The sequence below is a fragment of the Panthera pardus genome, unplaced genomic scaffold, assembly GCF_024362965.1.
Source record: "Panthera pardus isolate Hobbes unplaced genomic scaffold, ASM2436296v1 HiC_scaffold_11, whole genome shotgun sequence".
Lineage (NCBI taxonomy): Eukaryota > Metazoa > Chordata > Mammalia > Carnivora > Felidae > Panthera > Panthera pardus.
Window position 1 is genome coordinate 31,369,442 of NW_026526666.1, and position 72,089 is coordinate 31,441,530.

General features: G+C 38.7%; 1 protein-coding gene across 1 annotated transcript; it reads left to right on the forward strand.

The window, feature by feature from the left end:
- Positions 1-7,072: 7,072 nt before the first annotated feature.
- On the forward strand, positions 7,073-27,936 carry LOC109246242 (guanylate-binding protein 6-like). Its single transcript, XM_019414086.2, has 11 exons — positions 7,073-7,222; positions 15,334-15,550; positions 16,778-16,905; positions 19,385-19,494; positions 19,696-19,892; positions 21,749-21,994; positions 22,883-23,163; positions 23,870-24,082; positions 26,057-26,159; positions 26,481-26,674; positions 27,672-27,936. Exons 2-11 carry the CDS (start codon positions 15,361-15,363, stop codon positions 27,897-27,899), a joined length of 1,890 nt encoding a protein of 629 aa, XP_019269631.1. The 5' UTR covers positions 7,073-7,222; positions 15,334-15,360; the 3' UTR covers positions 27,900-27,936.
- The last annotated feature ends 44,153 nt before the right edge of the window (positions 27,937-72,089 follow it).

Consider the following 72,089-nt stretch of genomic DNA (forward strand, 5'->3'; position numbering starts at 1 on the left):
TGAGGCCTTAGCGGTGGGCTGTGGGTAAACAGGTGATCTGATTGCAGGCCCCACCCACCAATGAAAATTTCTCAGGGTATAACATAAGGAAAGCACCTTGCAGTTTGGTGCTACGGCATCTCTGGCAGACACCTGGTCTGACTCAACTCAAGCCCAGAGTGTCCTCAGACTGGCCCACTAACACCACAGGGACCAACAGTGCCCACAACAGGCAAAGAGACCCAGTGCAGATGACTGGACCAAACAACAAAGTGGCTCAGCCACAACAGCATGACACATGCAATACACATAAGAGACACCCCTGAAGTGCCAGGCTCTGATAAACAGGGGATGTTGCCCTGCAGTAGTGGCCCTTTCTTCGTAAGACCACTACTTGCAAGAATAGGAGATATAGCTGACTTTCCTAACACACAGAAACAGACACAGAGAGTTACACAGGATGGGGAGACAGAGGAATATGTCCCAAACAAAAGAACAGGACAGAATCACAGCAAGATACCTAAATGAAACAGATAAGTAATATGCCTGATGGAGAATTTAAAGTAATGATCATAAAGAAACTCACTGGACTTAAGAAAAGAATGAGTGAGACCTTTAACATAGAGATAAAAAAGAACAAATCAGAGATGAAGAATACAATAAATGAAATTAAAAATATACTAGATGGAATAAATAGTGGACTAGAGGAAGCAGAAGGACCAATCAGTGACCTGGAAGACAGAGCAATGGAAAGTAATTGAATCCCTGAGCAGTTGAGTGGGAAAAAAAAATACGCAAAATAAGAATAGACTTAGGGAACTCAGAAATTCCATCAAATGTAATAATATTTACATTATAGGGATCCCAGAAGCAGAAGAGACAAAACAGGGGGCAGAAACTTTATTTAAAAAGATAATAGTGGAAAACTTCCCAAATCTAGGGAAGAAAACGGAAATCCAGATCCAGGATCCACAGAGATCCCCCAACAAAATCAACCAAAGGAGGTCCACACCAAGACGCATAGTAATTAAGATGGCACAAAGTAGTGATAAAGAAAGAATTTTAAGAGCAGCAAGAAAAGAAGAAAACAGTTACATACAAGAAATCTCATAAGGCTACCAGCAGATTTTTCAGTAGAAACTTTGCAGGCCAGAAGGAAGTGGTATGATATATTCAATGTGGTGAAAAGGGAAAAATCTACAACCAAGAATACTCTATCTAGAAAGGTATCATTCAGAATAGAAGGAGAAACAAAGAGTTTTCCAGACAAACAAAAGTTAAAGGAATTCATGACCACTAAACCAACCCTACAAGAATGTCAAAAGGACTCTTTGAGTGGAGATGAAAGATCATAAGTAAGAGTAAGAAAAGTAGGAAGCACAAAAGCAGCAAAAATAAGTATATCTGTAAAAATCAGTCAAGGGACTCAGAAAATAAAAGGATATAAAGTATGATACCATACACCTAAAACATGGGTGAGGAGGGGAGAGGAGTAGTGAATGGGTCCAACCTTAAGCAATTACCAACTTAATATAGATAGACTCTATGTGCTGAAGTTGTTATATGCAAACCTAATGGTAACTGAAAATGAAAAACCAGATATGAAAAAAATAAAGATAAAGTATCTCATTAAAGAACGCTAACTTATCATGAGAAAAGAGAGCAAGGGAAGAAAGAAACAGAGAGGAACTACAAAAACAACCATAAGATAAATAACAAAATGACAATAATTACATACCTATCAATAGTTATTTTAAATATAAATGGACTCGACTCTCCAATCAAAAGATACAGGATGACAGAATGGATCAAAAAACAAGACCCATCTAAATGCTGCCAACAAGAGATTCATTTCAGACCTAAAACACATGCAGATTGAAAGGGAGGGGATGGAGAAACATTTTTCATGCAAATAAATGTAAGAAGAAAGTCAGGATAGCAATACTGATAGCAGACAAAATAGACTTTAAAATGAAGACTGTAACAAGAGACAGAGAAAGACACTATACAATCATAAAGGGGACACTCCAATAAGAAGATATAGCAATTATAAGTATTTATGCACCCTAAATGGGAGCAGCACCCAAGTACATAAAGCAGTTAATAACAAACATAAAGGAACTAATTAATAGTAATATAATAATAGTAGGGGACTTTAATACACCACTTACATCAATGGACAGATCATCCAAACAAAATCAACAAGGAAATAGTTTAATAACACATTGGACCAGATGGATTTAACAGATATATTCAGAACATTCCATCTTAAAACAGCATAATACACATTCTTTTCCAGTGCACACAGAATATTCTCCAGAATAGGACACATAATAGGCTATAAAGCAAATCTCAACACTCAAAAAGATCAAAGTCAGACCATGCATCTTTTCTGACCACAACAATATGAAATTAGAAATCAATGACAAGAAAAAGTCTGGAGACAGCACAAACACATGGAGGTTAACTAACATGCTACTATACCAAGAAATCAAAGAAGAGACAGGATGCATGGAGAGAAATGAAAACAAAAACACAACAGTCCAAAATCTTTAGGATGCAGCAAAATTTGTTCTAAGAGGGAAATTTATAGCAATAGAGGCCTACCTCAAGAAGGAAGAAAAATCTCAAATAAACAATCTAATCTTACACCTAAGGGAGATGGAAAAAGAACAACAAATGAAATCCAAAACCAGTAGAAGGAAGGAAATGATAAAGATTAGAGCAGAAATAAATGAAATAGAGACAAAAAAAAGAGAGAGAGAATATATCAATGAAACCAGGAGCTTTTTCTTTGAAAAGATCAACAAGATTGATAAATAGCCAGACTCATCAAATTTTTGACTCAAATAAGCAAAATCTGAAATAAAAGGACAAACAACAACTGAAACCACAGAAATACAAACAATTGCAACAGAATATTATGAAAAATTATATGCTAAAAATTGGACAATCTAGAAGAAATGGATAAATTCCTAGCAATACATAATGTCCCACAACCAAATTAGGAAGAAATAGAAGATATGAACAGATTGTCCGCAATGAAATTGAATCAATAATCAAAAAACTCCCAACAAACAAAAGTCCAGGACCAAATGGCTTCACAGGTGAAATCTACCAAACACTGAAAGAAGAGTTAATAGCAATTCTTCCCAAACTATTCCAAAAAATAGAAGAGGAAGGAAAACTTTCACATTCATTCCATGTGGCCAGCATTACCCTGATACCAAATCCAGATAAAGACACCACAAAAAAAGAGAACTACAGGCCAATATCTCTGATGAAGATAGATGCAAAAATCCTGAATAAAATATTATCAAACCACAGCCTATAATACCTTAAAAAAAATCATTCATCACGATCAAGTGGGATTTGTTCCTGGGTTTCAAGGATGGTTGAATATTTGCAAATCAATCAATGTGATACATCATATCAATAAGAGAAAGGATAAGAATCATATAATCATTTCAGTAGATGCAGAAAAAGTGTTTGATAGAGTACATCTGTTCATGATAAAACTCTCAACAAAGTAGGTTTAGAGGGAGCATACCTCAACATAATAAGGGCCTTGTATGAAAAATCCACAGCTACCATCACACTCCATGGTAAAACTTGAGAGATTTCTTCCCAAAGTCAGGAACAAGACAAGGATGTTGACTTCTTACTTAACACAGTACTGGAAGTCCTAGCCACAGCAATCAGACAAGAGAAAGAAATAAAAGGCATCCAGACTGCTAAGGAAGAAGTAAAGCTTTAACTTTTTACAGATGATATGATATTATATATAGAAAACCCAAAAGACTTCACCCAAAAACTACTACAACTGATAAATAAATTCAGTCATATCACAGGATATGAAATAAATCTGTAATCCGTTGCATTTCTATAGACTTATAATGAAGCAGCAAAGGGGAGCCTGGGTGGCTCAGTCGGTTAAGCAGCCGACTTCGGCTCAGGTCATGATTTCACGGTCCGTGAGTTCGAGCCCCGCATCGGGCTCTGTGCTGACAGCTCAGAGCCTGGAGCCTGTTTCAGATTCTGTGTCTCCTTCTCTCTGACCCTCCCCCGTTCATGCTCTGTCTCTATCTGTCTCAAAAATAAATACACGTTAAAAAAAAAAATTAAAAAAAAAATAATGAAGCAGCAAAAAGAAAAATTAAAAAAAAAAAAACAACAATCCCACTTACAATTGCACCAAAAAGAATAAAATACCTAGGAATACACTTAACGAAGGAGGTGAAAGATCTGTGCTCTGAAAACTATAAAACATAGATGAAAGAAATTGAAGACCAAAAAAAATGGGAAAAAATTCCATGCTTATGGATTGGAAAACAAATTGTTGTTAAAATGTCATACCACCCAAAGCAATCTACATATTTAATGCAATCTCTATCAAAATACCAACAGCATTTTTCACAGTCCTAGAACAAACGATCCTAAAATTTTTATGGAACCACAAAAGACCCTGAATAGCCAAGGCAACCTTGAAAAAAAAAAAAAAACTGGAGGTATCACAATTCTAGATTTCAAGTTATATTTCAAAACTGTAGTAATCAAAACAGTATGGTACTGGCACAAAAAAGGAAGACACTTACATCAATAGAACAGAATAGAGAGCCCAGAAATAAACCCACTATTATATGGTCAATTGATCTTCAACAGAGGTAAGAAAATGCAATGGGAAAAAGGCAGTCCCTTCAACAAATGGTGCTGGGAAAACTGGACAGCAACATGCAAAAGAATGAAACTGGACTACTTTCTTATACCATACACAAAAATAAACTCAAAATGGATTTAAGGACCTAAATGTGAGACCTGAAAGCATAAAAATCCTAGAAGAGAGCACAGTCAGTAATATCTCTGACATTGGCTGTATCAGTTTCTATATGTCTCTCCTAATGCAAGGGAAACAAAAGCAAAAAGACAGTATTGGGAGTATATCAAAATAAAAAGCTTCTGCACAAAAAAAGAAACAAAAAACATAACTAAAAGACAACTACTGAATGGGAGAAAATATTGCAAATACTCTAAAGAGTATCCAAAATATATAACTTATACAACTCAACACCCCAAAAACATAATCCAATTAAAAAATAGGCAGATGACATGGCCAGACATTTCTCCAAAGAAGATACACAGATGGCCAATAGACACATGGAAAGATGCTCAACATCACTCATCATCAGGGAAATGCAAATCAAACCACATGAGTTATCACCTCACACCTGTCAGAATAGCTAAAAAAAAAAAAAAAAAAAAAAAAAAAAAAGAAGCAACTATCAGCAAGGACATGGAGAAAAAGGAACCCTCGTGCACTGTTGGTGGGAATGCAAACTGGTGCGTCCACTCTGGAAAAAAGTATGGACATTCCTTAAAAAGTTAAAACTAGAGGGGTGCCTGGGTGGCTCAGTTGGTTAAATGTCCAACTTTGCCTCAGGTCATGATCTCACAGTTTGTGAGTTTGAATCCCACCTCGGGCTCTGCGCTGACAGCTTGGAGTCTAGAGCCTGCTTTGGATTCTGTGTCTCCCTCTCTCTCTGCTCCTCCCCCACTCATGCTCTGTCTTCTCTCTCAAAAATAAACATTAAAAAAATTTTGAAAAAGGGGTGCCTGGGTGGTTCACTTGAGTGTCTAACTTCAGCTCAGGTCATGATCTCATGGTTTGTGAGTTCGAGCTCTGTGTCCAGCTCTGTGCTGACAGCTCAGAGCCTGGAGCCTGCTTCAGATTCTGTGTCTCCCTCTCTCTCTCTGCCCCTTCCCCGTTTGCACTCTGTCTCTCTCTCAAAAATAAACACTACAAAAACTTAAAAAAATTTTTTTAAAAGGTTAAAACTAGAATTACCATATGATCCAATAATTACACCAGTGGGTATTTACCCAAAGAATACGAGAATACTAATTCAAAAGGATATACGCACCCCTATGTTTATTGCAGTATTATTTGCAGTAGCCATACTATGGAAGCATCCCAAGTGTCCATGGATAGATGAATGGATAAAGAAGATGTGATATATATATAATGGAATATTCTTTGGCCATTAAAAATGAAACCTTGCCATTTTCTTTTTTTTTTTTTTTAATCTTTTTTTTAACGTTTATTTATTTTGGAGACAGAGAGAGACAGAGCATGAACGGGGGAGGGTCACAGAGAGAGGGAGACACAGAATCTGAAACAGGCTCCAGGCTCTGAGCTGTCAGCACAGAGCCCGACGCGGGGCTTGAACTCACGGACCCCGAGATCATGACCTGAGCCGAAGTCGGTCGCTCAACCGACTGAGCCACCCAGGTGCCCCGAAACCTTGCCATTTTCAACAACATGTAAGCACCTAGAGGTTATAATGCTAAGTGAAATAAGCCAGAAAATGACAAATACCACATGATTTCACTCATATGTGGAATTTAAGAAAGAAAAGGAACAAAAAAAGAAAAAAAGAGACAAACCAAAAAACAGACTCTTAACTATAGAGACCGAACTGATGGTTACCAGAGGGGAGGTGGGTGGGGATTGTGTAAAATAGGTGATGGGGATAAAGAATACACTTATTGGGACGACCACTGAGTAACATATGGAACTGACGAATCACTACATCAAAACTAACATAACACTGTATGTTTACTACACTGGCACTAAAATTTAAAAAAATAAGTAAAATTAAAAATATATTAGTCAAGAAAATAAAAGAAATTCTAAAAGGTTTGTTCATTTTGCATGGACACTATATCTTGGGGAACATATTTAAAATGTTAAAAGCTCTCCACTAACAAAAGAACCCAGGAATTCCCACTAAGAGAAAAACAGTTGAAATATTCTTGTTTTATACAGCTTTGCTGACATTTGTGTCATGAATTTTCTGTTTTTCCTGTGTGCTAAGGAAACTTAAGCCAAAAGAGAGAGACATATGGAGAACAGAGGCCAGGAAAACACTCCAAGATGGGGAAGACAAAAGGAAGTTGATGGAGTGTGTTTACTAAAAAGCCTGACTGTTGAGTAACTGTGGGGTTTTCCCTAACCCCATCACATCATGCACCAAACATCCATATTCACGCCCGAGGCTACTAATTCAGGGTGCCTGAATCGCTTTTACTTTCAATTTCAGTTTTAACACATGATTAAAACAGTAGCAATGTCTAACTTCCTCAGTTTTTTCAAGCTTTTATAAAGGAGGGACAGAAAGGTGAAGGATCAAGTGAGCAAGCAACGAGCAGCTGAGAACTCTTCTTGGACCGTAGTGCTGAAGAGCAGGTATGCACATCTTCTTTCACATGCAACGTTGTCTTGAACTCAGGATCTGATTTCTGGTTCAAAGTGATAAGGGAGGAATGAGCAGGAAGGGCAGGTTGCCTTTTGTCTGGCCCATAGGGGTCTGTGGCTGGCTTTAGGGTTGGGGTAGCTTAGCTTCTCCGTTTGAAACAGTAGCAGCTGCAAAGTGACAGCCAGGCACACCGTGTCTCCCTGGATGTGCTGCTTCCAGAACAATGTCAGCCAGGGCAGCTGCAAGTAGAGTGGGCCAAGCCCCCATGGGAGCCTCCCTAGTTTACTTTTATCAGGCTCTGTAACAGGCATTAGAATCCATAGGACAAGACAGTGCCCATCAAGGAGCTTCTAGGCAATGATAATCTAAAAGAGATAGTTTCTCTTTAATCTTTCTATTAGTCATACGTAAAAAAGCTTGAGATTGAGAGTTCTGTTTAGTCTCCATGTAGAAATAAATTCAGTTCCTACATCACTGGTCTTTATTAGTTAAAAATAACTATCCTGTCAAGTCTGTCTGTCTCTGTTGCCCTCTGATGTTTGTTGGCTTATTTTTTCACAGGAACATCAGAGTCACCTGTACCGTTTGGTAAATGTGTAGAATCTGGGTGTAATGGTATTTTTTTAATGATTTATTTTGAGGGGCAGGTGGGGTGGGGGGAGAAGGGTAGAGAGAAAGGGAGACTGAGAATCTCAAGCAGGCTCTGTGCTGTCAGCGCAGAGCCTGATTTGGGGCTCCAATCCATGAATTGTGAGATCATGACCTGAGCCAAAATCAAGAGTCAGATGCTTAACCAATTGAGCCACTCAGGTTCCCCTAGAATTTGGGTTTAACAATTTCTTCAGATGATTCTTCATGTACATCGAATTTTGAAAACCAGTCCTGAACAGGATCCAATGGCTGTTCATTTGAAATTACAAGTTCTGTGGCTCATTCACAGCCAAGAACCCACAAACCTGTTTTCATAATGTTGTTCAATAGTTCCCATCACATCTTCCTCAGCTTCCTCTAATCTTCACTCGAAAGAGGGGACTGTAAGTTTCAGTCGTTAGAATGGAGCTATTTGAGGCGGGCATTTTACTTCCACATTCTCTGCTCCCCACACTGAAGAAGCAGACAAAAGGAAGTGGTACAGGGCAGCCTGTTTGAACTTGCTTACTGTTTTGATCCGACAAAAAATTTATATGGTGGCCTTGTTTCTTAGTAATCTATAGTTTACAGAGCATGTCGAAATGCATAGCCCAATGGACCAAATTGCTCAATGCAATTGTTATAATCTCCATTTATTCAGCAAATGTACACTGAAGTCCTATTTTGTGCTGCATGCTATGCTAAGATAAAGGCTTATGGCATCTAGTTTAATTATCAAAATATCCTCTAGGTTGGACCTATAATTGTATTCCCATTACCCCTATAATTGTCTTTAAAAACTTAGGTATAGCTAGGTGAGGCTCCTTGTTTAAGGGCCCATAAGTAGTATATGACAGAGTTGGTGTTAGATGCATTTTGAATATGTGACATATTAATATAAAACTGAATATTTGAGACATTTGAATATTCATCATAGCATGCTTACACATTCTGATTATGAAAAATATCTAGATATTATCAACTGAGAAAAGGAGGTAAAATTGAAAAAGAACAAAGGCCTTTATTTGCAGTCTCAGAATTGCAATTTAGGGAGCACAGTTTCTTTTCTTTTTTTTTTTTTTAATATAATTTATTGTCAAGTTAGCTAACATTGAGTGTGTATTTGGTTTTGGGAGTAGATTGTGCCCTTGGTTTTGGAAGTAGATTCCCGTGATTCATTGCTTACATACAACACCCAGTGCTCACCCCAACAGGTGTCCTCCTTAATACGTATCACCCATTTTCCCCTCTCTCCTGCCCTACACCCCCCCCATCAATCCTCAGTTTGTTCTCTGTATTTAAGAGTCTCTTATGGTTTGTTTCTCTCTCTGTTTGTAACTACTTTTCCCGTTCCCCTCCCCCATGGTCTTCTGTTAAGTTTCTCAAGTTCCACATATGAGTAAAAATTATGATATCTCTTTCTCTGACTGACTTATTTCACTTAGCATAATACCCTCCAGTTCCATCCATGTTGCTGCAAATGGCAGGATTTCATTCTTTCTCATTGTCAAGTAGTATTCCATTGTATATATAAACCACATCTTCTTTATCCATTCATCAGTTGATGGACATTTAGACTCTTTCCATGATTTGGCTATTGTTGAAAGCACTGCTATAAACATTGGGGTACATGCGCCCCTATGAATCAATACTCCTATATCCTTTGGATAAATTCCTAGTAGTGCTATTGCTGGGTCGTAGGGTAGTTCTATTTTTAATTTTTTGAGGAACCTCCGCACTGTTTTCCAGAGCAGCTGTACCAGTTTGCATTCCCAACAACAGTGCAAGAGGGTTCCCATTTCTCCACATCCTCACCAGCATCTGTTGTTTCCTGAGTTGTTAATTTTAGCCATTCTGACAGGTGTGAGGTGGTATCTCAATGTGGTTTTGATTTGTATTTCTCTGATGATGAGTGATGTTGAGCATCTTTTCATGTGTCTGTTAGCCATCTGGATGTCTTTGGAAAAGTGTCTGTTCATGTCTTCTGCCCATTTCTTCACTGGATTATTTGTTTTTCCAGTGTTGAGTTTGGTAAGTTCTTTATAGATTTTGGATACTAACCCTTTATCCAACATGTCATTTGCAACTATCTTCTCCCCTTCCGTTGGTTGCCTCTTAGTTTTGTTGATTGTTTCCTTTGTAGCACAGAAGCTTTTTATCTTGATGAGGTCCCAATAGTTCATTTTTGGGGAGCACAGATTCTAAACTGACCAGAAAGGTGTCCTGCTCATGTGGGAAAAGCAAGGGGTTTTTACAGGAAAGGAGGAAGGGGTAATTATATGATTTAGATAAAGAAGAGAAGAGGGGAAAAAAAAACCCTAATTTGATGCTGACTGGTTAAGCTGCTTCTGATTACTATCTTGTTCATAAGGTTATTGGTGCTATCACATGAAACTGTCCCTGGTATGTATTAACTTTACTATCCTCATATGATCTAAATGCCAGTTGCTCTATTGAAATTTTATGAGCAATTGCTTGAAAACTATTGCCACTCTGGCCCAATTAGAGAGTTCATTATTTGGAAAAGAAAATGGAGCTTCAAAATGGAGCCTCTTATGTCCAGACATTTTATACAATTCTACAATGTCATTAAAAAAAATTGACTATAATGCAATCAAAAATATGCCAGGAGATTAAATTGTACTTTTAATATTTAATTTTTTATATTAAACTTTACCTTGAAAAACAATTACAAGAGAATCCCATATATCTTTCACCTAGATTTATCCACTGGTGACATTTTGCTAGATTTGCTTTATCTCTCATATACATATATGTCTCCCTATATAATATAAAATTACATTTACATTTTTATTTTTATGCTTATTCATAGGAGTAATTTGCAGAAAACCTGACCCTCTCAGCTAAGGACTTCGGCCGGTATCTCTTAAGATTCAGGACATTCTCCTGCCTTCCCTTATTGAAAGGGAGGCTACACTCTCTAGACTGACCTCATTCCACTCCCAACACTTGTCAATCTGTAGACAAAAGATGAGCACATGGGTCACACGAAAGCATTGGAGAGCACATTTTGTTATGTGATGATGATGAGAAAGCTACCATAGGTTACAGATAAAGGACTTTACAGGATAATCAATGTCTTTGAGGAAGAATATTCTGTCCAGTAAGTGGCTGCAGTAGCATGGACAGAAAAATAGACTGTCCAGTGTTGCTTTTTAAAAACTTTAAAATTGTGATACAAACATATTTAACATAAAATTTCCCAATTTTACCATTTTAAGAGTATTGTTCAGTGACAATAAATACATTCTCATTGTTGTGCAACTGTTACCACTACCCATTTCCAGATATTTTTATCACCTCAAATGGAAACTCAGTACCCTTTAAGCAGTAACTCCCCATACCCTCTCCCTTAGGCTCATGGTAAACACTATTCTACTTTCTGTCTTTATGCATTTGACTATTTTAGGTACCTCTTGTTAGTGGGATCATATAGTACTTGTCCTTTGTGTCTGGCTTATTTCACCTAGAATAACGTCTTCAAGGTTCATCAGTGTTGCTACATGTATCAGAATTTCATTCTTTTTACAGCTGAAAAATATTCCATTGTATGTATATGCCACATTTTGTTCATCCATCCATCCCTTGATGGACATTTTCACCTTTTGGTTATTGTGAATACTGCTGCTATGAACATTGGTGTACAAATATCTGCTTAAGTCCCTGCTTTTAATACCTTTGTCCATACACTCTGAAGTGGAATTGCCAGTTCAGATGGTAATTCTATGTTCAACTTTTAGGGGAACCACCAAAGGGTTTTCCACAGTGGTTGTAACCATTTTACATTCCTACCAGGAATGCACAAGTGTTCCAATTTCTCTGTATCCTGGCCAGCACTTGTTGTTTGATGGGTTTTTGGTTGTTTGTTTGTTTTTGTTCTCATTTTGTTAAATAACAGCCACCTTAATGGGTGTGAAATTGTCCTTTATTGTGGTATGATTTGCATTCCCATGATTAGTGATGTTGAGATCTTTTCATGTATCTATTGGCTATTTGTATATCTTCTCTGCAGAAATGTCTGAGTCCTTTGCCCATTTTTGAACTGCATTATTTTTGTTGTTATTATTGAGTTGTAAGAGTTCCTACAGATTCTGGATATTAATCCTTTATCAGATATGTGACATGTGGTTATTCTCTCTTACTCTGTGGTTGCCTTGTTACTCTGTTGATGGCGTCCTTTGATGCACAAAAGTTATTAATTTTGATAAAGTCCTATTTACCATGTTTTCATATTTTGATCATCCCTTTGGTGTCATATCCAAAAAATCATTGTCAAATCCAGTGTCATGAAGGTTTTCTCCTGTGTTTTCTTCTAAGAGTTTTTATAATCTTAGCTCTTATGTTTAAGTCTTTGATATATTTTGAGTTAAATTTTATATTTGGTGTTAAAGAAATGATCCAACTTCATTCTTTTTTTTTTTTAATTTTTTTTTCAACGTTTTTTATTTATTTTTGGGACAGAGAGAGACAGAGCATGAACGGGGGAGGGGCAGAGAGAGAGGGAGACACAGAATCGGAAACAGGCTCCAGGCTCCGAGCCATCAGCCCAGAGCCTGACGCGGGGCTCGAACTCACGGACCGCGAGATCGTGACCTGGCTGAAGTCGGACGCTTAACGGACTGCGCCACCCAGGCGCCCCCCCAACTTCATTCTTTTGTGTGTGAATATCACATTTACCCAGCACCATTTGTTGAAAAGACTGTGCTTTCCCCACTGGATGATCTCAGCATGCTTGTCAAAAATCATTTGACCATATATGGGAGAGTTTACTTCTGGTCTCTTTGTTCTATTCTATTGGTCTGTGTGTCTATCTTTATGCCACTGTGATTGGACCAATTTTGTTTACATCTCATTTTCCTGATTTACCTTAGTTCTTTGTGGTTTCCTTTAGCCTTTTGAGCATATTTAAGAAAATTACTTTAGTCTTTGCCTAGAACACATGCAATGCTTGTGTTTCTTCAGGGATGTTTTCTGCCACATTTATTTAAATCACTTTCTTCGAATGGGCCATATTTTCCTGTTTCTCCATATGCCTTGTGATTTTTGTTGTTGCTGTTGAAAACTGGTCATTTCTAGAAGAAGCTACCTTCTCCATTTTTTGCATATTGGTTTTGTGCCAAGGAAATCTTTTGCTAATTAGCGGGGTCTTGGTCTTGAGCCTTAGGAATAACCTAGGGAGAAATCTTAAAGTCTTTTTAGGTCTTTTCTGAGCGTGCATCTTCCCTGAGCTTTAGTGTGGCTTTTTTCAATTTTCTCAGATACATGCTGCTTTTAAATGTCTCAATTTCCCTCAGAATCTCCCCTTGGGGCCTTTTATGGTCTATTGTTTGTCTCCACTCTGAAAAGGAAACAATTCTACTTCTCCTCTCAACACTCTATTCTCACTACTTCACTTCTGGTCACCACATGTATGGGCAATTTTCCACACCAAGCAACTGTGATACAAACTGAGGTCAGTGCATGCCCTACAGGTTAAGGTCTCAAGACTGGCCCTACTTCAGATGACAATCGCAAGTCCAGGGTGTAACATGTGCTCTGACTGGCTATGTTTGCCATCCCTACCCCAGGCTCAATAATTTGGTAAAATAGCTTATAGAGCCCAGGAAAAAGAGTTTACTCAATAGTTTACTGGTTGAGAGAGAGAGAGAGAGAGAGAGAGAGAGAGAAAGGAAGGAAGGAAGGAAGGAAGGAAGGAAGGAAGGAAGGAAGGAAGGAAGGAAAAATGAAAGAAAAGAAAAAAAGACGGAAGGAAGAAAGGAAGGAAAGAAGGAAAAAGAAAAAAGATACAACCCAGGAAGAACAAGACAAAAAAGCTGCATAGGGCAAGGTATCAAGGGTGTGAAACATCCATGCTCCCTCTGGGAACACCACTCTCTGAGCATCTGCACATGTTCACCAACCTAGAAGCCCTTAAACACCTTCAGCTAGGGTTTTTTAATGGAGTCTTCACTAAATAGCCACAATTGATTAAATCATCAGCCTCCTGTGATTAGCTCAACCTTCAGGCCTCCTTTCCCCTCCCCTGGGAGGTGAGGCTGAAATTTCTAACTTTCTAGTCACATGCTTTGTTACCCAAGCAACCAGCCTTTGTGGTTTTCCAGGGTATCTCCAAAGTTACCTCATTAACATAACCTTGGGTGTGGTTGAAAGGTGCTTGTTATGTATGACAAAAGACAACTTCTTTCACCTTCTTTACTCTGGGACTATTTTAGGAACCAAAGACAAAAGACCAAATATTATAACAAAAGATACTTCATCACTTGGGAAATTAAAAGTGTTTTGGAAGTTGTGTGTCAAGAGCAGGGACAAAGACCAAATATATACTTCTTATTATACATCGCAATATCACACACTCATAATATCTTGCCAGAGGGGTCCGCAGGTGAATCTCCAGCAGCTTTCCCTAGCAATGCCCATTGCTTCTCCTTGCCAGAGATCCCAATTAGGTGAAACAAAGACCAGTCCTTCAGGCAGCTTGGAACAGATTAGAACATTATAAACTCAGTGTGTTCTGTTCCATCCAGTCTAAAGGAGGGAGATATGAACTGAACTGTTGCCTAAGATGGTCTGTTTTATGTCTTCCCGGGTGATCTCTTGCCCCAGGCAACTGCAGATCCATCTCTCTGCAGCTTTCGAGAGCAATGCCCATGAAATCAATGCCAATGCTTCTTTCCATCTGACATCCAAGTTATACCACTACATCCCCATCCTCTGCCCCTGCCTGAGATCCATGTGAGATGAACCAGAGACCTGAGGAGGTAGCCCCCAGACAGATTAGAACACTGTGAACAAAGTCTGCTCTGTTCTCTCTGGGTCAAGAGAGAAAATTGGGAACTGGGTTACCACCCCTTCCAGACCAAGACTATACCACACCGGGGACAGTGTGGGCGAAGGGCAAGCAAAAACACCACAGAATTTCCTACCATTTTTAATGTGGCATTTTCTTGATTGGGTGTTTGCTTGGTTGCTTTAGGTCTTTCACTGTTTTCACAGAACTACTATAAAGTTATTCTAGCCAATATTTTGATTATTTTTGATATCTCCTTAGGGAAATAAGAACTTAGAGCTTCCTAGCTTGCCATTTTGCTCAATTGTCTAGGCTTGATCCTGGCTGTATGACTTACTCAGCTTTTGTGAGACATATTTATCTTATTTGCAAAGTGGGCACAATAATTGCTAACTTGTAGGTTCTCGGAAGTATCAGTGAGGCTGGGTATGTGTCACAGGGGTTGGTATATTGTAGGCCTTCAGTGCATAGTAACAATGGCTTGAATTCTATTATTACTATTGAAGCAAAACTTTGGAGTATACCCTATGTTTCATCACTAATGCTAATTGTAGGTTACATTTTGTCCCATAGAAAGTACAGAAGTTTCACCTACTCCTATATTGATGGATGCTTTTGGTAACTCAAAGTCAGAAAATGACTCTGAAATCTTATTTCTACTAGGAGACTTTTCCAGGTAGGCAGGTTGCCATGGCATCTGGACCCAATATGATGGCCCCCATTTGTCTGGTAGAAAACAACAATATGCAGCTGTCAGTGAACCAGAGAGCTACACAGATTCTTGAACAGATTTCTCAACCAGTAGTGGTGGTGGCCATTGTAGGACTGTATCGTACAGGCAAATCCTACTTGATGAATCGTCTTGCAGGACAGAACAGAGGTGAGTGTTGTATTGAGTCTGGGGCAAATTGATTAACTCTAGCTATATCTCAGATCCTTATTTTTCTTCCCCGGTCACAAGAAAGGAGAAGCAAACTCCTCTCAATAAACCAAACTTCCAATTCTAATTCTCACCACTAAATTACTCTTATTATAATTACTCTTATAATAATCTGTTATTATACTGTTTTACTGCTGTTAAGGAAAATCTCTCCTGGTAATGCTCAGGATCCTACCTTCTTTTACCTGACCAAATACTGGGCTCTTATAATTGTATCTCCTTTCTCTCTTGAAACATATTTGCTTTTTTATGGGATATTCCCATCAACATATAAACATGTTTGAATATCTATTGAGGAGAGGTGGAATCAGAAAAATGTTCATGGTTAGCTCAGAAGGCTGACCTACAGCCTACCTAGTTTCAATAAGTATCAAATATGTACTGGCTGCTACATTCTTAAAGGGTTTCATGCCTGCCTGTTCATCTCACCCATAGTTAATATTGAACTGAATGACAAGCCCCAGAAAATCTTGTGAAAGTAGTTTTATGAGTAGAAATTCAAAGAAACATTTATGATCTAATACTCCCTGCATGTCCCTTCCCTCGTGAACACTGAGCATATAACCACCAAGTTCACACCGCAAAAATGTGGCTCTTTCTGTCCCTGGGTCCTGTCCCCATGCTACGTGAATGAACTTACTAAGATGCACCATAAAACTTCTCAAGAATTCTTTCTTGACTGTTGTGCTCCATGATACTGCAACATCCATCATCTTAAAAATCTTTCCTAGATTTCACACCCCATTGTAGCTACCAAACCTCCTCCCCCCACCTCTTTTTTAATCACTTTGGCAAAAAATATGATCTCAATTTCCTTTTTCCACTTTTTATTCTCCCATGTTTCTCTTTAATCCACTGCTCTCTGGCTTTGCATCTCACCATTCTTTCAAAATGCTCCTGTTATGGTTATCAATGATCTCCACTCTTTGCTGATTCATGAATGCCTCTGTCTCTGTTGTGAGCACTTGACTGGCATCATTCTCATAGTTAACATCCCCTCCTCCTTGAAACAGAATGTCACACAAAGTAGGACATTCTTGAGGAACTTGAGAAAGAGCCATCTTATATGCTGGGGCACTTACATTACAGAAAGTCTGACTTTGTGACCCTTTGGCTGTTTAGATCCTCTCCTGTCACTGTATGTTGCCTTCTGCCCTCCCCTTGCAGGTTTCCCTCTGGGCTCTACAGTGCAGTCTAAAACCAAGGGCATCTGGATGTGGTGTGTGCCTCACCCCTCCAAGCCAAACCACACCCTGGTCCTTCTGGATACTGAGGGCCTGGGTGATGTGGAAAAGGTAAGGCAGAGTGTCATACATAAATCTTTTTTATTCTGGATTTGCTCTTGACCCCTTCATGATATTTTGTAATTTAACTGCTGTGATCTATTTGCAAAATCTAGAAATTCAAGTATAGTAAATGAGGCATGCTGGTTTGTTAGCATCTCACTTCTAGGTAAGATATTATGGTATATTAGATAAAATATTTTATTTCTTGGCACTGGGTGAATTATTTGATTACATTTAAGGAATAATTATTGAATAGCTGAATGGCAGCCTCTTGGCTTAGAACTATAGATATTTGTCACCACAGTAAAGGTCCTGCTCTCAAAGCATCTTCAGTCCAGTTGAGAAGACCCCAAATATGCCGTCAGATTTAATAAAATATGATTGAGAAAGAAGCAAGTTGGAGACAGGAAAAAGTTGCACAGCAATTTTAGCAATTACTAACTAGTTTACTAACTAATTACTAATTAGTTAGCAATTACTAACTTCTGTCAGTTCCATGGGAGTTATGTGGCTGCGATGGCTCTTTTGAGTTATGACAAGGGTGCTGATAAATCACTAAAAGAGTGTTTTAGAAGCCTTTCTAATTAAAAGGAGTGGCATTTGGGAGCTGCCTTCCATCAGCACTCCCACTAGCTGGGAGAACAAGTCCTTCGATGTTATAAGGTGATCCGGGCAGCACACCATAGTTTGCACCACAGACTATTAAGCATAAGGGTGCCTTGGCAGGAAAGAGGGAGAAACATCAGTTCCCTCCCAAGAGATGAAATATTTCTTTCTTTCTTTTTTTTAATGTTTATTTATTTTTGAGAGAGATAACACAGAGAGAGGGAGACACAGAACCTGAAGCAGGCTCCAGGCTCTGAGCTGTCAGCACAGAACCTGACCTAGTGTTGGAACTCATGAACCGTGAGATCATGCCCTGAGCCCAAGTCGGACACTGAACCTGCTGAGCCACCCAGGAGCCCCAGGAAATATTTCTGATGTATCTGCCAGATGAAATGTGTATTTGAGGTCTGGAGTTAAGAGTCAGGTTTACATTTCCTGTTGTGAACTACCCAAAGAGCATTCTAGAATTCTTTGAGATACCTCTGAATATGCTGGCTCTATAGAAGCATGTGTTTGCTCTATAACAGACATTTGTCAGATGGATTTTTGGTATTTTAGTTTTCTACCAAAGGGTGAAATGAATAATTTCTCCTTTTGTGCCTTACTTTGAGACTTACTTGGAAATGGTATCTAAATTTCTGTAGCCCTCCATTTCTGCCCAAAGTAGACTTAGAAATTCTGTGTTTATTTATTTTTTATTAGTTATTTTAATTGTGGAAAACAGTATGGAGGTTTCTCAAAAAGTTAAAAGTAGAAATACGTTTCAATAATTCTACTACCATGTATTTACCCCCCCAAAAAGATAAAAACAGTGTTTATTATAGCATTATTTACAATAGCCAAGATACAGAACGATGTAAGAACCCATTAATAGAGAGATAAGGAAGATGTGATATATATACACAATGGAATATTACATAGACATAAAAGGATAAGATTGTGCCATTTGCAACAAAATGGATCGACCTAGAGAGAATAATGCTAAGCGAAATAAGGCTGAGAAAGACAAATACCATATGATTTCACTCATATATGGAAACCAAACCACACACACACACACACACACACACACACACACACACACACACACAAATTACCAAACAAAAAGCAGAATCAGACCTGCTGAGAACAAACTGATTCTGTGTTTCTTCGTGTCTGTATTCTACCAATTCTTGAACACTCAGCTCAAGACTTCTGGTGAGCCTTCATAATGTATACTCTTTCTCCAACTTTCATAGCTCTGCTCTTCCTTGATAAAATTCTAAATTTTCATTTAATATTGCAGCTATAGGTTCTACCACTTACATACCTTACTAAGATGTAAGGTTACTAAAACTTTTTATATTGTCATCTTTGTTACATTCATTGTTACGGCTGTTTGTCACCACTTTGAAATAGTCATCTTGAAAGTAACCGTTGCCATTTTCAAGTTTGCTTTTAAATATAATAACAATGGGAAACATTCAGTAGCTCCCGATAAACATTTGTTGAATTTAACCGAATATAATTTGAATCCCCAGTTATGGCAATTATGGTGTATTTTATATAGCTATATATAAAATGAATAAATGAATTGAATACTTAATTGCATACCAGGTAACGTGCTAGTTTTTCTATATATGTTCCTTTATTTTCTCCAATTGAGGGAAAAGAAAGCTCTGTGAAGATTAGAATCTTTGTATATATGAAAAAGGTCACAATCACAAGGAATGTCTCTATAATTGTCAAAGTTGATATCTGTATTTATGTCTGTTTTCAAAGTTATTTCTTTGCATGACAAGTATGTTAGCTGAAATAATAAATGAGAGACTGACAAAATAAGTGTCTGAATGAATTTCTAATGAGCAAAGTCCTAAAACTCTTGCTCGAATGTGCTTTGCAGGGTGACCCTAAGAATGATTCCTGGATCTTTGCCCTGGCTGTGCTTCTGTGCAGCACTTTTGTCTACAACAGCTTGGGCACCATCAATCACCAGGCCCTGGAGCAGCTGCAGTATCCTTTAATGAAACAAAGCGCCATGTTTCATTAGGTTTATGGGAAAGGAGATCAAGTTAGTTTCTCCTTCCCTGCCACTTCATTGCCTCTGGTGAACCCGAGGGGACCCAGGGCAAAAGGAAGTGTTCATAATAATTTTTTGTTAGAGAAATGTGGGAATTTGGGGTACGAACTTCTTCTTCCTTAACTGAGCCCTAGTTATGTGACAGAGCTTACAGAACTAATCAGGACAAAGTCCTCTCCAAAAGAGGATGGAACAGAAGATTCCACAGAGTTTGTGAGTTTCTTTCCAGACTTCATCTGGACTGTGCGGGATTTCACCCTGGAGCTGAAGTTAAATGATGATCCTATCACAGAAGATGAGTACCTGGAGAATGCCTTGAAGCTGATTCCAGGTATCAGAGCATGGCCTGGGTAGTGGGTAGTCCAACAGAGGGTGGGAGTTCTTAAACACAGACCATTATCTTTGGGGTTGCACTTGTGTTCAAGACCAGAATGGAGTCTATAGAAATGGTGACTTGAAGATGGGTCGAAAAGCTCCAGGGACTGGAGTTTAAGTTCACTTAAGAAAAGCAGAGCCTAGGCTAGGGTGAGATTATTCAACACTGATTTGTTCTTTAATCAATTGCTAATTTAGCTACCAGATTACAACGGGTGCTTAAACTTTCCAAAGACCAGATACATGTACCTTATTTTGGCTTCTGTTTTTCTGTGTTGAAGAATACAACTGACTAGATAGTTTCTATGTGTGAAATTACAAGGAAAATCAATGTGTCACCATATACACAACATATTTCCATAAAAAATATACTTCACACAGATATTAATCTTCTCAAAGAAGGATATAATTTTCTAATGTCTGTATGAATATATCACATATAAAAATGACTATATGTTCTAAATAAACCTGAAGAAGTTTGTCTTTTCAGTCTATGCCTTTTCAATATTTCTGATAATTATCAGAACATTCATCTTACTTTCTATGTCATAGTTTTCTCTTAATTCCCACATATTTATCCATGATATAATTTTGAAATGATAAATTACTTGAATAGGTTACATTTATAATGATGTATATATCTCATTAAATCTTGAGAAAAATATCAATTCTGATATCCATTCTTGCTTTTGTTTTTCTTTTCTTTTTAATTTTTTTAAATGTTTATTCATTTTTGAGAGACACAGACAGAGCATGAGTGGGGGAGGGGCAGAGAGAGGGAGACACAGAATCTGAAGGAAGATCCAGGCTCTGAGCTGTCAGCACAGAGCCCGATGTAGGGCTGGAACTCACAAACCACGAGATCATGACCTGAGCCGAAGTCGGATCCCCCAACTGACTGAGCCACCCAGGCGCCCCTTTCATTTTTCTACTTATACTTTCCCAAAACATTTAATGAGAGATTGCCTAGGCAGAAGAGCCAGGCTGTTAAATCGAGTGTGGTCCTTTACCTCAAGAAGTTTGTAGAGTAGTGTTGACATCCTAAAATTGCATTTTAGTTACATGTATTCTTCAGAAGTTTTTGCTTTAAAAAAAAAAAAGCTAACATTGTACGAATTATTTTTAGCATCAAATGAGTTTTCCTTAAATAACCAGAGTGTCCTAATATGCCCAATACTTTTGTTCCTAACATTGCTCCATTATCCCTTGTACGTGGCTCTTGGTCCCACAGCTCAATTTCTGCATTAGACCAAAAAGTTCCACTTGACCTTTCATTCTTTTAACCACTCATTCAGTAAACACCTAATAAACAACTGCACTACCATTTTCAGGTCTGGAGTTACCAGCAATGGGCTTCTTTCACCTGGATCAGATGTCTCCCCAAATTTCTCTCCAGCATTATATCATTAGTGTGAGTTTGCTGTACAAGGAAGTATTGAATGTCTATGTTAAAGGTGTTGTAAGCATAGAAGACATAAACAATTCTTTGTTGTAAGCAAAGAATTGAAATCCCTGTCATAAAAACCTTCAGCTCCCTTGAGGCACCCGGGTGGCTCAGTTGGTTGAGCATCCAACTCTTGATTTCAGCTCAGATCATGATCCCAGGGTTGTGGGATTGAGCCCTGCATCAGGCTCCGTGCTGAACTGGGGCCTGCTTATTATTCTCTCTCTCTCTTCCCCTCTTCCACTTGCACACACGTACTCTCTCTCTCTCTCTCTCTCTCAACCCAAAAAAACAACAAAAAAAAACCCCTTTAGCTCCCTTGCATCAAGACTGTTCCCACAGTAATCTCTGTTGTTCTTATCCCTCAGGCAAGAATCCCAGAATCCAAGCATCCAATCTACCCAGAGAGTGCATCAGGCATTTCTTTCCAAAACGGAAATGTTTTGTCTTTGACCGGCCAACAAATGACACAAAACTCCTAGCCAATATTGAGAATATACCTGAGAATCAACTGGATCCTAAATTCCAGAAACAAGCAAACAATTTTTGTTCTTACATCTTCACCCAGGCAAGGACCAAGATTCTCAGAGAGGGAGTCATGATCACCGGGAATCGTGAGTCTCCTTTTCCACCATTTCTATGGGGCTTAATATATGTTGAATATATTATATAATGTGTTTTTCGGCATTTTTGTTTGATTCTTTATGGAATTCTGGATATACACACATTCACACTCTATAAAGAGATGTGTGTATCTTATCATTATCTCACTTTTGGGGCTCTATAAACCCCTCTCCAAAATTGCACACTTTGTCACTGATATCTATGGCATCCACTTATTTGAAAGAATCCTTCACTGATAAAAAAAATCAATAACTAGGTATAAAAACAGAATGTATTGGGCACCTGGGTGCCTCAGTCAACTAAATGTCTAACTCTTGATCCCAGCTCAGGTCTTGATCTCAGGGTTGTGAGTTCAAGCCCCACGTTGGGCTCCATGTGGTCATGAAGCCTAGTTAAAAACAAAACAAAAACAAAAAACAAACAGAATATACTGTATGGGTTTTTTTTTTTTCCCTCAAGGGAAGTCCTATCTGATAAGTGTTATTTGTTACTTAGAGCATCACCACAAATCAGTGAAAATCCATTGGAAGCTTCAGAATTAGGAACAAATATAATCTGACTTACCTTGCCTCATCTATCTACCTATATAATTTATTTTGTTTTTAATTTTTAATGGTAAAGTATGTTTTCCAGATACCCTTTTAATATGTTAGATGAAGGTATATTTTTAAATTTTTTTGGCTGTGTGGCCTGGAAAACCATAAAAATTAAGAGTCAATAGGAAAACAAAGGTGAAGATAGAAGGAGGCAGGGCTCCTGTGGGGGAAGGTGGGGGGATGTGTGTGCATGTGCATGACTTCAGAAATGTAGTCTCAGAATCTGGGATCCTGTGGAGTGATAATTTGATATTTATCCCTTCAATATCCTGGCTCATTCAGGGTTGAGAACTCTGGTGGTGACCTATGTGGATACCATCAATACTGGGGCGGTGCCTTGTTTGGAGAATGCAGTGACAACTCTAGCCCAGCTTGAGAACTCAGTGGCCGTGCAGAAGGCAGCCGACCACTACAGCGAACAGATGGCCCAGCGAGTGAGGTTCCCCACAGACACGCTCCAGGAGCTGCTGGATGTGCATGCAGACTGTGAGAGGGAAGCCATTAGGGTGTTCATGGAGCGTTCCTTCAAGGATGAAAATCAGGAGTTCCAGAAGACTCTTGTGGTAATTTGTCTTAGTTTTTACTCTGTGGGTCCTTTCCCTTTGAAGAATGAAGTCTAGAAATACCTTTACTGACCCCATGGCTCATCTCTTACTCAAGGATAAAAAAAATCTGGATTCTCATGAGAAAGAGAGTTTCAAAGGACTACATTTTCTTCTTTCTTTTTTTCTCTGCAACCTGAGGTACTTCATCTAGAAATCTCTCTGATTTCTGAAGCAATTATCAGTACACATATCCTCCTGATCTGAATACTTCTATGGATTCCAAGCCTGCCCAGAAGACCCAAAAGTCATTCCTGGGCATGGATGCTTTCTGTGAACACAATCCCCTTGTCAGGAAGCAAACTTTCTCTTATCAGATCCTCATTCCAGGCCATTTTCAACTTACATTGCTCCTTGTTGTATCACTGTATCATTGAAGATAAAATCATTGAATGCTACAGCTGCAAGGAACCATAGAGATTAGGTAACACAACTCCAACATTTCAGAAGAACCATGGAGGTTAAGAAACTTTCCCATAGTCTTGCAGGGAGTATTCAAGGTTGTCAGTAAATCAAGTCTTGTGATTCCTGTTTTACTCCATGTCCTTCGCCAACAGAATGCTTTTCTCACGGACCACAGTTAGATCAATCCTTCTACCAGATTCTTTGGAATCTTATCTTTTCCATTCCTTTCTTCTGGTGACATCTCTCTACATTTCCCTTGTAGGAAATCATAAAGGATAAGAAGCAACATTTCTTGCAGCAGAATGAAGAAGCATCGGTTAAATACTGCCAGTCTATGCTTGATCAGCTTTCAAAGGCCCTAATGGAAAATATTTCCATAGGAACTTTTTCTGTTCCTGGAGGGTACAAGCTCTACAGGCAAGCAAAGGAAAGTATTGAATGGAATTATTCACAAGTTCCCAGGAAAGGAGTGAAGGTGAGGAATAAGGGGAACATGGGGGAGCCTACAGAATAGAGTCACAGGGGTCTCCTGAAAATCTGAAAGGATAGCACCAGTTGTGGGTGATAAGACAGCATGGGGATATCATGACAGATTTAGCTTTTAAGGTCCACTATGTGTTACATACTCCTGAAGAGAGTGGAAATGCCCATTCCCAAGAAATGAGTATGGATTTCTGGAATCCACACGAGATAGAAATTACTCATTTCTTCATTTAACGACATGACATTGAATATGCTAAGTGCTGACAATTTACAAGGTAAAGTCAGACTCTTTGTACTTAAGTATGATCAAAAGTAAGAGAGAAAGTCAAATACACAGATAATTGCATACAAAGTTATAACCCATATGAACCTATGGAAATGGGCTACATGCAACTTAATCTTATACAGCCATAAAAAGTATGAGATCATGCCATTTGAGACAACATAGATGGACCTAAGGGATATTATGCTAAGTGAAATAAGTCAGACTGAGAAAGACAAATACCATATGATTTTGCTCATAAGAGGAATCTTAAAAAAAAGCCCACAAATGAATAAACAGACAAAAAGCAGAATCAGGGGCGCCTGGATGGCTCAGTTGGTTGAGCGGCCGACTTCGGCTCAGGTCATGATCTCGCGGTCCGTGAGTTCAAGCCCCGCGTCGGGCTCTGTGCTGACAGCTCAGAGCCTGGAGCCTGTTTCAGATTCTGTGTCTCCCTCTCTCTGACCCTCCCCTGTTCATGCTCTGTCTCTCTCTGTCTCAAAAATAAATAAACGTTTAAAAAAAAAAAGTTGGCTAACTATTAAAAAGCAGAATCACATCTGTAAACACATACAACAAACTGATGGTTGCCAGATGGGAGGGGGATAAAGGGATAAGCAAAATGGGCAAAGGGGAGTGGGACGTCCAGGCTTCCAGTTATGGAGTGAATCAGTCACGAGGATGAAAGGCACAGTATAAGGAGTACAGTCAATGATGTTGTATATATTGTAACAACGATGTAGCAAGGCTGAAGGTAGCTACACTTTTGGTGAACACAGCATAAGGATAAACCTGTCAAATCACTATGCTCTACACTGGGAACTAAGGTAACATTGCATGTCAACCACACTCAAATTAAAAAAAAGAGTAATAAACAAACAAATAAATAAGTGCAAATGGGCTACATAGGTTGTGGTAACAAACAATAATAATTTAAAAATAATGATAATAATAATGCAACTAATATATATTAGACTGTTATTTCTTTTTTTTAAAGCTTATTTATTTATTTTGAGAGACAGACAGACAGAGAAAAAGGAAGGGGCAGAGAGACAGAAGGAGACAGAGAGAATCCCAAGCAGGCTCTGTACCATCAGCACAGAGCCCAATGTTGGGCTCAAACCCACAAACCATTAAATCACGACTTGAGCCAAAGTCAGATGCTTAACTGACTGGGCCACCCAGGTGCTCCTAGACTATTATTTCTTATAGCAATCATGTAAAACTGTTTTCCTAGACTCTTTAGCTTAATCCTTCAAACAACCTAAAGAAACATCTACATTTATTGTCAATATTCTACAGATCTGAACTGAGAGGCACAGGCAGGTTAAAATAACTTGCCTAAAGTTAAAGCCAGCAAACAACAGAGGAGATCAACAGTACAAATTAGAGGCAACATTTCCCAGTGAGAAGGCAAACCTATAAAAGCAGCAGAGATTATGGATTTACAGAACTGAACATAGTTCTGACTGGCTGGAACCTAGAGTGGGTAGAAGGGAGCAGCACGGGGGGTAGACACTGGAAGGAGACAGGAAGCAGGAGATACGGAGAGTCTCTGGTCACACTATGGAGCTTGAACACTGTAGGGAGCCACCATAGAATTTTAAGCATGAAGCAAAAATGACATGGACATACGTACTTGTTTTTGCAGCACTTATCTCTGTAGTGGAAATCTAAGTTCTTGTCTCCTTCTTGGTTCCTCAGGCAAATGAGGTCCTCCAGAATTTTCTACAATCACAGGCTTCGATAGAGAAATCCATCTGGCAGGCAGATAAAGCCCTTACCGATGGGGAGAAGGCCATAGCAGGTACGGGGCCGGGCTTGGCTCACAATGGCTTGGGTAGGTCCCTCTGTCAGGTGTGAGTGCAAAGCCTTCCTGAAACAAGGAGCTTCCTCTCCTTCTGTGGAACAACTCTGCTAAATCTATAAACAACAAGGAGAGTTGTGTTTGTATGTCAGCCAGTAGGGCCTTTACCCTAATATTCTGAAATGTGCTCCCGATGGTGTGGACACGAGGAACGCAGAGATTTTCTGTCTTCCCTTCCAACTTTGTTTTGTCTCTGAGTTCAAGAGGCTAGAGATCAGTCTTCACCTAATTTTCTTCCCTCTTGGAACTTTCCTGGGGCAGCGGAGAGGGCCAGCAAGGAAGCAGCTGAGAAGGAACAGGAGGTGCTAAGACAGAAACTACTGGAGCAGGAACAGCAGATTGAAGCACAACAGAGGAGTCTCCAGGAGAACATAGCTCAACTGAAAGAGAAGATGGAGAGAGAGACAGAAAACATAATAAAAGAACAGAACATGATGTTGGAGCATAAGCTGAAGGTACGTCTGCCCATGGTCTTGGTGCTGCTTGATGGTCCTCCTGGTACCTCAGGAAAGGATGGGTGAAGGTTACAGTGAGCTTATGGAAGGAAGCATCATTGCCATTAATTGCTTGTGACTTATTAAAATCCTGAAACCTTTGAATTCTTCTTCTTCTCCCTCTCCCTCTCCTTCCCCTCTTCCATCTCCTCCCCTCCTTTTCCCCCTCCTTTTCTATAGAAGCCTTTGAATTCCACTCTATATACAGACTCTAGAGAGTTCAGGATGAGTATGGCCCCTCCAAACTCTACAAATAGCATTTGGGGGTTTTAAAATGATCTCATGAGGCTTGATTAAACATATATTCAACCATATGATTTAATATGAGTAGCAACTGCTTTACCAAGATCACTGACAATTATCGGAAACCCTACTGCTACCCAAAGACCCTGAGGTAGATATATGCTGACATAAAACTATCAGAAATGTAAAGACTTAAAAATGCAGGGAAGTGACAGCTTCTAAAATTACTCTATTGTCTCCAAGTGTGGATAGTCTTCCCAATTTATCAAATGGCATAGGGAGGAAATCACTTATTGTCCATCAGAACATATTTATAACAGATTTCTAGAACAGCTTGTAAGTTCCCTTCATTTCTACTATTTGGGTGACCATACCAACCCAAGTGGGACTGAGAACTAGTGCAATCAGACCAAGGCCACCTATCAATTGGCATTTTTTGGCTGAAAAATGTTACATTTGTCTTTGTGTCAGGTTTAGCATCCTAGCAAAACCTTAGTGGTATGTGAATTTTAGAAAGGCTTTAAACTATGCTTCCTCTCAATGCTCAGGTCCAAGCCAGGGAGATATTCCTCATTCCAAAATTCTCCTTTCATGCTTGAGTAAGAAAGAAGAATTTTATGAGTAAAACATAGTTTGACCAAATTTTCAAATACCAAGTGCAAATCTTAAAAAAAAATGATAATTTTAAAAGTTTTCCTTCTCGCCTTTTATTTAGGTCCAAGAAGATCTGCTCAAAGAAGGATTTAGAAAGAAATCTGAAGAGATGGATGAGGAGATAAGGCAGTTGAAACATACGATTGACACGACTAAAAATAATGAAGCTTCCTGGTTTACACAAGCCTTAGACAGATTTGGCAGTGAGATTATTTCAATATTTGCTTCTCCTGTTAGAGTTCTTGATACTGTTGTGAGAACAGTGAGCTCAATTTTTAAAAAGAATTAGCTCTCCTCTTAAAGAAATTAAAGAATGTGGCTATATACTCTGGCCTATTTTTAGTGTGTATGCTTTTCACTTTTATTCAGCAAAGTTTCAAATATAAAAAGTACCCACGAGAGGATGGTGATGACTGGCCTGCATTAGACAGAATAAATGCATGTACATTTTGATACAGCTATATCATTGAGAATTAAAGCAATGGTCATTGTTGATGGAGAATTTAAAGCAATGATAATAAGGATACTCACTGGACTTAGGAAAAGAATGGAGGACACCAGATTTAGGATTTATAGATTTAGGAAATCTACATGTGCAAAATCCACTGAGGCATCATCTTAAATGGCAAAAGATTGCTAAATTAGATTAAATATCTATCTATACAAAGTGGTAGTATAAACTTAACATGTGTATACCCTGGGATACTAGATACTATGTAGTCAATAAATAAATTGATAGTGGAGCTCTATTTGTACAAACATAGAAAAATCTTGAAAATATATTGTAAAGAAGTAAGGTATGAGAGAATGCATAAAATGTGTTCACCATAAAAAATGTATTATGTGTAGTCATACCTATGTACACATAGAATAGCTCTGGGAAATTTTTTAGAAACCCGTGTCATTCGTTCCTTCTAAGGAGAACTGAGTGGCATCAGGGTGGAAGAGACAGAGGCTTTTCATTATATACTCTATTTTTTGACTTTTATACAGAAATCTTGAATCGCCATTTTATAATTTTTTTTTAAGGTTTATTCATTTTTGAGAGACAGAGAGAGACGGAGCATGAGCAGGGGAGGGGCAGAAAGAGAGAGAGGGAGACACAGAATCTGAAGCAGGCTCCAGCCTCCCACCTGTCAGTACAGAGCCCAATCTGGGGCTCAAACTCCTGAGCTGTGAGATCATGCCTCCCACCTGTCAGCACAGAGCCTGATATGGGGCTCAGATTCATGAGCTGTGAGATCATGACCTGAGCTGAAGTCAGACGGCTAACCAATTAAAGCCACCCAGGCACCCCTTTTTTCTTCTATTCCTCATTTACATGTTTTTTTAAAAATAGTTTGGGTATTTAATCTTGTAAAAGGCTTTTTGTGCATCATTTGGACAATCATTTTGCTCCTTTGTTCTGTTCACAGGGGTATATTATGATAATTTTTAAAATTTTGAGCTAACGTGATGTAATCTACATTAATAGAATATTTCATCAAAAACAGCAGAATAAACATTTTTCTCAAGCTCACACGCAACATTCATCACAGTAGACCACATGATGGGCCATAAAGCACACCTTAACAAATTTAAAGGAATAGAAACATTACCATGTATGTCTCAGATCACAATGGAATTAGACTAGAAACCAATAACATAAAGATAGCTGGAAAATCCTAAAATTCCTGGATGTTAAACAACACATTTCTATATCATACATAGGTCAAACAAGTCTCAAAAGAAATTTAAAAATGTTCTAAACAAAATGAAAACAAAGAGAGTGTGGGGAAGATGGTGGTAGAGTAGGAGGACCTGGGGCTCGCCTTGTTCCATGAATTCTAGATAACTATCACATCATCCTAAATAACCTGAAGTAGACCTGAAGACTGGCAGAAGAAAGTCTCATACTAAAGGTAGAGAAGAGGTCACAGTGAAGAAGGTAGTAAGTATGGAGATGGAGCCTGGGAGAGAACTGGCTCATGGCCACTGCGGTAAGGAGGGAGCTGCGATCTTGGAGACAGGTAAGAGACAGACTAGCACACAGGGGAGTAAACAAGAAAACAAATTCCCAAGGCAATTGGCTTGGAAAGTAAGAGGGCCCAAATTTTATGAATTATTGCAATGAGTAGGGGCTCAAAGCCTGGAGTTTTAAATGTTGGCGTGCTTGACTCTGGGAGACCTTGGAGGACATTGGGGCTACTCTTGGAGAAAAAGCAGGGCAAACATCCCATAAACATATATTGTGAAAACAGTGATCTGAAGAGAGCCTGGGACATATGGTGGGGAGGTTAGTTACTCATCTCAGAGCATATCCCAGAGAGGCAGTATTCACAAAGATACCCCTCAGGGAACCAAAGAACTGGCAGGTGCCATTTCCCTCCCCTGCCCCTCAGCACAGACACAGAGCCACCTGAGGGAACCAGCATAGCACCAACACTCTTACCTAACTTGCTTACACCAAGTCCCGACCCCCCATGCTCCAAAAGAGCTGTCCTTCCCAGCCATGCTTGCTTCAGTCCCAGTGAGGCAGGCCCCCTTCCCCAGAAGACTGGCTGAAACCCATGTCAACACCGTTTGGTCTCAGTGGCCATGGTAAGTCTTGTTTCACAAGCAGACCAGAGCACACCTAGTTAAATTGCATCACATTCAGGCCAGGGACTAAACACTACCCATAATAGGCAAAGAGAGCCTCTACAGATGACTGACCTGAAGGATAAATCAGCCAGAACACAACAGTAGAGTGCACGTAGCACACATTAGAGACACTCCCAGACTGCCAGGCCCAGAGGAACAGGAGACACTACACTGTGGGGCACTACAGAACCTCTTCTTTATAGAGCTATCACCCTCAAGAATAGGGGATGTAGCTGAGTTTCCTACACAGAAACAGATACAGAGATTTAGGCAGAGGAATTTGTCCCAGATGAAAGAACAGGACAAGGCCACAACCAGAGATCTAAGCAAAATAGATACAAGTAACATGCCTGATGGAGAATTTAAAGCAATGATCATAAGGACACTCACTGGGCTTGAGAAAAGAGGACACCAGCGAGACTACTAACACAGAGATAAGGGATAATACAGCAGAGATAACGGGTTTAATAAACAAAATGAGAAACACACTTCATAGGATGAACAGCAGCCTGGAAGAAGCAAAGGATGAATTGATGACCTAGAGGACAGTAATGCAAAGTAACCAAGCTGAACAAAAGAGAGAAAAGAGAACTATGCAAAATGAGTACAGACTTAAGAAACTCAGTGATTCCATCCAATGTATTAATGTTCGTATTATACAACTCCCAGAAGAAGAGAGAGAAAAGGGGGCAGAGAATTTATTTGAATAAATAGCTGAAAACTTCCCTAATCTGGGGAAGGGAACATATCCACACACGAGACAAAGATAACCCCCAATAAAATCAACAAAAGCAAATCCATAGCAAAACATATCATAATTAAAATGGCAAAATACGGGGGATAAAGAAAAAATATTAAAATCAGCAAGACAAAAGAAGACAATTACATAAAAAGGAACGCCCTCCCCCTCCCCCATAAGGCTATCAGTGAATTTTTCAGCAGAAACTTTCCAAGTCAGAAAGGAGTGGCATGATACATACAAAGCGCTGAATGGGAAAAACCTGCAGCCAAGAATATTCTATCCAGCAAGGCTATCATTCGGAACAGAAGGAGAGATAAAGCATTTCCCAAACAAAAGCTAAAGGAGTATATGACTATTAAATCAACCCTGCAAGAAATATTAAAGGAGACTATTTGAGTGGAGAGGAAAGACCAAAAGTGATAGTATGAAAGTAGGAAACACAAAAGCAGTAAAAATGAATATTTCTATAAAAAATCAAAAAACTAAAAATAAAAGAATATAAAATATGACACAATATACCTAAAACATGGGGAGGAGAGGAGTAAAGAATGGGTTGAAACTTAAACAACCATCAACTTAATATATACTGCTGTATGTAGATGTTATACACAAACCTAATGGTAACCACAATTCTAACAAAAATGCAAAGAATAAAGAGACATAAATCCAAATATATCACTAAAGAACACCAGTAAACCATGGAAGAGGGAAAGACGAAAAAGGATTAGAGAAAATCTTCAGAAAACAAGTACAAAGCAAGTAATAAAATAGCAATAAATATATATCAATAATTACTTCGAATATAAATGCACTAAATGCTCCAATAAAAAGACATAGGGTGAAAGAATGGATAAAAAACAAGACTCATCTATATGCTACCTACAAGAGATTCCTTTTAGGTCTAAAAACACCTGCAGACTGAAAGTGAAGAGATGGAGAAACATTTACCATACAAATGAATGTGAAAAGAAAGCCAGGGTAGTAATACTTGTATCGGACAAAACAGACTTTAAAACAAAGATTGTAATAAGAGACAAAGAAGGATGCTAAATAATCGTAAAGGGGACAATCCAACAAGAGGATATAACAATTATAAATATTTATACACCTAACAAACCAACTAATAAACATAAAGAAATTGATAACAATACCATAACAGTAGGGGACTTTAACACCCCACTTACATCAATGGACAGATCATCTACACAGAAAATCAACAAGGAAACAATGGCGTTGAATGACACACGGGTCCAGATGTATTTAACAGATAAATTCAAGACATCCCATCCTAAAATAGCAGCATACACATTTTTGCAAGAGCACATGGAACATTCTCCAGAATAGGATCACATATTAAACAACAACACAAGCCTCAACAAATTCAAGAAGAGCAAAGTCATGTTATGTATCTTTTCTGGCCACAACATTGTGAAACTAGAAGTCAACCACAAGAAAAAATATGAAAATAGCACAAATACATGAATGTTAAATAACATGCTACTAAACAATGAATGGGTCAACCAGGAAATAAAACAATTTCTCTGATATTGGCCATAGCAACTTTTTTTCTAGAGGGGTCCCCTGAGGCACAGGAGACAAAACCAGACACTATTGGCACTACATCAAAATAAAAAGCCTCTGCACAGCAAAGGAAATGATCAATATAACTGAAAGACAACCAATGAAATGGGAGTAGATATTTGCAAATGACATATCTGATAAAGGGTTAGTCTCCAAAATATATAAAGAACTTATGAAACTCAATACCCAAAAAATAAATAATCCAGTTAAAAAATGGGCAGAAGACATGAACAGACATTTCTCCAGAGAAGACATACAGATAGCCAACAGACACATGAAAAGATGCTCATCATCACTTATCATCAAGGAAATGCAAATCAAAACTATAAGGAGATATCACCTTATACCTACCTAGTCAGAATGACTAAAATCAACAATACCAGAAACAACAGGTGTTGGCAAGGATGTGGAGAAAAAGCAAACTTATGCACTGTTGGTGGGAATGAAAACTAGTGCAGCCCTTGTGGAAAACAGTATGGAGGCTCCTGAAAAAGTTAAAAATGAAACCAGCCTATGATCCAGAAATCACACTACTGGTTTTTCCTCCCCCCCCCCCAAAAAAAAAACAAAAACACTAATTCAAAAGGATACATGCACTTCTATGTTTACAGGAGCATTATTTACAATAGCCAAGATATGAAAGCAGCTCACATGTACATCAGTTGATTAATGGATAAAAAAAGATGTGACACACACACACACACACACACACACAAATATTATTCAGCCATAAAAAAGAATGAAATTTTGCCATTTGCAATAACATGGATGAAGTTAGAGAGTATTATACTAAGTGAAATATGTCAGTCAGAGAAGGACAAATACCATATGATTTCACTCATATGTGGAATTCAAGAAAAAAAAATAAGCCAAGGGAAAAAGAAAAAGAGACAAACCAAGAAAAAGTCTCTTAACTATAGAGAACTGATGGTTACCAGAGGCGAAGTGTGTGGGGCTTGGGTGAAATAGGTGATGGGATTAAGGAGTGCAGTTGTGGTGATGAGCACCGGGTGATTAAAATAAAAAGTTAAAAAAAAGAAAATAAAAATATAACGTCAAAATTTATGAAATGAGGTGCAAGTTGGTGAAGGAGAATTGCAAGCTTTACCTTGATATGTAATCTTACAGAGACTGTGAACTAAATTTTAGGAGAGGGACTAAGGAGACACTAAGCAGCTGGGTGTATCTAGAATTCATCTAATTGGTTAAAATATCCATTCTTTGCTGTTAGTTTTCTCAGCCTCAGATAGTTGTTTTTGGGGTCCTTCAAGAGCCCTCAGTGGAAAGAGGGTGCCTAAATCTTGAGTGACTGTAGAGAGCAGAGGGGCTGGAGTGTGAAGGGAAAAGTCTAACAAGGGTGGATTGAAGGAGGGAGTACGTAGGAGTTTTGGAGTGACATATTAATAGAGTTCAGGGGCACCTGGGTGACTCAGTTGGTTGAGTGTCCAACTTCGGCTCAGGTCATGATCTCACATTCATGGGTTCAAGCCCCTACATCGGGCTCTGTGCTGACAGCTCAGAGCCTGGAGCCTGCTTTAGATGCTGTGTCTCCTTCTCTGCCCCTACTGTGCTCGTGCTCTCTCAAAAAATAAAATAAAACGTTAAAAGAAAAATCGAGTCCAGATCTTTTAACAGCCAAAATGGAAGTGTTGCACGGTCTAGAAGTAGGAACGAGAAGTCTGTTATTTAGTAATCCCTGAATTATTGGCCAAGTCCCTCAAGCCCCTCTGTTATAAATTATATAGGGGAATCTTGGGGAGCAGCACGAATGGATCTAACTATTATAGTGTTCTATTGTGGGGTTCCATACCCCATGAATGCCTGATATCAGAATTCCTTGCCTACAAAAAGGAGAAACCCTGCCCACTAACTGATTTAAATCTTCAATAAGATGGATAAAGAGGAGTCAGACAAAGCCATCAGGGGACACAGGTGTGAGGGAGATGAACAGGGGGTCTTTCAAGGTTACAATGAATTCAATTTCATGAAGCTATTGGGATAGTTAGGCTAAGAAGAAAGTTGTGTTGAGCCTTAAGAGATCCTATAGAGATAGTGAGGGACTAAGGGGCAAATTGTGAGGCAAATTTTCAAAGATGGCAATGTTTGGTGACTTTCAGGAAGAGGGAGGGAAATGAGGCAGTGCTAAGGGGGGAATGCATTACCCCAGTAATAATGAGAAGTGTGATAGGTGCCCTTCAATTCATGATGGAAACATAATCTCGTGGATTTAGTGGCAATTAAGAGTATGGAATGTCTGCTTTCTCAGAGCTGAGTTTGCATTCCTCTTGTGAAAAAAAGAATTTGGGTCTTTTCCCTCCTTTCCAAACCCAATGGCCTTTTTCTTTACAATACCAGCAAATATCCTGGTCAACAGAGGCCTATATTTTTGGGTCTTGTCTTTTTTTCTAGCTGTTTTCATTGTAAAGCCATGAGCTTGGATTGTGTATTTCATATTTTCTTAAAAATGATATTCTCACAGTGCTGGGCTAATGTCTGAAATTCAGATATCTCAGCATTATATCAGGAGAATTTTTTTTTTTTTTTGGTAGTGTTATGAAGCACACATCTTAAGTCATTCCAAAAGCCCGTGGTAGAGCAAAGCCTGTTTGGTAATTAAGTTCAAGCCCTGAGTGCTTTTTCCAAGTAGTTTCTAATTGGTGGTGGTAATTTGCCACAATTTCATTCTTTAGTTGTTTATAATTTTGAATACATGACCAATCATTTTTAATAAGATAAAACTCAGAATGGGCTTCAAATACTTTTTCCTTGATTTTTTACTCTCTGTCTGGACTCAGTAGTAGTTTGAGATCCCTTAAGATCTTTGAAGGTCTTTCATTTAGCTTTCTTAAACCAAGGAGTGGCATCTCTAGGTCCCATAAAAAAGTGGGTAAGTTGATAAAAGTTGGAGAATCTTAGTAAGCACACAAGAGCCCCTCAATTGTTCAATAGATTTCTCTCTCTTTTTGGGAACTAGGAAGATCTTTAACCAAGACCAAGGTTTAAAAGTTATTTCTTCAGTTTGGTCTTTGTTGGGAGTAGGTTGTGAGAGTGGTTTGAGCATCATGTACAGAAGGTGGAGATCCAGCAAATTAAGTTGTCAAAGGAAACTGAAGGGCAGGAGAGCATTCTGAGAGGGTAAGGAAAAGGGGGAGTGAGGATATGGACACATTGGAGGATGGGATCTAGGGGACTGTATTTGGGAAGGACCAAGGGGGGTCTCAAGGTCCAAATCAGTGATCTTGGAACTTTTTGTTCCAGGGCTCCTCTATGATGCAAGTAATCAGCAGAGATTCAAGAAGGGGGGTTTTCAGTCAACTGCAAAGCTACCATTTTCAAAATCCATGGTAAAAAAGAAGGCTGGGATTCTAACCCAGGTTCAAGAGTACACTCAGACTCTTAAGAATCAAAATCTGTCCTCACTGTGCTTTAATGGACTATCATCTACAGCACTGGATCAGGAGTCAGACTCACCAAAGGGTCCCTGATCAATCAGTCAGGAATGAAGACAAAGGTCTAACAGGTGTGTACTTGGAGTCTCAGGTGAGAGTTTTGGGGCTATAATGAAGTTGATTTTATCTGAGTTGCAGCAACAGAATGCAAAAGAAACATTATTCTGACACTTGTTATAATGGTAAGGAGGGCTTTATTTAAGACTATTGCAATAGGGGTCAAGGCTGTTGGATCAGAGGAGAAATACTGAGCCCAATTCCAAATATAGCAAAGCCAGCTAGGAATATATAGCTGACAGAGTGACAGGTCCTGTGAATGAAAAAGTACTAAGTGATGAGGGTTGGGAGATTCTTGCTAAACTGGCTTAATAGAATTCTTGCTAAAGACAGCAAAGACTTAGATGTTAAGAGTCTTAGCCACTTCAGGCTGCTATAACAAAAATACCATAGATGAAGCTTAAATTTATTTCTCATAGTTGTGAAGGCTGGGAAGTTCAATCAAGGTGCCAGCAGATCCTGTGTCTGGTGAGAGCCCAGTGCCTAGTTTGCAGATAGCTGTTTTTTCATTCTATGTTCACATGGCAGAGAGCAGAGAGAGATTATGTTTCATCTAGTTTTTGTAAGTGCATTAATTCCATTCATGAAGGCTCTACCTTCATGACCTAATTACCTCCAAAAGGCCCTGCCTCCAAATACTATCACATTGGAGATTTAGGCTTCAACATATGAATTTTGGGGAAACACATTCAGTCCATAGCCTTATTTTATGTTTTGGGGGTTTTTGGAGTGGGGAGGGGCAGAAGGAGAGGGTGATAGAGAATCCCAAGCAGGCTCCATGCTCAGTGACAGATCCCAGCTTGGGCCTTGATTTCACAACCCTGGGATCATAACCTGAGCGGAAATCCAGAGTTGGCCACTCACTCAACCGAGCCACCCAGGTGCCCCCAGTCCATAGCATTTTACCCCTGGCTACCCCAAACTTATGTCCTTCTCATGTGCAAAATACATTCATTTCATCCCAATAGTCTCAAAAGTCTTAACTCATTCTAGCATAAACTCTAAAGTCCAAAGTCTTGTCTAAATATCATTTAAGCCAGATATGAGTGAAATTTGAAGTTGAGATTCATTCTGAGGCAAAAAATCTCCAGCTATGAACCTGTGGGACCAGACAAGTTATAAGCTTCCAAAATACAATGGTGGGACAGGGTAAAAATACACATTCTGTTCCAAAAGGGAAAATTAGGAAAGTAGAAAGGTGTGAGGAGCCCAAGCAAGTCTATGGGAAACTCTATGACATCTTAAGACTCAAGAATAATGCTCTTTCTTGATACTCTGCTTCTGGATCCATTGGGACGGTGGTCCTGCCTCCACAACTCGGCATGGTGGGGATTGCATGGCTGCATCTCAGCCTGGCAGGGGTCATGTGCCTGTATTTCTATGGAGAGAGGGTGATACCTCTACAGATCCTCCACTAGGTATTGTTACCACCCTTTGAAATCGGGGTGGAGGCAGCTCTGCTCCCCATCCTCCCCCCCCCCCCAGGGTCATGTGCTCTGGGGCTGTGGTGAGAGTGGCAATACTGCTAATCTCTGAATTGCATTCAGGGTCGTTCTTCTCTTACCTGAAAGAATAGCACACATTAGCAGAAGAGCTCTGTGGTCATTCTGTTGGGTCTAAGAGGTCTGACGGTCTTCTTAATTTCATACTGTTTTCTGTTTCCTTTAGTTCCAGCTAGCAGTGTTCCTGCTGGTATAATCCCATTTCCATTCTCGCCTTTTGTTGAGATGGCTGATTAAATCTGTGGTTCATACCCACAGTGATCTCCTTATCAAATGGTCCATCTGCTACCACACCCTTTCTGTTCTCTTCTGAGCACACTTTCTTATTTTTTGTAATATGAAAAGCCTGAGAATTTTCCAAATCTTTAAGTTCTGGTTCGTTTTGCTTAACAATTATGTCTGCAACTACTTTTTCTCTTCTATATTTTACTATAGGCAGTCAGAAGGAACCAAGGCAATCCTTCAATATTTTTCTTAGAAATCTCTTCAGTTAAACATCCAATTAGCTTCTACAAAATGGCAGAACATGAACTTAACGCAGTGAGTTTATCATTTTATGGAAAAGATCATCCTTCCTCCAGCTTCCGATAGCATGCTCCTCATTTCTATCTGGGTTCTCACCAGAATCACCTTTCCAGTTCTCTTCATGGCAATATTGGCGTCTTCTAGCATATACTTCAAAATTCTTCCAGCCTCTATCCATTAACCAGTTCCAAACCTGCTGCCAAATTTTTAGGTATTTTTTAAAGCAGCACCTCCTTTCTTGATACCCAGTTCTTTCTTAGGAGAACACAAGTATTCAATCTATGCCAAGGAGAACAGGTGATGAAGAATCTGATCAGATAGCAAGGAAGGGGGGAATCTTAATAAACTAACCTGGAAGGATTCTTATTAAAGTTGGGCTAGGCAAGCCAAAGACAGGGACCAAGGTCAAGGCCTCGTTGAGGAGAGAGAAGAGCTCAGAGGGACCCTCACTAAAGATTGGTGAAGGAAGGAGTCTTTGTCCTTGGGTACAAAGTATATGTACTTTCCACTCAACATTTCTGTGAACCTAAAATTTCTCTAAAAAATAAAATCATGGGCAACTAAATTTTTTTAAAAATTAAAAATCATGGGCAAAATTCTTGAACAGATACTCCACAAAAGAAGATAAATGAATCGCCAATAAGAACATGAAAAAATGTTTAACATATTTATGTAAGTTAAATGGCAATGAGCCAGCACTATGTACCCATCAAAATGGCTAAAACGAAAAGACTACCAAATGTTAGTGAGTATTTGGTGACAGTTATAGGACTATCATATATTGTTGGTGGGAGTATAATATGTTACACTACTTGGAAAACTTTATGACAGTTTTTATTAAACTAAACATATACTTACCCTATCACCCAGCAATTCAATTCATAGATATTTACTCAAGAGAAATAAAAACATACATTCATATAAAAATTATGACGAAATAACTTGTTTTAAAGTAGGACTGGACAAGAGAACCAATATGTTCCTGGAAGAACCTGGTAAAATCCTCATTAAGACTCAAAGAATCCCATAAAATATTGATATGGGGAAAAAAGAAAGCAGCTCAGAGTTAACATAACTAAGTACACAATACAAAGATGCACCATGAATAAGAAGAAGCAAAAACAAAAGAGAGCAAATAGAGACCCTCATAGCCTTTAGACACAGAATCATCAAAAGTGTATTAAAAAAACCTTTAAGTTCTCTATGCTTAAAGAAATAGAAGACAAACTTTAAAATATCTGCAGGAAATGAGGAACTACAAGATTATGTAATATATTTGAAAATGAGCTTATAGAAATTCCAAAACAAAAATTAGGATAATTCTTTCTGAAAAACTCAAAACATGGGCTTAGAAGTAGATTAGACCCAAATGAAGAGAAATTGATTGACCTGAAATATATATCAGAAAAAGCAATTTAAGGTGAAAGACCGGCTGGTAATAGGATAGAGCAAGGGGGTCCAACCAACATGTAGTCAGAAGTTGCATCTCAGGAAAGAGAAATGGCACAGAGGAAATATTTGAAGATACAATGTTAGAGAATTTTCCAGAACTTTAAAAATCATCCATGTGGAAATGAAAGATTGAATCAAAATAGAAAAAAGTAGTAAATCTAGACCTGGGCAATCAGAGGAAAATTATAGTATCCAAATAAGAATGTCTTTAAAATATCTACAGAGGAAATGCATATTTACTTCAAAGCAAGACAGAATGAAAGCTTACTTCTCAGTAGCATGAGTGGAATCCAAACAACAGTGCAAGAGAGAAAGTGCAAGGTAGAGAAAAAATAATTGTTAACATAAATGTATGAGGAAAAAATAATTTTCAAAACTGTGTGCAAAATTCATATTTGGAGGAGAGTTTACTATTAGCAGATGGATTCTGAAGGAAGTTCTAAATATTTTACTTTAGGCAGAAGTGAAGAGATCCCAAACAGAAAGTCTGAAATGCAACAGCAAAGGAAGATCCAAGACAGAAGTAGATACATGAAGCAATCAATTAACACTGACTGCATGAAGCATCTATAATAACGTACTCTGGGATTACAAAAGAGAAGATGGAATTAACAAAATAACTCCGGAAGTGCGGGAATATAAATCAAGTGTTCTAAAATCTCTGAATTGCTTTGGAGGGAAGTAAAGGAGAAAATTTTGAGTTCGTTAATTTAAGTATGAATATGTCATTTATAATGTAATCAATCAAAGAACAGAGAAAGTTTTAAATTTCCATACTAGGAAATGCAAAAACAATGTTAATGCATCTGAGTAATTCAGGGGAAAAAAAATAACAGACCAAAAACATCAGTAAAGTTAGAGAATGTTTTTAAAACACGGTGAACAAATTTGGCCTAATAAATTAACTTAGAAACCTGCATCCAACAACAGAATACTCATTCTTTTGAGGAACACTAGGAACCTCCACGAATTTGCATATAATAAACCACAAAGTAGGATTTTAATGCCTTAGGTCAGATTCCCTAGAAGCAGAGCCTCAGCGACAGATTCTTGTACAGGTGACTTATTGAGAGGAATGCTTTCAGAAGTGGCCTCAGGGAAGGAGAGGACAAGAAAATAAAAACTAAAAGAGGGTGGTGCAGTGTCAGGTGGAAGCTGGCTTCAGGCTGGCCCCGTAGGATCTCAGACAAATAGCACCAGAGTTGGTCCTTCCCTGAAGCAAAGGGTCAGACATCTGACCACCACAGTCAGCCATCTACTGTGGGCAGAGTAGCTCTCATTTAGTCAAGCAAAATTCTCCTGAGAAGGAGGCTAACTCAACCCAGTGTGACAATGAAATGTTTCTCCAGACATTGCCAAATGTCACCTGGGGACAAAATCACCACTGTTGGGAGCTACTGAATTGGAATAATTAAAACCATTTCTATTCAATCACAGTCCCATCTCGTAACAGGTGTTCAAAGGTCTAAGCAGCGATAGGGCTGGAGAAAAACATGGAGGGAGGGGCCACTTGACAATGTCTGAGGAAAGGTCTTCTTTGCCTTAAAATATGTTTAAATTGCCTGACTCTCTATGGAGAAAATAAAAGTGACATGATCCAACCGGACTCCTGCTGTACTTCCTCAGGTCTTTGTTTTTGTTGCTTTATCAGTGGGTAAGGAAGTGTGCCCTACTTTATTAACATTTTTCAGTTTTTTGTCCTTTTATTTTTATTCAGAACGATGTTAAGCAAATCATTGAACTCGGAATAAAATGCCGAACTCACAGTATTAATGCAAAAGAAAGCTAAGCAAAAACCCTAAACTGCCTGAGTTTTGTACACTTGTCTTTGGGAGAGAGTGTCTTTTTGTTTTGTTTGTTTGTTTTTTGAGTCACAGGACCATCAAACGCAAGCCTGATTATAGTGATCGTGATGATGAGAGCAACACATCCAACACTAACTAGAGCTCATCTTCATCAATTCATGTTTTGTGTATTGCCCGTGGATTTCTCCTATTTTTTTACAAGGTTACAATTCAGACAGCAAAGCTCATTGCATAGTCCCCACTGACAAAAATGCACTGACCGCGGACCTTGTGCTGGGCGCTGTGGAAGGCACTGAGGATTCTGTGGTTAGCATAATAGTGGTGGTTCCTGTGCTCATGCATGTTTTAGTTCAGAAATAAGACATTAAAACAAGTTATGCAAACAAACATAATCGAATTTCTGAGAAGCACTGTAAAGGAATAATACAGGGCGCCACAAGTAAGTGTGGAAAGGAGAGCTAATTTAGATTAGTCAGTCAGCCATCTTACCCTGATGAAATGAGAGTTAAGATGAATTTTTAATAAGAGTGCAATTAGGGAAGAAATGAGGGGAGTTATTTCCGGGCAGAAGGAAGGTTTGTGTGCAAAATTCCTAATTGCAGAAGCGTTGGGTGTATTCAGTACCTAAATGACGTCCACGCGCCGAAGCTCAGATAATATGTAATGGGAAGAAGAGACAGCAGCAGCCAGATTATAGGATCTTGTAGTCCCAGTATGGCGACCGCAAGCTTTTATGATCGTGCAGAAAAGTGACATGACTTATCTCTTTTACAAAACTCACTGTAATGACTGGGTGAGAGTGAACTGGAGACTGCCCAAAATGGTGATTCCTGGCCATGCTACCACCCCTAAAAATAGGCTTTGTAAAATTGCTAGCCTGTTTATAAAAGATTTAAAATGCTAAGTGCCATACACTTGCTTTAAAAGCAACAAGAGGTGTTGGAACTCTTAAAATGTAACATTTTCCCCCTTGCTCCCTCCAAACTGGGCACAATTCCAATCATTAATTTGTTTCTCAGCCTTAGTAAGATATAATGGACATAAAACATTGTGTACGTTTAAGGTGCAGTAATTGGGTTTTTAAATGATCTAATATAAAGGTTTTCTACCCGCAAAAATAATCTCTGGTCATTCAAGGCCCTTTGCAATGGAATTGAAATAAATAAATAAATAAATAAATAAATAAATAAATAAATAAATATATATGTATGTGTGTATATATATATATATACACACATACATATACATATATATAATTTATTGTCAAATTGGTTTCCATACAACAGCTGAAAGGGCGGGCCTACGCCGGCCGACTCCATCTTGTTCTGTGTTCTCCACCTTGAGTGACTATGTCCCCGACATGACCCCTTTTCCGGGAAATTCACAGAAACCTCAGACTGCGCCTCCTCCCCTTGAGTAACCTCCCGCTCACCCGTTCAAACTTTCTGATCAAAACACGCCCAGCGACCTGCGTAACAGGACTCCGACCCTTCCCCAACCAATCGGCTGAGGCCACGACCCTTCCCCAGCCAATCGGCTGAGGCCACAGCCATTACCTCACCAACTGCCCCTAGACCCCTATAAAACCTTTGTGCTTTTGAAACTCACTCTCTCTCCCTGGTATCTCACCGCTGCGTCGGTGCAGGTAGGGGATTGAGCTCGAGCTAGCTCGAATAAAGGTTCTTTTGCTTTTGCATCGGACTCGGCTCCCTAGTGGTCTTTGGGGATCACGAATTCTGGGCATAACACAGCCAGTGCTCATCCCAGCAGGTGCCCTCCTCAATGCCCATCACCCACTTTCCCCTCCCCCACCCACCATCAACCCTCAGTTTGTTCTCAGTGTTTAAGAGTCTCTTATGGTTTGCCTCCTTCCCTCTCTGTAACGTTTTTTTTCCCCCTTCCCCTCCCCCCTGGTCTTCTGTTAAGTTTCTCAGGATCCACACATGAGTGAAAACATATGGTATCTGTCTTTCTCTGCCTGACTTATTTCACTTAGCATAATACCCGCCAGTTCCATCCACGTTGCTGCAAATGGCTAGGTTTCATTCTTTCTCATGTACAATGGCATTTCCTATAAACAGAGTTTAGATTGCAATCGAAAGTAATGAAGAGCTACTTTTATAACAGACTTATTTCCAGGAAATCAGGTGCCTTCCTGTATGAGCAAAACAAGAGCCTATTTATGATAATCTAAATCCACAGTAAAATGTATTAGAAATGTTCAGTTAAACCACCATCCCTAATATGTTTTTGAACCCTCTTAAGACACCACATTCTTCCACTAGGCCCCACCTGCATTTCACTGGCCAGAAAAAAATCATGGACTATGCAACTGCTGCTTGGCTCAGAACTCCACTAAAACCCCAGAGTGCTGCAATTCAAAATGCATATTCAATTGAAGCTGCACGGCTCTCTGTTCCTGTGATATATTTTGCTACAGAGTTTCCAAAGCAATGGTATCTGGGCACTGTTTGAACTCTGAGTTTTCCACACACAGCCTCCTTCTTTCTTATAGCAGAGTAGATCCTGGGGTAACATAAAAAGATAACACAAAGAGTTATTATTTTAACACCCGACCCCCTTGATAGGCAAATGTGCGTATTTGTAAAAATTCATAGACACGCCTACTGGAGCAAAGGGGGCGAATACAAGAATGTGAAATCTAAGGAATACAAAATGGTGTTAAATTTTAATTGTTCCTAAAAGCAAGATAGAGAGTAAACAAAAGAATAGAATAGGCAGAGGAAAACAGAGCCAGCAAGATAGAAAGGGGCTGGGCTTCAGTGAGTAAAATGCACATGGCACGGTTCCCTTCAAAGATGTGATGAGCAAACAATCTTAGGGAAAAAAGATGTCCTTCCTCATTTTCAGTAGCATCTACTACATTCACATGAGCTTTATGGATAGTCTTGCATTTAGCAGCGGGGTTATAGGATGTGCTATAAACAGCTCTAATCTCTGATTGAATTACCATCTAAAAGGTAAGAAGTCGGCTCCCCCCAGTATCACAAAAAAATATACTGAAAAGAATCAGACAATGACCCAGCATGGTCTTAGCTAGCTAGCCCTTGAAACCACATGAACATTACAGGAAAATAAAGGGAATGACTCTTTGATATGCCTTCCCTTTTGGGAGTCTGTGTAATTAAAGGCAGAATGTTTGAATTACATAAATGGGTTTTTATTCCAATAAATGATCTTAGTAGAGTGAAGAAGTCCACCATGAACTAGCAAACAAAAAAACAGCTCTGAAAGTGAATTCCTAGGGAAGGGAATGGAAGTCTATGCCACATACTATTGGACTCTTCTAAGTTCTTTACTATGTCTCATATGTCAAGACAGAATGACCTAGAGACTGGCTACCATGCATGAGATTGGCTCTTAGCACTGGAGGATAAGCTACAGATTGAGTGCTGCCCCAAAGTAGGGATGTTCTAAGAAATGTTAAAAAAATGGGGCACCTGGTGGGGGGGGGTCAGTTGGTTTAAGCATGGGACTTAGGCTCCGGTCATGATCTCATGGTTGGTGGGTTTGAGCCCTGCACTGGGCTCTTGTGCAGAGCCTGCTTTGGATCGTCTGTATCCCTCTCTCTCTCTGCCCCTCCCCTATGTTCTCTCTCTCACAAATAAATAACATTTAAAAAATAAAGTAAAAAAGAAATGTTAAAAAAATGAAAACAACCTAAAAGTCTTCAAGTGGATTTCAATCAAATCCAAAAGTTATATGCATATCTATTTAAGCAACTGTTCAAGAATACATTTACTAACACACCAGGTCTCAAAACAATTATTGTGTGAAAAAAGAAATATTAAAAACAGGTACATACTAAATGATATCATTTTTATAATGAAATAACAAGGATATCAGTCAGCCAATAAACATATGAAAAGATTCTCAAATTATAAGAGGCATTAAAATCACAGTGTATTACCAATACACATCTGCCAAATGAAAGAGAAGGATGGATAAGGCTACAGAGCACACACGATGCTCTTCACTGCCAGTGCAAACAGGAATTAACACAACTATGAAAATGTTTGACAGTATCTGCTAATGCGGTAGGTACGTCTTTACAGCAATCCTTTTTGTATATACCCAAGAGGATGTGCACATAAATGAATGAGAAGATATGTAAAGAATGTTCACAGGGGCGCCTGGGTGGCGCAGTCGGTTAAGCGTCCGACTTCAGCCAGGTCACGATCTCGCGGTCCGTGAGTTCGAGCCCCGCGTCAGGCTCTGGGCTGATGGCTCGGAGCCTGGAGCCTGTTTCCGATTCTGTGTCTCCCTCTCTCTCTGCCCCTCCCCCGTTCATGCTCTGTCTCTCTCTGTCCCAAAAATAAATAAAAAACGTTGAAAAAAAAAATTTAAAAAAAAGAATGTTCACAAAGTTTTGTTTATAATAGTCAAAAAACTAGACGATGCTCAAATGTCCATGAACACGTGTATCAATACATATGGTGGTTCATAGAATGTCATACTATATGGCAATGAGAACAAATGATCTACAGTTACACACAAAAGATAGACTAACCTCACAAACATAATACTGAAAAAATACACTAGATACTAGAAAGTACATAGTTTATGATTCAATTAAAAATTTTTTTTTAAGTTCATTTACTTACTTTGAGAGACAGAAAGCACACAAGCAGAGGAGGGGCAGAAAGAGAGTGAGAGAAAGAATCCCAAGCAGGCTCTGCACTGCCAGCACGGAGCTGAACATGGTGCTCAATGTCATGAACCATGAGATTATGACCTGAGCCGAATTAAGAGTTGGATGCTTAACAGACTAGGCCACCCAGGTGCCCCTAAACCCTGGCATTTCTACATAATGGTGAGAATATGGAGTACCGGAAATTATATACATTGCTGGTGAGGGTATAAATTGGGACATTCATATTTAAAAACTGTTGGATTTTATCTACCATGAAATGAACACCACAGGATCAACTAATTTCAGTCTTAGACATATGCCCAACTAAAATCCTCATGCATGTGCTGAGTGCCATAAACACCACCCCAAGTTCTCATCATCAATAGAATGGATACACAACTGCAGTATACTCATCAAATGGAATACTATACAGCAAAACACATGAATAAATTAGACAAAAAACTAACAACTTGAACAAATTATAAATCATAATGGTGAAGAAGCCAACATAAAACAAATCATCCTGTAAAATTCCATTGATGTAAAAATAAAAACGGACAATAGTAATCTATGGTGATAGAAGTCAGATCAGTTTCTGTATTAGTTATCTATGACTACACATTACACACTCCCAAAACATCATTTGTCATTTCAGAGTTTCTATAGGCCAGGAATCTAGGCATGGTTTAGTCTGGTCCTTTGCTTCAAGGTGAGAACAAGCTGCAGTCAGGGCGTGACTGGAACTGTAGCCATTTCAAGGCTCAAATGGGGAAGGATTACCATCCCAAGCTCATTTCATGTGGTTGTTGGTAAAACTCATCTCACCGTGTGTTGTTGGACTGAAGGCCTCAGATCCACACTGGCTGATGCTTGGACACTAGTCTCAATTCCTTGACATTTGGGCCTCACCACCTGGGCAATCTGCTTCATCAAAATGAGCAAGTCAAAAAGACGAGACACAGAGTACTAGTGATACGGGAATCAGTTCTTTGTAACCTAATCATGGAAGTGACACTCCATCACTTTTGTTATATTCTGTTTGTTAGGATAGAATTAAAGGTAATTAAGTTAAGCCCACACTCAGGAAAGGATTATGCAAGCGTCTGAATACTAGAAGGCAGAGATCATTATCAAACTCTGCCTACCAGTTTCCTTGTGGGAGAAGGGAAGGAGTTGAAATTTGGGAGGTGCCATGACTAGGCTTTTTGGAGTTTTTGGTAATAACCCATTGCTTGACTTTGGTTATGGTAGAAGGGCATGCCTACTTTTTGAAAACTATCTATTGTAAGAATGTAATTCAGTTACTGTTCTTTATATATGTAATTTCTAAATTAATTTTTTTAAATAGAATATCATTACACCTAGAATAAAATTTAGAAGGCAAAAGTGAATATACTTACCAAGTTTAAAGTCTAGTATCATATATAAAACAATGAAAACAATACTTTTACAAAACATGAAGTGAACTGGGGCTCCTGATGAGGGACTAGCCATGCAAGGCAAGAACCCAATCTGGAACTACTGAATTTCTGGGACGAGAGCTGACTCTGCAGAAATAAATAGAGCCCTTATAGTCACACTATTGACTAGAGAGCATGCTGTTGGTATAGAAGAATCAACAGAAAGTCCCTGTAGTTTATGGATCAAAGAGTACATGGGGTAATTAATGTTTTAAAGGATTATTCTGCCAGTGAAATGGCTGCAAAGCATGACATAGTGAAACAGATAATCCAGTTTTCAAATTCTGGGTTTACCACTTATTCACTCTACCTTTGGGGAAGGCACTCAGCCTTTCCTGAACTTCATCTACATTTGCAAAGTGAGTATAATATGTCCTAAGTTGCAAAGTTCTTGTAAATATCAGTGAGGTCAGGTATGGAAGGAATACATCGTAGACCTTAGCACAGAGTAGATACTCAATACATAATAAGTATGGCTTCAATTTTATTTTTATTATGGAAAACAATCAATGGAGACTGATAATACCCTGCATTTCAACACTGACATCATCAGAGAATTGGTGAAAAATAGGGGAAGTGGTCTGCTGTTTACCAACTAGCCTACGTTTTGTGCCATAGAAAAGTAGAGAAGTTCCACCAGACCTCAGCTGGTGTACATCTGCTTTGAATACATAAAATATGCTTTGGTGTACATAACCTTGAGACATAAAATGGATGTGTGATTTTATTTCTCCTGAGAGGTTGTTCTGAGTGTGCAGGTTACCGTGATATCTAAATCCACTATTTGGACTCCCTGTGTCTGATGGAAAAGAAGACTGAGTACCTGTTTGTTGTGAACTAGAAAGCCGAAAAGATTCTTTACAAGATTTCTCAGCCTGTGGTGGCTGTGTTTATTGTAAGACTGTATCATATTGGATAATCCTGCTTGATGAACTTCTTGGAAAATCCTTGATGGTGAAATCCTAAGGTAAGAGACTCTAAATTTCTTATTTAACAAATCTTTTCATTCTAATTCTCACCAGCAAAATTGCAACCTTAGCTTCTTCTGTCCCCAGATAGAATGACTACCATCCTTTTTTTTTCTTTTTACTCCTCTTTGAGGCAAAAGTATATTGTCTCAATTTCCTCTTTTCACTTTTTTCCCCCACTAGTTATTTTAGTTGGCTGGTCTCTGGTTTTAAACCCCAACACTCTATGATACTGCTCTTGTTATATTTACCGACGACCTCCATTTTGATTAAATGGATGTTTCTTTGCATCCATCTCGGTCCCCTGCTTGGCATCATATTTCATAGGTGACTTACCCCTGCTACTCTCAACTACTTTTCCTTTCTTGGCTTCTGTGGTACCACATTCTTCAGGGTTTCTTCCCATATTCTTTTCAGTCTCTTTACCAGGCTCTAAATTTTCTTCTAGGCATCTAAATTATAAACTCTTCTGGGACTTGGCCCCAGGATCTTTATTCTCCTCTGTTTATATCCTCTTTGAAGTGATCTCATCTAATCCTAGGACTTTTTAAAAAACATTTTTTTTAGTTTATTTATTTAGTTTGAGAGACAGAGGGAATACACACACAAGTTAGGGAGGGTTAGAGAGGAGGAGAGACAGAATCCAAAGCAGGCTCCACACCATCAGCACAGAGCTCGATGTGGGGCTTGAACTCATAAACCTAGAGATCATGACCTGAGGTCAGATCAAAAGTCAGATGCTTAACTGACTGAGCCACCCAGGCGCTCCTAATCCTAGGACTTTTAATGCCAGTTTTATTGTGATACCTCTCAACATTGATATTTCCTGCCTTAATACTCTTCTGAAATTCAGGCTCATAAATCATACAACACCTGAATTTTTCTTTTGAGAGTTATCAGGTTCTCAATAAAAGAACTGATAAATCCTGCTCCTATGCCTGCAATGCTTCCTGCTGCTTCTTCTCTTCAAGGCTCTGCACAAATGTAGTTCTCCAAGAGGTCTTCCTTGACTATCCTATCTCTTTTTAATCTAACCTTTTTTGTTTCATTCCTGAATGCAATATTAAATACTGTATTCCTCTTTTTATCTCACTTTTTTATCTTGTTCCTCCTCTTTTTATCCCACCTTTTTTTTCATTCCTGAACACAATATTAAATATTTTGTTCATCTATATCTTTACTTATTTATTGTCTTCTTATATTAAGATATAAACCTGTAGGATAAGAATGCTTATCTGGCTTTTCATCTGCTAGATTTCTACCAACAAGAACAGATGTGAAACATAGTAGGCACTCAATAAATTCTTCTCAACTTCATTAACAGAAAAAAAATAACCATGATGCTTATATCTCGGCCCACTGTTATCAAAATGTGGTGTTAGCTAACCTTCATGAAAATTCTGATTAGGGCACTGTGCCTTGGTGTTGCTGCTTGTGTTGCAGGTTGGCATATCTGAATATTACCAAGCCCATGAGTAAAATTTGGGATAAAAAGGGTGCCACCATGCATATAAAACATATTGAGAGGGGCACCTGGGTGGCTCAGTCGGTTAAACTTCCAACTTCGGCTCAGGTCATGATCTCACGGTTCATGAGTTGGAACCTCGCTTTGGGCTCTGTGCTGACAGCTCGGAGCCTGGAGCCTGCTTCGGATTCTGTGTCTCCCTCTCTCTCTGCCCCTCCCCCACTTGTACTCTGTTTCTCTCTCTCTCTTAAAAATAAATAAACGTTAAAAAAAACATATTAAGAGAAGTGTGTTGGGTGGCTCAGTTGGTTCAGTGTCCAACTCTTGATTTTGGCTCAGGTCATGATCTCATGGTTCATGGGTTTGAGCCCTGCAACAGGTTTCGCACTGACAGTGTGGAGATTGCTCGGGATTCTCTCTCTCTGCCCCTCCCCAACTTTCTCTCTCTCTCTCTCAAAATAAATAAATAAACTTTTTAAAAAATTAAGAAAAATAGAAACAGTTTACTGGGTCTGATGGGCAGAAAATGTGAATATAGAAGTGGCATCAACACCTAAGAACACTCTTCCTATGTTGATCCTAAGGCAGGGTTCTCAAACGGTTTTACCTCAATATAGATGAGATTGACAAATTGTAAAGTTAATGTTCCTCTTAGAACATATTTAACTGCTGTTGAAATTACTTGAATTAGTTGTGATTTAAGCATCTTCAGAAGAAATAAGAAGTCAGGTGCAAGAGCCATGGCCTTTTTATGAGGCTCATAAAACTATCATTTAGGAGCGCCTGGGTGATTCAGTCAGTTGAGTGTCCAGCTCTTGATTTTGGGCTCAGGTCATGATCCCAGGGTTGTGGGATCGAGCCTTGTGTCAGGATCCATGCTGAGCTTGGAGCCTGCCTGAGATCTCAATCTCTCTCTCTCTCTCCTTCTGCCCCTTCCCTGCTCATGCATATGTGTGCTCTCTCTCTCTCTCTCTAAAATAAAACCAACCAACAAAACCTATAATTTAAAAAAACCTATTCACTTCTCCCCATACTCCTGTCCCACTAGGGTCCAGGCTAGAACGAGCATCCTAGAGGAAAAGGCATCTAAACTGTAACCTTGGGATCAATGAGAACTGCCTGTTGGAGCATACAAGAGTGGTAGGGTTGGAAGTAGGAATCCTAAGTATAGGGTCTCAGTGAAGTAACCTATTTAAATAATCTACAGAAAAACTTCAGTTACACCAGGAACATTCACAAAAATTTTAGTCCAAATCTCTGGGCTTTTGAGATTAACCTGTCACTGACTTCTATAAAGCATGAAATTGACTCATGGAAAACACTGTAAATGAGGTCATTTTTGGTCTTTTGTTTTTATAGTATTAGGTGAGATGAGTCATTTCTCCTTATTTTACATTACTCTAAATAAACTGAAATTAGCAAAAGTATATTTTTGGCTTCCATTACATCCAAAAGTTTAAACATTTTTAATAATGATCTCAGTACACCCAACATTGGACCAAATGATTTTGGACCAATTTATGCCATGAAAAAAAAGTCCAGATTACAATCAGTGCTATAACTTCCCAAGGTTTACTATTTCTTTTCCCTATCAAATGTTCCCCCTGTTATATGTCAAGAAAAATAGCTAATCAGATTGGAAGTTATTAACTACAACATCACAATGAAATAAAATGACCTAATTTAATTTTAATTTTGTTAATTTGAGAGAGAGAGAGAGAACACACAAGCAGGGGAGAGGCAGAGGGAGAGAAAGAGAGAAGCTTAAGCAGGCTCCATGCTCAGCACGGAGTGTGATACAGGGCTTGATCCCACAACCCTGGGATCATGACCTGAGCTGAAATCAAGAGTTGGATGCTCAAGTGAGTGAGCACCCCAGGTGCCCCTAAAATGACCTAATTTTATTTTATTTTTAAAATTTTTTTTAACATTTATTTATTTTTTGAGAGACAGAGAGAGACAGAGCATGAGCAGGGGAGGTGCAGAGAGAGGGAGACACAGAACCGGAAGCAGGCTCCAGGGTCCAAGCTGTCAGCACAGAGGCGGATGCGGGGCTCGAACTCATGAACTGTGAGATCATGACCTGGGCTGAAGTCGGTCGCCTAACTGACTGAGCCACCCAGGCACCCCAAATGACCTAATTTTAAAAACATATACCACATATTTTACTAATACCTAGATAGGTATTTCAGAGAAAGAATAATATTTATACTTTAAAAAGCCAATAATAAAACATTGACATATCCTTCCAATAAGATGATCAAATTCTTCATTTTACCTTTCTCATGACATTGCTTTCATTAAAAAAATTTTTTTTAATGTTTCTTTATTTTTGAGAGAGAGAGAGAATGAGTGGGATAGGGTAGAGACAGAGGGAGACACAGAATCTAAAGCAGACTCCAGGCTCTGAGATGTCTGCACAGAGCCCAACGCAGGGCTCAAACCCACTAACTGTGAGATCACGACCTGAGCTGAAGTTGGACACCTAACCGACTGAGCTACCCAGGTGCCCCGACATTGCCTTCATTCTTATAGCCTGTCTAGTGAAGGTTAACTCAGTAGGTCTGGGAGACCCTCACATTCCAAAGAAAGGTGTAGCCATTATCTGGCTCCTGGAAGAAAATAAATGAAAGCCCTTGGAATATTCTGCCTGATTAAAATGTTTTGTATATATGTTGGGCTCCCATATAAACCACCAGATAACTTATGCTGACAATGTGATTTATGATAAGGGTCCTAGGCTACACTGAATCAGTTTGACTTCTGAAGGGGCCTCAGTCTGAGTAACTGAGAGCAGCTACATGAGCTCCCCACGTCTACACATGACTGTCCCTCACAACAACAAAAATACTAAACACCAAGGCTTGGGTTTTCGCATGTTTCTGGGAGAATTGCATACTGTCTATACAATGCTACTGTGAGACGACAATTAGAAATCTGTGCCTGTTTCTGTCTTGGACTCTAGTCTATGCACTTTTTGCTTTTGCTGGTTTCAATTCATAGCCTTTTGCTGTAATAAACTGTCACTTTGAGCATGTAACTTTTCTGAGTTCCCTGCCCTTCTAGTGAATCTTTGAACTTAAGGAATGGCACTGGGGACTCCTGTGCCCAGTTGATCTTCAAACTGGGATTTTCTAGAATGATCCTGACTCACTGAAACATAGAAAAAGCATGGTTTGGAAAAAGGAAGAATGAGTAGGGGTGTATTATAAGATGGTCTCATTTTGTCCCAGTTAAATAGAGCCTTAGCTTTCTCTATCTATAATCTTTAGAAAACCATGAATATCATTCTTGCTAACAATCATCAAAGAGATCTAAAATAGATCCATCCAATATTGAAAGAATCAAAATTCACCTGATATGAAATTTGAGATGCTGACAGCTCTAAAATTTACTGCATTTGTTTCTAGATTTGTGCCTGGGTCTCCTATTATAGCACGGAGGGAAAAATCCTTTTTTGGCTCAACAGGAAGCTTGATAACCAGTTTTTCATACAGGGTCAGCATTCCATTATTTTTTCAGATGTGAGATGTACCTCAGTCGGAACTGAGAATTAATTAGCACTGAATCTACATTACCTCTCAAAGGGCATCATTTGGACTGGAACACTTTATAAGGCTAGTTCTCAGGACTGGCCTTGGGTCAACTTCTCCCTACCTGCTGTGAGATGGTGCTGAGGGTAACTTCGGAAGGGTCACACCACAGATACTCTAACTATCTAGGTCCAAATGTATGGAAACATTAGACAAACTCATCAAAGAATACTCTGAGGTGTAGAGAAATAGACATACATACTTAGTTGTTGACTCTGGTAAATACAAAACCCATGCTCCTGATAATTAGGGGTTTTCAGAAGTGAATTCTTTTTCTTCTTTGATAAGTCCAAGAAGAACTGCTTAATGTAGGATTTAAAATGAAATCTGAGGAGTAAATAAGGAAATAAATCAACTAAAAGAGAAGACACTGAAACAATTCAAGACAATGGAAGCCCAGAGTTACACAGTTCATGGTGCAGCTGGCACTGTGGGAGCAGGAGGCTATTTGGAATAGGGAAGGGAATTCTCAGGCCATAAACGAAAGAGGCTTGGAATTCCTGTTAAGGAAATTATAAAATGAGTCTTCTTTTTGCTTTCCCAGCATAATGCTGTGACTCACTTTTGACACCATATATTATGCCTCTTTCATTCAATACAAGTTTTAAAAATAAAAAGTAATTTCTAAAGAATATCAGAACCTGTAATACAGAAAACAAAATGCATGTTTTTTGAAAAAATTAACTTACATAAATGGGAAACAAGTTATAAGATGTAATGAAAGAAAGGCCTAGTTTGCAATATCATCAAAACAAAGTGCTGTAGAATAAAATCAACAAGTATAAGGCGTTCATATAAAGAAGTATTAAAATGTTACTGAAAGAGACAAAAATTTGTAAAAGAGGGTTAGAAATTAAAATGTCAATCCTTACAGTCAATGTATATATTTAATATGATTCAGATAAATCTGGCAGAAAGATACTTTGGGAAGCAGAAAAACTTGTTTTAAGGCAGACATATAAAAACTAAAAGCAAGCGGTGTGCCTGAGCGGCTCAGTGGGTTAAGTGTCTGACTCTTGATCTCAGCTCAGGTCTTGATCTCATGGTCATGAGTTCTAGCCCCACATTGGGCTTAGTGCTGAGTGTGAAGCCTACTTAAACACACTTAAACACACACACACACACACACACACACACACACACACACACAAAGAAAAAAAAAACTTAAAGCAAGAATATCCAATGAAATTCTGGGGAAAAAATGGGGGTGGGGGGCACTCACTGTAATCATACAGTAAAACATCCCAACCATTACCACATTGGTATTTAATTCTAAACATCAATAGGGGCGCCTGAGTGGCTCAGTCAGTTAAGCTCAGGTTCATGATCTCAGTTTGTGATACTGAGCCCTGTGTTGGGCTCTGTGCTGACAGCTTGGAGCCTGGGGCCTGCTTCAGATTCTGTGTCCCTCCCCTGCTCACACTCTGTCTCTCTCTCTGTCTCTTTCAAAAATAAATAAACATTAAGCATCAATAGAACAGACTTGAAAGCTTAAAAATAGACTCAAATTCATACTGAAATTCAGTATATGATGAATTTGGTGTTTTACATTAGTGAAAGAATATGGATTTTTCAGTAAATGGTATTTGGACTACGAAAAAAATATGAAAAAATATAAAGTTAGAGCTTTCCATATTCCTTTTACAAAATATATTTCAGAAGGATCAAAGTGAAACATGAAAAATTCAACTAAAAACTTAGATAATATATCTGAACTTAAAAAAAAAACAGTACTATAATAAGGAGTCCCTTTTAAAATGTCACATGAAAGACATAAAATAAAAAATTAATAAATCCACCTACATAAAAATAATGAAATTATTTATTAAAATATATAAGACAAACAAAAAGACAAACGGCAAGATGGAAAAAAAATCGCAATTTATATCAGACAAGGAGATAATTTCTTCACGCTATAAGGGAGCCCTTCAGATAACAGTGAGAAAAAGAACAACCCCATGAAAAACTGGGCAAAAATAGTAGAAGAAAATAAAGATGTAAGGGTCATAAGGAGATGTGCAAATTAAAACTATGAGTTATCTGTTTTACTTCTAAAAGCAGCGATAAATAACACATTCGTTGGGACATCAGGTTGTCAAGGGTTTGGGGAAACAGGCAATCTCTCATATTTGTTAGCAATGGTGTAAGCTGGTACAAGCACATATCAAAATTTTAAATGCACAAAACCTCTGACACAGAGAGTTCCTTTTTTTAAAATGTGTAATTCAGTGTTTTTTATTTATTTATTTTAATTTACAGTCAAATTAGTTAGCATATAGTGCAACACTGATTTCAGGAGTAGATTCCTTAGTGCCTCTTACCCATTCATTTTTAAGGACTCTATCTCATAGACAATCTGCCCTGGTGGAAAATGACAGATGTACTAGGATATTTGTGGCAGCACTATTGTAATGGCAGAAGACTAAAAGAACTCTGAAATCCGTCTATCAGGTACTGGTGATGTAAATTATGGGACATGGGTAGAACAGAACACTCCTCAGTCACTAAAATAAAAAGAGAAACACTATTTAATGATTGTGAGATAATATCCAAGATTTATCATAAAGTTAAAAAAAGAATGATACAGAAACTGTGCGATTTCACTTATCACATGGATAAAAGAATAATTTGTTCCAGTCCAGAACTGCTATTGTTATGAAGTTTTGCCTCCTTCTTGGCTCGCTAGGATAAAGTATCTTTTCTTTTGTCTCTGCAAGTGTATCAAATACCCAGGTTCTATCTAAACCATGGAGGCCACTACAATCTCTTGCTCCAGGTGACTTTTCCTGTCTGACCCAGTTTAATATAAATAACTTCAATGTGCCCAGTTGAGTGCTAATGTGTGAGATTTGGGATGTAGTCAGTGTTTATTAGATAGTTCTCTAAAAAATATATGACTGATTGATTTGTAATACATGATACATGGAAATTACTCAGAAAATAATACTTGCAATGACATAATTTTTCAAAATGGAAGATATTTTATTATTATACGTAGGTACTTCTGTGATAAAAATAACTGACATTCATTCAAGATAAATTTATAAAGCACACAAAACTATGAAAATAAACTTCAATCTCTTCAATGTCCTAGAAATCATGTTAATTTTAGCATACATATTCTTCTAGGGTTTTATCTATCTTTATTGCTTTTTAAGTATATTTAAAAAATAAAATCAAAAAGTACATACTACAAATTAAATTATTCTAACCAACTTTTCCAAGTTCATCTGCATGCAATGAATAATTTTAATTTATCTGGAAAGGGGTTTACAGGATGGGCAAGAAATTCAGTTTGCAAAGTTCACAAAAACATTCAGTTGTTCCTAGAACTCTTTTGGTTTCGGGACAACATAGACTTTATTGGTCACCAGAAAAAGCAGCTCATTTCTCTGCATTAGTCTGATTTAAAGTAACCCTGCCCTACACTGCCTTTTAGGTCACTTATATTAATAGAAAATAAACTATTAGATTTTGTCCTGAAATTGACACCAGAACCAGAATTTTACATCCATGAAGAAGGGAAGGATAAACTTTAGACCTTATCACTTACTAAATATGAATCGGGCCAACAGGAAGTCAGGAGACAGGGGGAATTGGTGAGTTCTCCCACAGTTTCTCTGAAAGTTCCATTGAGCCTCAAACTCTATTGACAGGCTGGTCATTTTCTTAGCCCGTATTCCTGATAGTTTGGATAAGAATCTGAATTTTTTTTTTTCAATATATGTAATTTATTGTCAAATTGGTTTCCATACAACACCCAGTGCTCATCCGAAAAGGTGCCCTCCTCAATACCCATCACCAACCCTCCTCTCCCTCCCACCCCCCATCAACCCTCAGTTTGTTCTCAGTTTTTAAGAGTCTCTTATGCTTTGGCTCTCTCCCACTCTAACCTCCTTTTTTTTTTTTCCTTCCCTTCCCTCATGGGTTTCCGCCAAGTTTCTCAGGATTCACATAAGAGTGAAAACATATGGTATCTGTCCCTCTCTGTATGGCTTATTTCACTTAGCATAACACTCCCCAGTTCCATCCACGTTGCTACAAAGGGTCATATTTCATTCTTTCTCATTGCCACGTAGTACTCCATTGTGTATATAAACCACAATTTCTTTATCCATTCATCAGTTGATGGACATTTAGGCTCTTTCCATAATTTGGCTATTGTTGAGAGTGCTGCTATAAACATTGGGGTACAAGTGCCCCTATGCATCAGTACTCCTGTATTCCTTGGGTAAATTCCTAGCAGTGCTATTGCTGGGTCATAGGGTAGGTCTATTTTTAATTTTTTGAGGAACCTCCACCACTGTTTTCCAGAGTGGCTGCACCAATTTGCATTCCCACCAACAGTGCAAGAGGGTTCCCGTTTCTCCACATCCTCTCCAGCATCTATAGTCTCCTGATTTGTTCATTTTGGCCACTCTGACTGGTGTGGGGTGATATCTGAGTGTGGTTTTGATTTGTATTTCCCTGATGAGGAGCGACGTTGAGCATCTTTTCATGTGCCTGTTGGCCATCTGGATGTCTTCTTTAGAGAAGTGTCTATTCATGTTTTCTGCCCATTTCTTCACTGGGTTATCTGTTTTTCGGGTGTGGAGTTTGGTGAGCTCTTTATAGATTTTGGATACTAGCCTTTGTCCGATATGTCATTTGCAAATATCTTTTCCCATTCTGTTGGTTGCCTTTTAGTTTTGTTGGTTGTTTCCTTTGCTGTTCAGAAGCTTTGTATCTTCATAAGGTCCCAGTAGTTCATTTTTGCTTTTAATTCCCTTGCCTTTGGGGATGTGTCGAGTAAGAGATTGCTACGGCTGAGGTCAGAGAGGTCTTTTCCTGCTTTCTCCTCTAAGGTTTTGATGGTTTCCTGTCTCACATTCAGGTCCTTTATCCATTTTGAGTTTATTTTTGTGAATGGTGTGAGAAAGTGGTCTAGTTTCAACCTTCTGCATGTTACTGTCCAGTTCTCCCAGCACCATTTGTTAAAGAGACTGTCTTTTTTCCATTGGATGTTCTTTCCTGCCTTGTCAAAGATTAGTTGGCCATACGTTTGTGGGTCTAGGTCTGGGGTTTCTATTCTATTCCATTGGTCTATGTGTCTGTTTTGTGCCAATACCATGCTGTCTTGATGATGACAGCTTTGTAGTAGAGCCTAAAGTCTGGGATTGTGATGCCTCCTGCTTTGGTCTTCTTCTTCAAAATTACTTTGGCTATTCGGGGCCTTTTATGGTTCCATATGAATTTTAGGATTGCTTGTTCTAGTTTCAAGAAGAATGCTCGTGCAATTTTGATTGGGATTGCATCGAATGTGTAGATAGCTTTGGGTAGTATTGACATTTTGACAATATTTATTCTTCCAATCCATGAGCACGGAATGTTTTTCCATTTCTTTATATCTTCTTCAATTTCCTTCATAAACTTTCTATAGTTTTCAGCATACAGATCTTTTACATCTTTGGTTAGATTTATCCCTAGGTATTTTATACTTCTTGGTGCAATTGTGAATGGGATCAGTGTCTTTATTTGTCTTTCTGTTGCTTCATTATTAGTGTATAAGAATGCAACTGATTTCTGTACATTGATTTTGTATCCTGCAACTTTGCTGAATTCATGTATCCGTTCTAGCAGACTTTTGGTGGATTCTATCAGATTTTCCACGTATAATATCATGTCATCTGCAAAAAGTGAAAGCTTGACTTCATCTTTGCCAATTTTGATGCCTTTGATTTCCTTTTGTTGTCTGATTGCTGATGCTAGAACTTCCAGCACTATGTTAAACAACAGCGGTGAGAGTGGACATCCCTGTCGTGTTCCTGATCTCAGGGAAAAAGCTCTCAGTTTTTCCCCCATTGAGGATGATGTTAGCTGTGGGCTTTTCATAAATGGCTTTTATGATCTTTAAGTATGTTCCTTCTATCCCGACTTTCTCAAGGGTTTTTATTAAGAAAGGGTGCTGGATTTTGTCAAAGGCCTTTTCTGCATCGATTAACAGGATCGTATGGTTCTTCTCTTTTCTTTTATTAATGTGATGTATCACGTTGATTGATTTGCGAATGTTGAACCAGCCCTGCATCCCAGGAATGAATCCCACTTGACCATGGTGAATAATTCTTTTTATATGCTGTTGAATTCGATTTGCTAGTATCTTATTGAGAATTTTTGCGTCCATATTCATCAGGGATATTGGCCTGTAGTTCTCTTTTTTTACTGGGTCTCTGTCTGGTTTAGGAATCAAAGTAATACTGGCTTCATAGAATGAGTCTGGAAGTTTTCCTTCCCTTTCTATTTCTTGGAATAGCTTGAGAAGGATAGGTATTATCTCTGCTTTAAACGTCTGGTAGAACTCCCCTAGGAAGCCATCTGGTCCTGGACTCTTATTTGTTGGGAGATTTTTGATAACCGATTCAATTTCTTCGCTGGTTATGGGTCTGTTCAAGTTTTCTATTTCCTCCTGATTGAGTTTTGGAAGAGTGTGGGTGTTTAGGAATTTGTCCATTACTTCCAGGTTGTCCAGTTTGTTGGCATATAATTTTTCATAGTATTCCCTGATAATTGTTTGTATCTCTGAGGGATTGGTTGTCATAATTCCATTTTCATTCATGATTTTATCTATTTGGGTCATCTCCCTTTTCTTTTTGAGAAGCCTGGCTAGAGGTTTGTCAATTTTGTTTATTTTTTCAAAAAACCAACTCTTGGTTTCGTTGATCTGCTCTACAGTTTTTTTAGATTCTATATTGTTTATTTCTGCTCTGATCTTTATTATTTCTCTTCTTCTGCTGGGTTTAGGCTGCCTTTGCTGTTCTGCTTCTATTTCCTTTGGGTGTGCTGTTAGATTTTGTATCTGGGATTTTTCTTGTTTCTTGAGATAGGCCTGGATTGCAATGTATTTTCCTCTCAGGACTGCCTTTGCTGCATCCCAAAGCATTTGGATTGTTGTATTTTCATTTTCGTTTGTTTCCATATATTTTTTAATTTCTTCTCTAATTGCCTGGTTGACCCACTCATTCTTTAGTAGGGTGTTCTTTAACCTCCATGCTTTTGGAGGTTTTCTAGATGTTTTCCTGTGGTTGATTTCAAGCTTCATAGCATTGTGGTCTGAAAATATGCATGGTATGATTTCAATTCTTGTAAACTTATGAAGGGCTGTTTTGTGACCCAGTATGTGATCTATCTTGGAGAATGTTCCATGTGCACTCGAGAAGAAAGTATATTCTGTTGCTTTGGGATGCAGAGTTCTAAAGATATCTGTCAAGTCCATCTGATCCAATGTATCATTCAGGGCCCTTGTTTCTTTATTGACTGTGTGTCTAGATGATCTATCCATTTCTGTAAGTGGAGTGTTAAAGTCCCCTGCAATTACCACATTCTTATCAATAAGGTTGCTTATGTTTGTGAGTAATTGTTTTATATATCTGGGGGCTCTTGTATTTGGCACATAGACATTTATAATTGTTAGCGCTTCCTGATGGATAGACCCTGTGATTATTATATAATGCCCTTCTTCATCTCTTGTTACAGCCTTTAATTGAAAGTCTAGTTTGTCTGATATAAGTATGGCTACTCCAGCTTTCTTTTGACTTCCAGTCATGATAAATAGTTCTCCATCCCCTCACTCTCAATCTGAAGGTGTCCTCAGGTCTAAAATGAGTCTCTTATAGACAGCAAATAGATGGGTCTTGTTTTTTTATCCATTCTGATACCCTATGTCTTTTGGTTGGCACATTTAGTCCATTTACATTCAGTGTTATTATAGAAAGATATGCGTTTAGAGTCATTGTGATGTCCGTAGATTTCATGCTTGTAGTGATGTCTCTGGTAGTTTATATCACAGGATCCCCCTTAGGATCTCGTGTAGGGCTGGTTTAGTGGTGACGAATTCCTTCAGTTTTTGTTTGTTTGGGAAGACCTTTATCTCTCCTTCTATTCTAAATGACAGACTTGCTGGATAAAGGATTCTCGACTGCATATTTTTTCTGTTCATCACATTGAAGATCTCCTGCCATTCCTTTCTGGCCTGCCACGTTTCAGTAGAGAGATCAGTCACGAGTCTTATAGGTCTCCCTTTATATGTTAGAGCACATTTATCCCTCGCTGCTTTCAGAATTTTCTCTTTATCCTTGTATTTTGCCAGTTTCACTATGATATGTCATGCAGAAGATCGATTCAAGTTATGTCTGAAGGGAGTTCTCTGTGCCACTTGGATTTCAATGCCTTTTTCCTTCCCCAGATCAGGGAAGTTCTCAGCTATAATTTCTTCAAGTACCCCTTCAGCACCTTTCCCTCTCTCTTCCTCCTCTGGAATACGAATTATGCATAGATTATTTCTCTTTAGTGCATCACTTAGTTCTTTAATTTTCCCCTCATACTCCTGGATTTTTTTATCTCTCTTTTTCTCAGCTTCTTCTTTTTCCATAATTTTATCTTGCAGTTCACCTATTCTCTCCTCTGCCTCTTCAATCCGAGCCGTGGTCATCTCCATTTTACTTTGCAGCTCATTAATGGTATTTTTTAGCTCCTCCTGGCTGTTCCTTAGTCCCTTGATCTCTGTAGCAACAGATTCTCTACTGTCCTTTATACTGTTTTCAAGCCCAGCGATTAATTTTATGACTATTATTCTAAATTCACTTTCTATTATATTGTTTAAATCGTTTTTGATCAGTTCGTTAGCTGTCATTATTTCCTGGACGTTTTTTTGAGGGGAATTCTTCCGTTTTGTCATTTTGGATAGTCCCTGGAGTGGTGCAGAACTGCGGGGCACTTCCCCTGTGCTGTCTTGAATAACTTGCGTTGGTGGTCAGGGCCGCAGTCAGACCTGATGCCTGCCCCCAGCCCACCGCTGGGGCCACAGGCAGACTGGTGTGCACCTTCTCTTCCCCTCTCCTAGGGGCGGGATTCACTGTGGGGTGGCGTGGCCCATCTGGGCTACTTGCACACTGCCAGACTTGTGGTGCTGGGGATCTGGCGTATTATCTGGGGTGGATCAGCAAGGTACACGGGGGCGGGAGGGGCAGGCTCAGCTCGCTTTTCCTTCGGAGATCCGCTTCAGGAGGGGCCCTGTGGCACCGGGAGGGAGTCAGACCCGCCGGAGGGATGGATCCGCAGAAGCACAGCATTGGGTGTTTGCACGGTGCAAGCAAGTTCCCTGGCAGGAACTGGTTCCCTTTGGGATTTTGGCTGGGGGATGGGCGAGGGAGATGGCTCTGGCAAGCACCTTTGTTCCCTGCCAAGCTGTGCCCTGTCGTCCGGGGCTCAACAACTCTCCCTCCCGTTGTCCTCCAGCCCTCCCGTTCTCCGAGCAGAGCTGTTAGCTTATAACCTTCCAGATGTCAAGTCCCGCTTGCTGTAAGAACACACTCCGTCCAGCCCCTCTGCTTTTGCCGGCCAGACTCGGGGGCTCTGCTTGGCTGGCAGGCCCCCCCTCTGCCCCGGCTCCCTCCTGCCAGTCCTGTGGAGCGCACACCGCCTCGCCGCCCTTCCTACCCTCTTCTGTGTGCCTCTCGTCTGCACTTGGCTCGGGAGACTCCGTTCTGCTAGTCTTCTGGCGTTTTTCTGGGTTATTTAGGCAGGTGTAGGTGGAATCTAAGTGATCAGTAGGACGCGGTGAGCCCAGCATCCTTCTGCGCCACCAACTTCCTAATCATCTCAAGAATCTGAATTTTAGATGAGCCATTAAGTCATTCATATTTACCACAAAAGTGTTCAAATTATATTTGTTAACTGTGACATAAAGGAGGCAACAGTTTTTCCTTTCTTTTCCTTTCCTTTCCTTTCCTTTCCTTTCCTTTCCTTTCCTTTCCCCTTTACCTTTCCATATGTGTGTGTATGTATGTGTATGTGTATGTGTATGTGTATATACATATATATATATACATATATATATATACACATATATATACATATATATATATACATATATATATGTACATATATGTGTATATATATGTATATATATATGTGTATATATATATGTGTATATATATATATGTGTATATATATATATATATATATATATGTGTATATATATATATATATTTGGTATCAGGATAATGCTGGCCTCATAGAATGAATTTGGAAGTTTTTCCTTCCTTTTCTATTTTTTGGAATAGTTTGAGAAGAATAGGTATTACCTCTTCTTTGAATGTTTGGTAGAATTCACTTGTGAAGCCACGTGGTCCTGAACTTTGTCAGGAGTTTTTTGATTACGGATTCAATTTCATTGCAGATAACTGGTCTGTTCAAATTTTCTATTTTTTTCAGATTTAGTTGTGGGATGTTACATGTTTCCAGAAATGTAGCCATTTTGTCTAGGTTGTCCAATTTGTTGGCATATAGTTTTTCATAATATTTTCTCATAATCCTTTGTATTTCTGTGGTGTCATTTATTATTTCTGATCTTTCATTCCTGATTTTGTTTGAGTCCTCTTTTGTTTTTTGATGATTTTGGCTATAGGCTTATCAATTTTGCTGATCTTTTCAAGCACCAGTTCCTAGTTTCATTGATATGTTCTATTGGGTTTTTTTGTTTGTTTTTTGTTTTGCTTTGTTTTGTTTCTATTTTCTTTATCTCTGCTCTAATCTTTATTATTTCCTTCCTTCTATTGGTTTTGGGTTTTGTTTATTCTTCTTCTAGTTCTGTTAGGTATAAGATTAGGTTGTTTATTTGAGATTTTTCTTGCTTCTTGAGGTAGGCCTGTATTGCTGTAAATTTCTCTTTTAGAACCACTTTTGCTGCATCCCAAAGATTTTGGACTGTGTTTTCACTTTCACTTCTGTCCATGTATTTTTTATTTCCCCTTTCATGTATGTTGTAGGTGACCCAGTCATCGTTAAGTAGCCTGTTATTTAACCTCCATGTAGTTGTGCTCTTTGTAGATTTTTTTTTTCTTGTGGTTAATTTCTAGTTTCTTAGTTTTGTGGTCAGAAAAGATGCATCATATGATTTCAATCTTTTTGAATTTTTTGAGATTTATTTTATGGACTAATATGTGATCTATTCTGGAGAAAGTTCCATGTGCACTTGAAAAGAATATGTATTCTGCTGTTTTAGGATGGAATGTTCTGAATATACCTGTTAAACCCACCTGATCCAATGTATTATACAAAGCTACCATTTCCTTGTTGATTTTCTGTTTGGGTGATCTGTCCATTGATATAAGTGGGGTGTTAAAGTCCCCTACTATTATTATATTACTATTAATTAGTTCTTTTATGTTTGTTATTAACTGCTTTATGTATTTGGGTGTTTCCATTTGGGGTGCATAAATACTTATAATTGCTATATCTTCTTACTGGAGTATCCCCTTTATGATTATATAGTGTCCTTCTCTGTCTCTTGTTACAGTCTTCATTTTAAAGTCTATTTTGTCTAATATCAGTGTTGCTACCCTGGCTTTCTTCCTATATTCATTTGCATGAAAAATGTTTCTCCAACCCCTCCCTTTCAATCTGCATGTGTTTTTAGGTCTGAAATGAGTCTCTTGTTGGCAGTATTTAGATGGGTCTTGTTTTTTTATCCATTCTGTCATCCTATATCTTTTGATTGGAGAGCTGAGTCCATTTATAGTCAAAATAATTGTTGATAGGTATATAATTATTGCCATGTTGTTACTTGTCTTATGGTTGTTTTTGTAGTTCTTCTCTGTTCCTTTCTTTTCTTGCTTTCTTTTCTCATAGATTGGCTATCTTTAATGAGATATTTGGATTCCTTTCCCTTTATTTTTGCACATCTTTTACTGGTTTTTCATTTTTGGTTACCATTAGGTTTGTATATAACATCTTCTGCACATAGACTCTATATTAAGTTGATAATTGCTTAAGCTTGGACCCATTTGCTACTTCTCTCCCCTCCCCACCTATGTTATAGGTATATGGTGTCAAACTTTACATCCTTTTATTTTATGAGTCCCTTTTTACAGATTTACTTATTTTTTACAGATATACTTATTTTTTCTGCTCTTGTGCTTCCTACTTTTCTTACTCTTACTTATGATCTTTCCTTTCCACTCAAAGAGTCCCTTTAACATTTCTTGTAGGGCTGGTTTAGTGGTCATGAATTCCTTTAACTTTTTTTGGTCTGGAAAACTCTATTTCTCCTTCTATTCTGAAATGATATGCTACTAGATAGAGTATTCTTGGATGCAGAATTTTTTTCTTGTCAACACTTTGACTATGTCATGACATCCCTTACCTGAAAAGTTTCTACTGAAAAATCTGCTGATAGCCTTACAAGGTCCCTTGTATGTAACTGTTTTCTTCTTTTCTTGCTGCTTTTAAAATTCTTTATCACTCTTTTTACCATTTTAATTACTCTGTGTTTGGTGTGGACTTCCTTTCGTTAATTTTGTTGAGGGATCTCTGTGCCTCCTGGATATGGATATCTGTTTCCTTCCCCAGATGCAGGAAGTTTTCAGCTACTATTTCTTCAAATAAAGATTCTGTCCCTTTACTCACTCTTCTCCCTCTGGGATCCCTATAATGCAAATGTTATTATGCTAATAGTGTTGCTGAGTTCCCTAAATCTGTTCTCATTTTGCATAGTTTTTTTCTCTCACCTACTCAGCTTGCCTACTTTCCATTACTCTGTCCTCCAGGTTGCTGATTTGTTATTCTGCTTCCTCTAGTCTGCTATTTATTCCATCTAACATATTTTTAATTTCATTCATTGTGTTCTTCATCTCTGATTCTTTTTAATCTCTTTTTTAAGGGTCTCATTGATGTCCTCCACTACTTTCTCAAGTCCAGTGGGTATCTTTATGATGATTACTTTAAATTTCCTATCAGGCATATTGTTTATCTCCATTTGACTTAGGTCTCTTGCTCTGATTTTGTCCTATTCTTTCATTTGGGACACATTAGTCTGTCTCCTCGTTTTATGTAACTCTTTATGTGTGTTTCTGTGTATTAAGAAAGTTGGCTATGTCTCCTGTTCTTGAAAGTAGTGCCCTTATGAGAAGGAGGTCCTGTAGTGCCTTGCCATGCAAGGTCCCTCATTTATTGGAATTTAGCACTTCAGGGATATCTCCTATGTGTGTTTTGGGTGCCCTACTATTGTGGCTGAGCCACTGTTTCCTTCAGTCCCGTTGTCTCCAGTGACTCTCTTTGCCTGTTGGGGGCAGTTTTTTTGTCCTTGTGGTGTTAATGGACCAATCTTAGGCTCCCTTGGGCTTGAGTTGAGTCAGACCAGGAGTTTGCCAGTGATGCAGTTGTACCAAACTGCAAGGAGCTTTCCCTGTGTTGTCCACTGAGAAGCTTCCTGTGGTAGGTAGAGTCAGCAGTCAGATCAGCTGTCTTCCCCCAGCCCACTGCTGGGGCTACAGTCTGATTGATGTGTGTGTGATTATCTTTCTCTTTTCTTGGGTTAGGAGTCCTGCAGGGCAATGCTGGCCTCTGTTGCAACTGCTTGCAAACCGCCAGGCTTGTAGCCCCAGTTTGGATGGGCTCTGGCCAAGAGAATATTGGAGGAGGCAGGTCCACAAGATTTAAGGGGGGATGATGTGTAATTTTAGCAAAGTTTGCATGCTGGTTCTCTGAGAGATATGCCACTGATGCCAGGACCAAGATGGCAGGTTAGAAATCATGGATCAGCAATGCATATAGGTAGGGAAATGTGGAATTATCAAAGCTTCCTTGGTCCTTGGGGTGGGGACCTGCAGTGCTGGGACTGAGGCAGGCCTGGCTGAAGTAGGCAGATCACATAAATATGGACTGGGTGATGGTATTAGCCAGTTAGGTAGTGAGTGTTGGTGCCACGCTGGTTCATGCGGGTGGCCATGTGTTTATGCTATGGGGTGGGAGAGGGAAATGGCACTGGTCAACTCTTTTCTTCTCAGAGAAGTCTCCCACAGATCTCTGTCCCACACATCCTCTGATATTAGTAAATAACTCTCCTTCCCGTGTGCCCCAGGTGTTTTTCAAACTGTTGGTTGTATGCTATATCTCTGTGGGCTGTTCATTGTGCTGTCTCTTTAAGGGTGGGGATTCAGTTTCCTCTCCCCCTCCTGACTCTCACAGAGCTGAGTTCACTGATTTTTAAAATTCTGTTGGTTGCAAGAACCCACAAAATTTGGACCCTCTGGTTTTCAAAGCAAATGTTGTGGGGATTCATTTTCAGCATGCCAGCTACCCAGTGTGAAGGTCTATTTCTCTCCCTTCTCTGTGCTTGTGACAGTCCTGCAGATTCATTTACCTCCCCACAGCATTTCCACCCTTCCTACCATCTTCAATGTGGCCTTTTCTCCCTATTTCGTTGTGGAGTTTGTTCTGGTAGCCTTTGGGTTGTTTTCTGGGTTATTTACACTGATGTGAGTATCCATCTCATCTAGCTCTATCCATGAGAGGAAGTGAGCTTAGGGTCCTCTTACTCCACCATCTTCCCAGCAATCTATAACAATTCTTTCACCTAAAATGAACTATCCTTGAAAAGTTTTAAACACATGTATTAAGGGGCATTTCCAGCAGTGTAGATTAACAACAATCTACTAACATATATATTTACCACCACCAATGAGATTATACATACTGGAAGGAAACTAAGCTAGCAAACTATTAAAAAAAATTTTTTTAACATTTATTCATTTTTGAAGACAGATAAAGACAGAGCTTGAGTCAGGGAGGGACAGAGAGAGAGGGAGACACAGAATCTGAAGCAGGTTCCAGGCTCTGAGCCGTCAGCACAGAGGCCGATGCAGGGCTCGAACTCACGAACTGCGAGATCATGCCCGGAGCTGAAGTCAGACACTCAACTGACTGAGCCACCCAGGTGCCCCACTAGCAAACTATTTTGATTTCACAGACTGGATCTTGGGATCAAGAGTGAAGATGCTCATTCCAATTGGTCTCACTTGCAAGGCACCAAATCTGTTCTTTGGGGAATGGGGTTAGGGCAAGGTGAGGACAAGAGTCTGAGCTATACCTTAGATACCTATGATCACCATCAATGATGTGGTTCTTTGGGGAATGGGGTTAGGGTAAGGTGAGGGCAAGAGTCTGGGCTATACCTTAGATACCTATGATAACCATCAATGATGTGGCCTAAAACAAATATGTTTAGTTAGGGGTAGAAGGAGGTATAAGGCACAACTGGCTGAACCTGTAATAAAGGACATAAAATAGAGGGACCATCAAGGCTTCTCAGGGAGAGACCCTCTTGTCTTTTATTAAGTTAGTAAACACAAAATGCTAGCATCCAGTATCCTTCAAGTGTAGATCTTAAAAATATTAAGTCCTCCTAAATTTGTTTCCATTCTGATCCCCAGGGCGTAGGCATAATAACTGCTAAACTGAGAGCGGACTTTCAGTAACTCACAGTATCAATTCCTGTTCCTTTTTTCTATAGTTATTCATGCCAGCAATACCCAAAACATTCATTCTATTGTTTTCAGCTTTATGTCAGAGAAGATACTGTCTTTTCCCCGTTTATGAATTCTAAAGCCTATAAATCGTGACTCTAAAAAATATTTTTTCCCTTTATCCTCAGATTTGCCTAGCTGAAGAACTTCATTAAACATATTCCTGATCTGAAACTGCTTAATGTCTATGTTTTCAGGAACCCCATGCAAATCTGGATGTCATCAGGGTGTGTTCCTTCTCTGTATGCTGCATGATTCCTGTCTGGGAATGTCTGTTAAGACCCCTGAACTGCAAACACTAGGTGACAAATAACACCTTATTTCTAAGCAAGGTGCTCAAATAGTTTTTCACAGTTGGAAATTTATTAATTCATGGGACATAATTCCATGAATTCCAACAACATTATTCCAATTCAATCAAACTTGTTATTTACTAACTTCTACCAGTTTAGGAAAACTTTCTGATTATAATCCTTCTCTTACTAATATACTCTTACCAATACATCAATGCACTCCTCTGTAATTAGACTTACTGAATATCATATTTTAAAGCATAAATCTTGTAACAATTACAAAGGATGGGAGCTGAAGGAAATACTCTTAATTTATGTTTTCTTTTGTTATTTTATCCCAACACTTAAATGTTTTACATCCTCATGATCCAAGAGGACTTTCTGATCATAGGAGGCATTCTGATTACTCTGTCTTGTGTAATAGGGTCATCCCTCCTCTAAAATTAATACCTATTAATAATCTCTCCAGGGTAAACTGGAGAAACTGTGATTATTCTGGCTTGAGATTATTTACCACTTGGATCATCACCATGGCCATAGAGGCAAGGTCAAGAAGTTGGCAGCTCCCATTTAAAACATGGGTTTAATGAGGGGAGAGATTAATTTTTGAGTTGAGTGAAGGGCAGGATGAGAACACATATGGCCAATAAAAACTTTAGTGAGATTACCAGCCATTCCAATTTGAGTTCACTGTTACTCTTACTAATAGCAAAATAATTATTATGATGTGCCCAATGCTTTAAGGATATTAACTCATTAATTCTCATTACTAGACTAAAAAATTGGTTCTATTATTAGTGCTATTTTATAGATGAGAAAACTAAGAAGTTAGCTAAATTATTGAATGTCACAAAACACAGGATGTAAAAACGCAATTTGAAAACATGCATCTTGGTTCCAAAATTATGCTATTATGAACTATACTACACTATTTATCTATGGTCAACATATCCTACCGAATAGTCTGTGATTCTATGGTTATATTTAAAAGGTGCAGCTGACTCTGGTTACCTCCCCCATCAAAAAGGAAAAAAAAAAAAAGTTCTGTTCTATTCTTTCCACTTAGCACATAGCCACACACCTAGAGACCATATTTCCTATATTTCAGCCAGGTATGTCCAAATGTTTCAGTTTTCATAAATAAAATATGAAAGACTCATATTTCAGTCTGAGCCTTGAAACACTGAATAAGTATTCTGACATTCTCTTTTCCTGTCTCATGGTCTAGAGACCAGACATGTGCCTCAGAAAACTAGAAAATTTCAATAGTAACATGAAATACACTTTAATATTTATAAACATTGTATTTTAGAGCCCTCTTTTAAAGCAATGTAGGTGTTAACCTTCATTAATATAAAAGATGAGCAAAATGAATAGAGATCTTTAAATTTCCTGTAGGAAATCTCAAAAGAGATAGTGAGAGAGAAAGAGAAAGGAAACTCTGAACCGAAATTTTAAATGTACAAGGAACAATTGCTTTCATTTGCGGGAGGGAACAGAAAGGGACAACTTCATCAAAATTTATAATTATGATCTAAGATTTCAAGTGACTATTCATTTCTATCAATAAGGCTCTTTTTTACTCACTCAGGCTATAGGCACCACACAGACTCATGAGGAGAAACTCCATATATGCCAGCAGTAATGACATTTGCTATCTGATGTGAATTAAGCCATATGGCCCTTCTCTTCAAGGCCAACCCTCAGGGCAGTTTTGGTTTATTCCCATAATTACTACAACTACAGAGAGAAAGGACTTCATTTTCTAATTCCAACTAAATATCCTTCTATTTTATGATGCAATTCCCTCAAAAAGAAATTAAGAACTAAATCCACATTTGCAACCACAAACTTGATATTGTGTTGTCTGTTATATTTTCTACTGCCTACTTCCACCTATGCAACCAGCTGTTTCCATCTATTCTTTGCTTATGTGTACCCTCCACAGAGATATTCTATCTAATCACCTCTTTTTGAGTCTTCAAGAGGCAAGAGGTCATGTTTGGACATGAATGTATACCCCACAATGTGCAGAAGCAGATGTAAGTGTGAACAGTGGGGAAGAAACAATTGTTTAAATGTGAGGAGCCATTCTCCCAAATTGCAGATAGATTATTGGTTGTTACCTTTGTTCATCTATGTTTTCTGATTGTTTTATAAAAACACTGATTGTTTATCAAACTGAATACTTGAGAAAGAACAAGTAAAACAACCGAAACTTCTCCGACTAAGGTACTATCTAAGAAATCCCTCCTAAGAAATATGCTTCTGAAATAATTTGAATACATTCTTCATCATGTGTAGCAAGGACCCTGAAGTCAGTGGGGAGTGGTGCATGAAGAAATGTTTGTGTGAAACTCTTCCAGGGTGAGAATTGGAAGGAAGATAGGCAAGCGGATGGTCTTGGGATTCCTGAAGCCTGAGCAGGGAGAAGATGTGAACTTTCCAGCCCCCTTTCACTCATGTATATTCTGTAGTCCACTAATATCTACGTAACTGTCTTAAGTAGTTCAGAACAGCAAGGATTACTTTTACTTTTGACTCTGGTATCCTCCTCAGGTTCCCTGAATGTGTGGCTATTATATTCAGATTTGATCCCGTTTCAAGAAGAGCTTTGTGCCTCTGCTGACTTTGTTGAGCAGAGCCTCAATACGAGTCCTGGATTGTTTATCGCAGGACTTACAAGTAAAAGGTTAAAAAAAATTCATAACAAAACTTTCTCTTCTTTAAGCCATACTTTGCTGGACCTCTTCTATTACTCACAGATGAATAATAGTGAATCTAACTTTAGATGAACCTAACTCTAGCTGTTATAATTTCTAAGAAACTTTGAAGGCAATGACTATATTACTCATATTTGTAACCCCAGAACTGAACTACGTATCTGACCATAATAGGTGCTCATCAAGTATCCAATGAGCAGTAGGATAAAGATAATAAGTAGGGCTTGATGTCATAAAATGTGAGATGAAC

What these genes read in the sequence shown, in the direction of transcription:
- LOC109246242 (XM_019414086.2), top strand. Translation starts at nt 15,361, where the DNA reads ATGGCATCTGGACCCAATATGATGGCCCCCATTTGTCTGGTAGAAAAC. An exon ending in AGTCATGATCACCGGGAATC is followed by an intron (nt 21,995 to 22,882) that starts GTGAGTCTCCTT and finishes TGGCTCATTCAG; the next exon opens with GGTTGAGAACTCTGGTGGTG. An exon ending in AGTTCCAGAAGACTCTTGTG is followed by an intron (nt 23,164 to 23,869) that starts GTAATTTGTCTT and finishes TTTCCCTTGTAG; the next exon opens with GAAATCATAAAGGATAAGAA.